We start from the raw sequence: 71,038 nt of genomic DNA on the forward strand, positions 1-71,038 counted from the left end.
CGATTTCTTACAGGTTGAGTTGTTGTTGCCCATAACACACTAGCATTCTGCTAATGAATGCTGATTGGTCAGTGAAGGACTGATTACTACCAGAGATACCGCTTGATGGCATCGTGTGTGTGTATTTTCGGCGTGGTCTTTTAAAACAACAAAACAAAAACTCTTCTAGCATGTGTATTTACCCGTGTCAGCTGTGTTGTCGATGCCTCGAGAGAAAAGAAAGTGCAGAGCACGAAAGCACCAAAGTGACTGAAAGATATGGTCTTACGATGTGTATGACGTCATTGACATTTTAAAAGACTTTTTAAAGCAAATAAGTGACTCTAAAAAATCTAACACCCAGCAATGTGTAATTTCTTTGCATCTCCTTTTGAATACAACATTCAAATTACTAGACAAAAAATTATATCCTGAGAAAAGTGGATTTTGAGGGGTATAGCTCCATAGACCTCCATTCATTCTGCACTCGTCCTGTGAGCGCCCTCATATGGAACCAGAGTGGAACTGCAACCAGTTCAGAAGCCGGAAGTTTACTAAGAGTGGAAGTTCTCCCCTTATACATTCTCTGCTGTAATCCTCTTTGTTTAAACGACAAAACCGCAAATTTTGGTGACTTCATGTGTATTACGTGTTCAGTCTATAGGCGCGTGGTGTTTCTTTACAAAGTGACATCGTCACCTACTGGTCTGGCATGAATAATACAGCGTTTTTAATCGCTTTTCGCGGATCCAAAAGGGATCATTTGACAACGTTGTCGTCTGCACGCGAAAATGCGTTTAGTACATCAATGTCGTGTAACGCACCCCAAACTTTTGAACAGGAGTGTAAATACATAAATAGCCTACAGTGTCCAGTACAATATCGAAGGGACATTTATTGAATGTCACTGTTACATAACAAAATGTTATCTAATGCAACGAGTGTCCAAAACGAGCTCAAATAGGCTACTTTTGTATTAGGCTAAATATGAACATATTTTAAGGACAAACATTTTCATCAAAATTAAATTATTTAAGCAATTTGGAGTGGATATTAAAGTTCCTGACAATACAGACCGTTGCTATGCAACAAAAATATATTTCTTTGGCTTTATAGGCTACTGTAGCCTACTCTGCACAAGGACAAAGTTCAATCGTTTTGTTATGGTGCTGATCAGTAAAAGAAATGTAAAATCGAGACGTTATATTGTGTTACAATTTTAGATAAATACATGCTACAAAAAAATCTTGTAGTCATGTAATCATACATAGGCTATTATGAAGGTTATTTGAATGATTATTTATTTGATTACTGGATCAGAAAAGAAATGGCTTGTGGACAGATTTTTCATGTAAAGTTGCAAAATGGTTGCAGATTGGTTCCCAAGTTTAGAGAACATTCTCTTAAACATCATTCACAACCTATTATGAAAAAAAAAAACACAGATGTTTTGGGAAGGGAACTTTTCCGAAAGCCAAAAATAGTTATTTGGAAATATTGTGAACAGTCGTTTAGCTTTCATGGAATAACAGCTGGAACACTGTATTGACAAATGAAAAGCCAGACACAGACCTATCCGTTTCCCCAAGTCCAAAAATCTGATATTTCTCAAACCTCATGAAATGCATGGCTTAAACAGTGTTAGTTGAAGCCCTAGAGTAACATCATAGACGAGTAGAGTGCTAATCGAGACGTCGGGTTAGTTTTACTCCTGCAGACATGAATGCCTGCCATTATATTCCACAACATCTGTCCTGTGAATAAAAGCGTGTTGGGCACAGCTGTCAAGACCTCGAGGAGTAATAACTCGAGAGAAGCATACGTGGAAAAATAGAATAGAGAATAGAATAGAAAGAAAGAAAGAAAGCAGAGTGTTTCCCTAAAGGTACTGTAGGTAGCCTACTTTTCTCATTAACATGAAAGTAAAAATTTATATTCAGCTCTTGACTCTAGGCTGATATAATACCATCCTGGAATCTTTAACCTCTTTAGCTTGACGACAAAGAAACAAATATTCCTATATTAAAATCACCATGAACTTCCCCTCCCTCTTGCAGCTCTTCTCTTCTCTTCTCTTCTCTTTTCTTTACTGGCGCGAGGGCGGGGCAACCTGTCACTCACATGAGATCCACCAATAGCAAACCACCTTCATCCAACCATCCAATCAAATCCACGTGAACAAAATCAAGCCACGCCCCACATTTGTTCTTGTTCGAGAAGTCGTTTCACTCGGATACACGTCACAATAGGGAAGAAAAGACTATCGCAACTTCCGTTTCATGCCGACTTTAAGGGGAGAACGGGATTTTACAACTAAAATGTAACAGGTCTATAAGGAGAAAATACTTTTTAACGTTTTTTTATTTATTATCTGCTGTAAAGGTCAGTGTCATACTGTATAACTACTGGGCAAGTTCCTGGATCAACATTCATATCAACCTAAACCATGCAGTGTATTTGTGTGCATACTGTGCTTAGGGATTTGATAAATATTCTTAACAACCCGTTTCACTCTGATTTTAGAGGAAAATATGTGGCTGTAGTCTGGGTTCCAGTGTGTAGAGATGTCGATTCAGGAGTCCAATCATAGCTTACATCATATTTTTAAACCTTCCACCTTGATAAAGTGTGATTTGATATGTAAAGTGTGCGAAGAGGAAAGATCTGAGAGCTGTGAAATTACAATTATTTTGCCTAAAGGGAAATTGGCTTCAGTGGATTGAGTTGTTGAGTATTTCACTGCCATCCACAGGTTACATTAAGTATCGCAGACTAGATTGGGCCATTCTGGTTATAATACATCAGATGCCGTTTTACCAATTTTCTTCAAATATCATATATTATATATATATATATATATATAGCTACACTATCATACAAAAATTGGTATGTTACAAAAGTACAATTTTAAAGAGCTGTTTTGCATTTGAATAGACTGTAAAATGTAATTTATTCCTGTGATCAAAGCAGAATTTTCATTTTTGCATTAAAAAAATACAGTATTTATTTGAAACCGAAATCTCAATTTCAAATTTTAAATGCATTTACTGTCACTTATGGTCAATTTAATGTCCTTGCTGAATAAGAGTATTGATCTTTTTTTTCTTTCTTTTTTTTTAATCTTGCTGAGCCCAAAGAGTGTATTTTGCTTTATAAAGAACACCATAAATAGAAAAATAAATAAAACTGCCATCCTTTGGTCTAATACTCAGAAACATGACAGCAATCGTTCTACTTTACATATGGCTGTATTATAAAAAAAATAAAAAATCAATGCGTAAACGTCTGACCCGTAGTGAAAAGGTTTAATAGGATTGACGAAGAAGACATCACATAATGAGCTGCCGTTTCTTTAACGCCCCATTCAATACCCAACAGAAACACACAACATCTTTAAAGCGTTTTATTAGGCACAAGGCGGGAGGGAGTTGTGTTTTACAGTAAAGCCCTCTCTCTGAGAGTTTGACCTGGCCTGGGATAAGTTCCAGATCCACTCCAGTTAAATAATCATCAACATGACATCATCACCACACCACGTCATCCTACAGACCTGAGCTCAGTGTTCGTTGGCAGAACTTGGTTATTGATGATGTCACATTGCATTTCCCTTTTTCATTACACGATTGACAGTGGCGTTCCTCGTTTTGACCTCACAGCTCTCGCTCACTGCAGTAACGGATACACGCAGTGGAAGTGGCCCAGGTTCTGGCAGGACTTGAGCCAGCGCTGTACGTTTGCAGGAGCCGAGCCGCTCTCGCCGGTCTGCAGGACGCAACAGGCGCACACCACGTCGGCCAGGGAGAATCCCTCGCCCAGGAGCCACGGGGAACGTCCCAGAGCCCCGTTCAGTGACCTCAGCACGGCCGCCCGCTCCTTGTTGCCCCCCTCGGCCAGCTGGAAAACCGCCGTGTCGATCCAGCTGTCCATCTGCGTGGCGGAGACCGGGTCCTGGGGGTCGGCGCCCAAAAGACGGTAGAGGAAGCGCGCCACGTTGGCCTCCCCCTCGATCGGGCACATGTTCTGTGTGCTGAACTTCATCTGCAGCTTCGACACTGAAACCAGACAAGACCACGCAACGATTACAGGGAGATTTCACCACTGGAAAGATGAATGTGTATTTAAATTGGGTCATTTATGTAGTTGAAATGTGAAATTATTTTAAAGCCAGAAAATGTATTTTTGGCTCATGTGGATGAAAGACAACAACTCCCAGAATGCACTTGCTTCGCTGCCCTACGAGGCCACTCCCAAGCCACGCCTACCGGTTACAGAGGGCAGTATCGGACGAAATGATACAACTAGGCCACTAGTCGACTCGAAACTGAAAAGACGCCGTTTTATCGTGAGATCCCCCTATGGGCGGGTTGAAGACTTGCGGGACGAGCTCCTCCTACTGGCTGGAGTCTCTCGCCTCTGGACAAAAGAGCCTCTGATGATGCTAAATGATGATTTTTTTCATCATCGGAGGTTTTTTTTCCAGACACACAATACAGAAATCTCTGGTCTCAGGGGGACATGAGGGAGGGAAGCACGGCCATTCAAAAATACTACCGGGTTTCTACTGATACACAGCTTAATGCTAATCGGTGAAGTATCCCTTTAACGAAATACTGCAACTACATTTTGTATAAAACTATATACAGCTTATGGGTAATATACAATTAAGGGAATATCATTTTTGGTTACACTTTATTTTAAGGTGACGCAGTCACATTGTACTTACTCAAATAAGTACTGGGTAATATTAATTAACTACATGTACTGACTAGTTAGGGTTATTTGTAATTATGCCTAATTTACAGTTATTATTACTATAGTAAGTACATGTAGTAACTTGTAACTATGTCACCTTATAATTAAGTGTTAAAAGTGGCTAGGGTATTTTTCCCCATTTTCCTCTTTGGATAAATGGTGACACTTTACAATAAGGTTTCATTAGTTAATATTAGTTATCTACATAAGTTAACATAAACTAACAATGAACAATACTTCAACATTTATTAATCTTAACTAGTGTGTTTGCATAATATATGTGTGTGTGTGTGTGTGTGTACTGTGTATAATTATTTTGAATATATATATATAAAAATACACACATATGCATGTATATATTTAAGAAAAATGTCTTATTTACATATAATATAAATTATGTTTAAATATATACTCATACAAATATTTCTTAAATATATACATGCATGTGTGTATTTATATATACAAAATAATTATACACAGTACACACACTTTTATTTTGGACGCGATTAAACCAGCACTAATCTTAACATTTACTACATTTTTTTAAGATCCAAACTTGCATCTGTTAAGTTAACGTGAAATTTGTTTTATTAACTGACATTCATAAATGCTGTAAAAAAAACACACATTTCTCATTGTTAGTTTATGTTGCAGTAACTAACAAATGAGACCTTATTGTAAAGAATAATATTTCACAGTATTGTACTGTATTTTTGATCAAATAAATGCAGCCTTGAGACTTCTTTCAAAAACTTTTGAAGGGTAGATTACCTTTTTTTATTATTATTATTAAATCGAAATCAAACCGACTTTAGGTTTCCATGAAAGCATTGCCAAAAATCGTGCCTACAGAGAAAAGGAATGAGATTTTCAAGAAATGTATGGAAACCCAAGATCTCACTACACTGTAATATGTAGGACGGTGCCTTCGAGATGTTGCATGAAATTTAATGTTGAAAAGTTAATCAGACCACACACTGCACTGCACACCACAAACACTTTCAAAACTCTGCGCCACCGAGTCTTCAGGCTTTTTGCCTTTAATATTTCAGTGGCACTTCCACTTTCAACCAATTGCTTTCTTCTCAAGCTTATTGGTTTTGTTTTTTGTTTTTGAACTAAAGGGTTAGTTCACCCAAAAATGAAAATTCTGTCAGTAATCACTCACCCTCATGTTGTTCCAAATTCGTAAGACCTTCGTTCATCTTCAGAACACACATTAAGATATTTTTGATTAAATCTGAGAGCTGGATCACTCCTCCATAGGCTTCTTTGTAATTGAAACTCGCCGGCCCAGATTGTTAGTAAAGACAATGTTTAGAATAGTCCAAGTGACTACAGTGGCTCAACCTTAATTTTATCAAGCGACGAGAATACTTTTAGTGCGCAAAAAACGAACAAAAATAATGACTTAATTCAACTACTCATTTTCTTCTGTGTGGGCCTGAGTGTATTCACGTAGTGTAACAGCGCAGCGATTCTGGGTTGTACGTCAGAACGTAGGCTCACTATTGGCCAGCATCACACACATGACCTACCAATAGTGAGCCTACGTTCTGTCGTTGCGCTGCGCTGTTACACTATGTGAACTCACTCAGAGGCCCACACAGAAGAAAATGAAGAGTTGAATAAAGTCGTTTTTTTTGCGCACAAAGTATTCTCGTCGCTTGATGAACTTAAAGGGACGCAGAGTCGAAGTGCTCTTCAAGTGCTATTCCGCCATACATTATAGTTATCCTTTTAACCCGCTTAGAAAAGCGCCACGTTTTATTTTGTGTCAACATACTTGGTCGTGTAACTACTCGTGTAACTGTTTTTAAATAGGGAAAACGTGGAGGTGTTTGGTCGCTTCTTACTTCATCTCTGTTTGGTCCCTAATGAATGAACTGGGCTAAGCTAAGTGCTTTCAAAGTGTCGCCGCGCACCAAAGCGACTGAGTGCACGCACTGAGCCGAGAGAGTTATGCATCAACTCGTCTTAGTTAAGGCAATAACAGTTTAATATGAAAAAACGGTGGAGTGTCCCTTTAAGACCCTTTACACTGTAGTCACTTGTACTATTTTAAACATTGTCTTTACTAACTTTCTGGGCTGGCGAGTTTCAATTACAAAGAAGCCTATGGAGGAGTGAGACAGCTTTCAGATTTAATCAAAAATATCTTAATTTGTGTTCTGAAGATGAACGAAGGTCTGACGGGGCTGGAACAACATGAGGGTGAGTAATTACTGACAGAATTTTCATTTTTGGGTGAACTAACCCTTTAACACCGTGTCCTAACTACACGCGACGCGACACACGATAAAATGTATCTTTTCCATGTTAATCAGAGTGTTTGTCCTAACCAGCTGCGACGGCGACACGTGACGATTCTACTTTAGAAACGGTTTCTATTTTTCTGCGACGTCGCGCTGGAACAACAAACATAAAGTGTGGCAATGATAATCTCAGGGACTGTTTATGTGCTTTATTTAATGTTTAAAGCGTGCAATGTTACTTTGAATATCATTTAGTGCTCCAGCTTTATGGCCGTAAAAGCAACAATGGATAATTCACCTCAGATCATGAAATTAAACAAATGGAAACAAGAACGTTCAAACTGTGAACAAACAAGTGTATTATTTGACAAAGATTGTTTTAGTAACTCAGTAGCCTATGTATTTTTAATAATGTGTAAATATTTGTGAGTTTGATTATGTAGCTACTTTTTGCGAGTAGCCACAAGATGACTCTCTGGTGCTGTGCACTCGCCGCGAGACTCCGCCCACACGCTGTTCTGATTGGCTGTGGGTTTTGATTTGATTTTGACGCATCTCGCAGTCGCGTCGCGTCTAGTGTGAACAGACAAACTATTTTTCGCTGGAATCTTATCGCGTCGCGTCTGGTTAGGACACGGTGTAAGACATGCTCTGATCTCTTGTGTACGCTCTCACCATCTTTCCATATGAGAGTGAAGCCCAGCTGAAAGCGCTGGCGTGCGTAGCTGTCTGTGTGTCGCGGGCCCAGGCAGGACATGAGCGGCGGGGGCACGCCGGGCACAGAGGAGTGCAGATGCACACTGGACAGCACCTGGTACCGCTGGCACAGCAGACCGTGAAGCACCAGCAGCGACAGAGGAGGACGGGCAGGGTGGGCGTTGATCACGATGTCCCTCAGCGCGCCCAGGTCCTGGAGGACAATGAGGAACGGGTCAACTCAGCACGTTTGAAGAGTTACAAAATGTGAATCTATTTCAAACGCACACTAAATGTACCACTCATTTGTTACGAATCTCATGCTTTGGTTCACAGCGGAAGCTTGTAACGGAAATCTCACAATTCTGAAATTTTTTTATTTTTATTTTGAGCATTATTCCAGTCTTCAGTGTCACATGATCCTTCAGAAATCCTTCAGATATGATGATTTGATTATCAAGAAACATTTCTGATTATTATCAGTGTTGAAAACAGTTGTGCGGATTCATAGTTTTGTGGAAACAGGTAATAAAGGAAAAAAAATACAGCATTTATTTGAAATAGAAGTCCTTTGTAAAAAATAATAAATAAAAAAAAAATATATATATATATATATATATTTTTTTTTTTTTTTTTTTGATATAATTGTGAGATTTTAATTCACAATTGTGGAAAATCTGAATTCCTTTTATAATTTTTTTTTTTATTCATGGAAGAAACAATCTTCCATATTACAAGCATCCACATTCAAATAAAAATCAATTGAGATAAAATAGCAGTTATCAGTTAGGGCTGTGCGATAGTGACAAATAAATAGAAAATAGATTTTTTTTTTGCCCTCATAACTTGAATAATAGAGGTCATCATAACTGCATTTAAAGGAGTAGTTCACTTAAAAATTAAAATCCTGTCATTTGTTCAGCAGAAGAAAGAAACTCGTACAGGTTTGGAACAACTTGATGACAGGATTTTAATTTTTGGGTGAACTATCCCTTTAAAACATCACAATTTCAGAATCATTCCCACATTTCAATACGGTTTAAAACTTTATCGACTAAAATAACTAGCTTCCGGCAGACGGCCGTACACATCGATTTTCGGCGAAAGAGAAACACTTGACCTGACGCACAACGTAATGACGAGCGTGTAAGCGCAGAGGATAGAGCAAAACAAAACACGAGTCATGAATTAGAAGTCTAAAACGAGAATTTTTAAAGAGAAATGTTGGAGGAGCTTGAGTTTGTTGCCCAGCCCTGTGTGTTTGAACCACGAGAGGCGTCAAAGCTTACGCTACTCCTACATCCTACGTCACACATCGTCAAGGGTTACTCTTTTGGCGCAAGTCGACTTGCATACGGCCGTCTGCCGTAGGCTAGTTATTTTAGTTGATAAAGTTAAATATGGATATTTTTCTTACACAAATGCATCACTTCACTTCAGAAGGCCTTTATTAACCCCCCAGAGACACGAGGAGCATGGATAGATGCACTTTTATGATGGATAGATGCACTTTTATGATGGATAGATGCACTTTTATGATGGATAGATGCACTTTTATGATGGATAGATGCACTTTTATGATGGAGAGATGCACTTTTATGATGGAGTGATGCACTTTTATGATGGAGTGATGCACTTTTATGATGGAGTGATGCACTTTTATGATGGAGAGATGCACTTTTATGATGGATAGATGCACTTTTATGATGGATAGATGCACTTTTATGATGGATAGATGCACTTTTATGATGGATAGATGCACTTTTATGATGGAGAGATGCACTTTTATGATGGAGTGATGCACTTTTATGATGGAGAGATGCACTTTTATGATGGAGTGATGCACTTTTATAATGGAGAGATGCACTTTTATGATGGAGAGATGCACTTTTATCATGGAGAGATGCACTTTTATGATGGAGAGATGCACTTTTATCATGAATAGATGCACTTTTATCATGGATGGATGCACTTTTATGATGGATAGATGCACTTTTATCATGAATAGATGCACTTTTATCATGGATGGATGCACTTTGATGGACTTCCAAAGACATACACCCATTCACTGCCATTATAAAGCTTGGAAGATCCAGGACATTTTTTAATATAACTCTGACTGTATTCGTCTGAAAGAAGAATGTCATATACACCTAGGATGACTTGAGGGTGAGTAAATCATGGGCTAGCCTAATTTTCATTTTTAGGTGAACTATCCATTTAAGCCTCATTAGGATGGTTCAAATTCAGATGTTTTCCTCAAGCATGCCTAAACATGCCAGTCTAAACATGTCAATCCGGTTAACCGTGTTTGTGTTTGTTTGCTGCAACTATATTAAAATGTGGGACTGATTCTGAATCATGGGCTAATTTTCATGTTTGGGTGAACTATCCCTTTAAGGTAAATAATGTAAAATGCCTAATGGCGGATGTAAGGCTGACCTTGCCCAGTAGGGAGTCTAGATCAGCGGTTCCTCTGAACACAGACTCGACAGGTGCGTGAGAGAGCGTGGTGGCGTCCAGGTCAGCATCAGGAGTGGTCACGGTCTTCGTGAGCCCGTCCACCGTCGCCTTGAGCTCATACAGTCTTCTCAGGACTTCATCCTGACGTTCCTCCAGCGCCTTCACCGCCGGATCCACCTCCCCGTTCTGACACACACACACACACACACGAGAAGAGACGGTTTACATGCAACTGCATGGATTCCCTCTCAAGCATACTATTACACACTACAAAACTACATTTGACTGCATTAAACTAAGTGCAAGTGGATCATAATATATATATATATATATACATACACACACACTACCAAATGTAAATATATATTATATATGCTACCAAATATAAATGCAGCCTTGGTGAGACTTCTTTTAAAAACATTATAAATCTTACCGATCCAAAACTTTTGACTGGTAATGTATATAGCTAGATCAAGTTACCATTTCATCATCATTTTATCTTACTCCAGTATGATCCATCTCCTTCCTAAGTGTCTCAGTGTGGTGTTGTTAGTCGCTGGTAAGCAGTAGTGTATTAAACTGAGAGTGTAATTTCAGGAAGATATCATTTGGAGGGCCAACCTCACATTCCAGAGCACAAAACACTGCAGCTGTCAATCATACCCAATCTGCATGTGTGTATTACATCAGACTGATACTGAGAGTGGCAATACCAGTCTGTCTGGTGCAACAGAGAAACTGTGTGTGTATCATACGCATTTTCATGATTTAGTGCTGGTGTGTGGCATCTGAATGGTGAATTGATCGTTAATGTGATTACCTGAAGCGCGTGCTCGCTGCAGTTCATTCCCTGCGCGTGGACATTCGGTAACTTGTACATGCACGTTGGCAAATCAATCTTTATGTCACCGGGACTGACGGGCTTTACCTGGTACATGGGCATGACGACGGGTGACCAACGCACTCCAGTGCCAAAATAAAAGCACGGGATCCAGATATGTTTGTTTTTTGACGGGGTTTGTCCGTCTAGCAGCCAGCTAACAGTAGCCGAGTAGAGAGAGAACGAGGTCGTCGCACGTCATTTCCGGTGTGAGTGAAAAGCACGAAGCCAAGGTCGCGCGCAGTGACGACAGAGGCTGAAATCTGCTTTGTTTATGAACATTTTTGGGTTTTTTTTAGGATTTCTTAAAATTGTTAGAAATCAGAAGTGTTTGGCAAAGATTGGCTTTAGTTAATTCAGAACTGGCTGATTTTTAAAATTTTGTAGACTTGTAGCAAAATATGAAACTATATTAGGCTACATTATATTATATTATATTATATATTATATAATGTTATATATTATATTATATTACATTATATTATATTATATTACATTACATTATATTATATTACATTATATTATGTTATGTTATATTATATTATATTACATTACATTATATTATTACATTACATTATATTATATAATTTTATATTACATTACATTGTATTTTTTTATAATTTGAATTTCTCACCGTATATTGGATTAGGGATAGTTCACCCAAAAATGAAAATTCTGTCATCATTTACTCAACCTCATGTCGTTCCAAACCTGTATGAGTTTCTTTCTTCTGCTGAACACAAAAGAAGATATTTTGAAGAATGTCGGTAACCAAACTGTTGATGGGCTCCATTGACTTCCATAGTCTATTTTCCCCCATACTACAGAAGTCACTGGGGTCCATCAACGGTCTGGTTAGTGTCCAGCAGAGGGCGGCAGGCTACAACATATATGAGACTGGAGAGCATATTGATATTAATGTATAGCACACTTCAACTCTTCGTAGTTTAGACACCTTACAGATATTGTGTTTTTATTTATCAATTACAAATAAGTGAAAACAAGGACCATACCTTATATTAGGCTATATAAGCCATTTAATTGAAAAGAAAGACAGTTAACATATCCTATATTTTTGTTTTGTTTGTAAGTTTTCAGAGATGTTTGAAAATCTTTATCCAGTAAATACAAGCAACTGTAAAAGTCGTGGACATTTATTGGTCAAAAGGTGTGAGAACCCCAATCTCTATTCTGTTGTTATCACAGCTTGAGTTTCGCAGTCATAAACAGACAGACTGGGATGTGTTCAGTCATGTGTGTGACTATGGTTCCCGGAGTCTTAGCATGCAGCCTGCTGTGTATGTTATTGTGCAGTGTGTGCGTGTGTAGTGTGTAGTGTGTGTGTGTGTGTGTGTGTGTGTGTGTGTGTGTGTGTGTGTGTGTGAGTGAGTGTGAGAGCTTTTTAGCTGCATCAGAGCTTGCTTTTTCCCATTTTATGTGTGTGCATCTTTACAAGCATATTAGCTGTTTTGAGGAGGTTCAGTCCATAAGTACAATTCTTCTTTAATATTGCAGTGCCAGGAGAAGAAGCAGGAGAACAAAGGGCAACTCTGCAATCCTAACAGTAATACTAGCACTGACAGTTGCCACAGTTGCAGTAATAGGTAGTTCAGTAACATCAGCAATAGTTGCAGCAGTAGTAGGGGCAGCAGCTGGAATAAGCATTTTACAATCACTATGAAGCAGAAGCCAGAAAAAGAACAGCAGATATAGCAGTAACAGCAGGAGTAATCAGAGAATTACTGGGAGGTGGACTTGCGGCAGGAGCCACCCGATCACAACAGAATGGAAAATCACAGACACATTCAGCTGTGAAGGTAAGAGTGCAGATTGGTGTGGCATCCTGTGCAATTTATGCCTAGGAGCCCAACTAATGGACACACTAATCACTGTTATGGTGACTTCAAATGAAACATGTTAGAGTTAAACTCCTGTTAATTCTCAATAAAAACTTCTGACAGACGTCTGACAGAAATAAAGTCAGTCTGGTTAGTAATAAGTGAAGCTGGTAATGCTGTTTGTGGAGTTATTTAATCCTCCTCTGCTGAGATCTTCACAGATTTAAAGTCTTCTTTTATCTTCAGTTGATTTCATCTTAGACTGTGTCTGAAGTCAGTTGTAATTCTTGTGTTTCTGCTCGTCTCTTTTTCTGTTCTCTTCTTTCCTTCAGTGATTCTGCTTGTTAACAGGCTTATTAAGGCTGAAATGACTCCATATTTAATATACACAGACTTTGTGGCTCAGATAAGGTCCAGATCTGGTTTATTTCTTTGCTCTTGGCATGTGGCATTGCTATGGCCTGCTTGTGGCCCAGATCTGGCAAACAGGAGCGGTCCACCCAAGATCCATCCTTCCACGCTGCATGTGGGCCAGATCCGCATTCCACAAGTGCCAGATGTGGGCCGGATCTGGGCCAAAACAATGTTGCTATCTGGGAGGGCTTGGGTGGCAGAACAGATCACAGATGTGCTGACAGAACACAGTCCCTGAGCGGATGAACGCACACACACACACACACACACACACACACACACACACACACACACACACACACACACACACACACACACACACACACACTCTCACACACACACGCACAGACACACACGCTCACACACTCACTCTCACACACACACACACCTCACTCACTCTCACACACACACACACACACACACACACACACACACACACACACACACACTCACACACACTCAGATGATGTTCTGTTGTTCCTGTAGTGTACGGAGGCTCAGAGGAAGCGTGAGGCCGAGGAGAGGAGGAGGACACTCACTCTCTCACACACACACTCACTCACTCTCACACACACACACACACACACACACACACACACACACACACACACACACACACACACACACACACACACACACACACACACACTCAGATGATGTTCTGTTGTTCCTGTAGTTTGCAGAGGCTCAGAGGAAGCGTGAGGCCGAGGAGAGGAGGAGGACACACACACTCACTCACACTCACTCACACTCACTCACTCACACACACTCACACACACTCACACACACTCACACACACTCACACACACTCACACACACACTTACACACACATTCATACACACTCAGATGATGTTCTGTTGTTCCTGTAGTTTGCGGAGGCTCAGAGGAAGCGTGAGGCCGAGGAGAGGAGGAGGACACTCTCACACACACACACACACACACGCACACACACCCACACACCCACACACACAGATGATGTTCTGTTGTTCTTGTAGTGTACGGAGGCTCAGAGGAAGCGTGAGGCCGAGGAGAGGAGGATCACTCACTCTCTCACACACACACACTCACTCTCTCACACACACACACACACTCACTCACTCTCACACACACACACACACACACACACACACACACACTCAGATGATGTTCTGTTGTTCCTTTAGTTTGCAGAGGCTCAGAGGAAGCGTGAGGCCGAGGAGAGGAGGAGGACACACACACACACACGCACACACACACACACACACAAACACACACACTCACACACACACTCACACACTCAGATGATGTTCTGTTGTTCCTGTAGTTTGCGGAGGCTCAGAGGAAGCGTGAGGCCGAGGAGAGGAGGAGGACACACACACACACACACACACACACTCACACACACACACACACACACACACACACACACACACACACACACACACACACACACACAAACACACTCAGATGATGTTCTGTTGTTCCTGTAGTCCATGTTCCTCGGTTCCTCCATATTAAAAAGCAGTCAGGAAAAAAATTGCTGTGTTCAAGGCAGAAATAAAGAGTTTTTCATTCTATTACACAAAGGTGACTTTATTGTGTTTTATGGAAATTCGAACCATGAGTCCACGTATGTGGACATCATTTTTCTCTAAAAGTACATCATATCAAAAGATGATACTTAGTTTTTATTCTAATTAGGTTCCAATAAGCCCAAATAGCAAAGAGAAATAAAAAATGCATGTAAAAAAACAGCTTGGGCCTTAAGAGGTTAATGCGCATGTGAACGCCATCAGCATTTTTCACAGGTTCGCGTTTAAAGTCTGTGTAGAGAGAATGGTGTCGTCTTAGCGGCCCCTAATTTAATAACAAATGATCGCTGCGACGGAAGCGAATCAATCAAAAATAACTTTAGCTGGAAAATAACTTTATTAAAGAACCGCTATAAAGCCAAAACAATCTCTGTTACCTTAAATTATACGCTTAATCTACATTGTTAAAAGCGCTATATAAATTAAGATGACTTGACTTGACTCACTAATGTGTAGGCCTATAGGATATTGTTATCCATTTATAATTTACATTTCTTACCCATGTTGATTGATTTTAATTTGCCAGGATCATGACACAGATCTTCCCATAAGCACCCTTGTCAGGTTTACAGCTCTTTTTCCCCTCTTTATTCCCAAACCATTCGCCCGCCTTTAAAGAAACAAATGTTAAAACATTTTTAAAATATTTTATTTTATTATTTTTTTGACATGCAGCAGAAAAAGACAATGTAGGTATTTAAGCAATAGCACAGTCAGAATGTTCATGGTGGATGATTAACCAAGGCTTTTCCGAAGGATCACAGTAGGTGAACAGGTGAGTATGTGACTTCATTTTCGCTAACATATTTGTGGAAATATGAAGCAAACGTTCAAAATGATAAACAGAACAAATTATTAATCGACAGTAAAATTTAGATACCACATGAAAACATGCGTTGCTTGAAATGTGCAAGATGTGATTTGAAAAGAGAATGAACGGTGTTTGCGGTGGCTGAGATGCAGCTGTGTGTGTGTGTGAGTGAGTGTGTGAGTCGTCGGGGAAATTAAGTTCACAAGCACCGCTGAGCAGCGATTTCGGAGGTTTAATAGTGAATTGTGGTGTAACTTCGTTTTAAAAAGTGTGTGGGACAAGAGTCCTGAAATCAATTTCAATAGTAGGCTTACAATGAGTTGTTTAATTTATCAACATTCATTTATCGAAGTCATGTTTTATCCTTTCATCTATAATACAATATGTTGTTTGTTCCGAGATTCTTCACGTTAGTGAAAAAATATAAAGATTTGCATAAAGCGATCATGTGAAAGCAGGGTAGGTGATTTGTTCCCTCTCTGTGAAGTCTCTTCACATCCTGATAGCAATCACTAAGTTAAGTAGTCTATGTCTATATATTATTGTATAGCCTACTGTATATCATCTGTGGAAGGCAGAGGACTATAAAATGATTGTCAAATCCTTCTTGCTAAAAAATTTATCTGTATGAAAAATCTAATTCAGGATTCAGGCCCCATCATGACTGACTTTTAGCTTCTGACCAAGGCTGCATCTCAATACTAGTTTTACTTGATCTTAGTGCTGTGTTCGACACTTTAAATAGATCATGACATACACTTAAAGGGATAACACAGTAACACTGGTGTTCAGGGACAGGCATTAAAGTGATTTAGATCGTAGCCTACCTGTGACAACGTGACAATGTCACGTTCCTAGTCACCCTGGTGTGCTAAAAATGAAAATATTAATGGGAATATACACTCACCTAAAGGATTATTAGGAACACCATACTAATACTGTGTTTGACCCCCTTTCGCCTTCAGAACTGCCTTAATTCTACGTGGCATTGATTCAACAAGGTGCTGAAAGCATTCTTTAGAAATGTTGGCCCATATTGATAGGATAGCATCTTGCAGTTGATGGAGATTTGTGGGATGCACATCCAGGGCACGAAGCTCCCGTTCCACCACGTCCCAAAGATGCTCTATTGGGTTGAGATCTGGTGACTGTGGGGGCCATTTTAGTACAGTGAACTCATTGTCATGTTCAAGAAACCAATTTGAAATGATTCGAGCTTTGTGACATGGTGCATTATCCTGCTGGAAGTAGTCATCAGAGGAAGGGTACATGGTGGTCATAAAGGGATGGACATGGTCAGAAACAATGCTCAGGTAGGCCGTGGCATTTAAACGATGCCCAATTGGCACTAAGGGGCCTAAAGTGTGCCAAGAAAACATCCCCCACACCATTACACCACCACCACCAGCCTGCGCAGTGGTAACAAGGCATGATGGATCCATGTTTTCATTCTGTTTACGCCAAATTCTGACTCTACCATCTGAATGTCTCAACAGAAATCGAGACTCATCAGACCAGGCAACATTTTTCCAGTCTTCAACTGTCCAATTTTGGTGAGCTCGTGCAAATTGTAGCCTCTTTTTCCTATTTGTAGTGGAGATGAGTGGTACCCGGTGGGGTCTTCTGCTGTTGTAGCCCATCCACCTCAAGGTTGTGCGTGTTGTGGCTTCACAAATGCTTTGCTGCATACCTCGGTTGTAACGAGTGGTTATTTCAGTCAAAGTTGCTCTTCTATCAGCTTGAATCAGTCGGCCCATTCTCCTCTGACCTCTAACATCAACAAGGCATTTTCGCCCACAGGACTGCCGCATACAGGATGTTTTTCCGTTTTCACACCATTCTTTGTAAACCCTAGAAATGGTTGTGCGTGAAAATCCCAGTAACTGAGCAGATTGTGAAATACTCAGACCGTCTGGCACCAACAACCATGCCACACTCAAAATTGCTTAAATCACCTTTCTTTCCCATTCTGACATTCAGTTTGGAGTTCAGGAGATTGTCTTGACCAGGACCACACCCCTAAATGCATTGAAGCAACTGCCATGTGATTGGTTGATTAGATAATTGCATTAATGAGAAATTGAACAGGTGTTCCTAATAATCCTTTAGGTGAGTGTACTTCAGATACATTTTACCTCCTAAACAATTCTAGGGGTGCCAATAATTGTGGCCAACTTGTTTTGGAGAAAAATGTTTATTTCATAATGTGATTTTACCCCTACTTTTAATTATTTTAGATTAGATTTAGGCAAAAAAATAATTATAAAAAGATCAAAAGGATAAACAATGCAGATTAATTTTTACAGCCATCTTTGATCATATTTACCAGGGGTGCCAATAATTCTGACCACAACTGAAGATTAGATAACTTGTCTTTCGAAAATCATATTTCATATGTTACAAAAGCCTTCTTCCACCTCAGAAACATCGCTAAGCTACGAAACATGTTATATGTTTCTGATGCAGAAAAGTTAGTTCATGCATTCATGACCTTTAGACTGGATTACTGTAATGCATTACTAGCTGGTTGTCCTGCATCCTTAATAAACAAGCTACAGTTAGTCCAAAATGCAGCTGCTAGATTTCTTACCAGGGCAAGAAAATATGACCATATAACCCCAATTTTATCATCTCTACACTGTACCTATTAAGTTCTGTATAGATTAAAAGTATTGCTACTGACCTATAAGGCCCAAAGTGGTTTTGCTCCTGTGTATTTAACTGATCTTCTATCACCCTACAATCCATCACGCTCTTTAAGATTACAAAACTCTGGGCTTCTGGTAGTACCTAGGATATCTAAGTCCACTAAAGGAGAGAGAGCGTTTTCACATTTGGCTCCTAAACTCTGGAATAGCCTTCCTGATAATGTTCAGAACTCAGACTCACTCTCCCAGTTTAAATCTAGATTAAAGACGCATCTCTTTATCCAATCATTCACATAATGCACCTCATTAACCTTATACTCAGGTTATATCAGATCAAAAGCACATGATTATATATTACTTGAAATATTATGAACAGCAGCTCCGCTGATTATTTTCCATTAGCTTTTCTGTTTTTACCTCTGGATCCTGAGTACGCCAGCTCCAGTTTGGATCCAGCCTCTTATGAAGATTTCAGATGATCCAACACTTGTGAAGAGAGGACGCCAACCCCTGCGAGGACATCAGATGATGTCAACTCTGAACATACAAAACTCCCAAATTTTCTGTATATTGTAATCATTATGATCACAACTTGTAATAATTGCTTAAACTCTTTCCCTACCATTGTTTTCACTGTTATAAGGTAGGGGGCGCTATCACACATCTTCTGAAAGAGTACAGAATCTCCTGATCAAAACCTTTATTTTACTGTCTATGATCAAAACACAGGCAAAACAAGAAGCAGCAAGCGATAAAATCAACACGTTGTAGTCTTTGAAAACAAACACAATTTTCTCAGCTTTTGTTTAAAATGTTGTTGTTTTTATGAAACTTACCCACATTTAAGTGTGGATAAAAAAATAATGCCTAAAGCTACAGAGGATCTGTTATTTATTTTGATATATTGTATGTTCAGATATTCATTCAACAAAATATTCTGGGGGCCATGAAAGTTTTTTGAAAATTATCAATAACGTTGGCAGTTGCAATTTTAAAGACAGGGAAAGGGTTAATGAGCTCATTGTTTGTGCCTAAATGAATACATGATGTTAGCTAGCATGATCTGTATTATCTTAGAACTGTACATTTTGACATATTGACATTACTTTGACACAGTATATAGGTATATAGACATCGTACTTAGCCTAAATCTTCGCTCAGTCATTCATGAGCTTTGAACTCGTAATTATGATATTTTCAACTCCACTTGAAGGACACATACAGTAAACACAGCAGTAGTGTGTGTGTGTGTGAGAACGAGGAAGCTGCTTTACAGACACGCCTATATTACACACGTCACCCAGGGTTGCCAAATTGGGCGGTGTATGGTCTGACTGAGGTACAGCCTACTTTTGCGTTCATTTGATTGAATATTGTTTCTAAAATCGGATAGGCTAAGTCGAAAAATGGGTAATTTTAAAGCTTGTTAATGATTTCAATGTGTTTAAACGAGAAACAAGGCAAAAAAATAAATAATTGGGCGGTTTTTTGTGCATTCTCGCGTTTTTTGACGAGGTTTTGGGCTGGAAAACCTTGCTGGCACCTGGCAACCCTGAGAACCAGGAAACTATTTCAGCTCCTCAGTTCAGAGAAACCGAAACTGGAGTGTTGTCAGTGTATTCATGCAGTAAAATGGCAGAAGCCAGATTTTCTCAGGATGAGTTCACGTGTCCAGTGTGTCTGGATCTCCTGAAGGATCCAGTGACTATCCTCTGTGGACACAGTTACTGTAAGATCTGTATTACAGACTGCTGGGATCAGGAGGATGAGAAGAGAGTCTACAGCTGCCCTCAGTGCAGACAGACCTTCAGTCCAAGACCTGCTTTAGCTAAAAACACCATTCTGGCTGAACTGGTGGAGAAACTGAAGAAGACTAAACTTCCTGCTGACTGTTACGCTGGATCTGGAGACGTGGAGTGTGACGTCTGTACTGGAAGAAAATACAAAGCCGTCAAGTCCTGTCTGGTGTGTCAGGAATCTTACTGTCAAACTCATTTAGACCGTCATGAGGAATTTCACTCTCGTAAACCACACAAAGTGATTGATGCCACTGGACGACTGCAGGACATGATCTGCCGTAAACATGATAAAGAGCTAGAAATGTTCTGTGTCACTGATCAAGAATGCATTTGTTTGCGGTGTAAAGAGTATGAACATAAAAACCACAAAACTGTATCAACTGCAGCACAGAGGACAGAAAAACAGGTATGAACTGAGAGGGATTGATCACGCAGTGATATGAAATATATATGAATATATATGCAGATATGAAAGGTATATAGACATAGCCCCACCTACTGGCAACAGAAACTGGCATGGTTAACACAGTAATGCAGTAACGTTACTAACCACATAATTATTGTGTACTAAGCATGCTAGCAACATACTAAACATGCTAGCAACACTTAGCTGAGTCATGAAGCATGCTATTATCAACATTATACAAAACATTTTGTAACTGACTTTGACATACTCTTACTATATATACCTCCTTAAATGCACATTGCCCAACCATGCTCTGTCTTCCTAAAGCCACCGAGTGACGCTTTCATCGCTGCTTGCAGCTTTAATTCACATATACTTTTTTTGTTGCTGTTTTTAAAAGTATTTTTTTTTTTTAAAGTACCAATTTTGATTCACAAATCAAATCATTGATCAACTCATGTACGCAGAGCCTAAATCAAAGATGATGACGTCAATAACATCAAACTTCACTGATCTGTGGTTTGAACCTACAGTATAAACTCGCCATGCTAGATCTTTAACCCTTATTGTGTGATAGTAGTTTTATGTGTCATTCTCTGTTATTGGTTTGTCCTCCAGAAACAGCTGAAGGAGACGCAGATGAAGATCCGTCAGAGAATCCAGCAGAGACAGAAAGATCTTCATCAGCTGAGAGAGGCTGTGGAGTCTCATAAGGTGAGTCTGGAGAAGAAGAGAAGTGTGAGACGTCTCAGTTTGGACTCCCTGAACTCACTGTGTGATTGTGATGTGTGTGTAACAGCGCTCTGCACACACAGCAGTGGAGGACAGTGAGAAGATCTTCACTGAGATCATCCGCTCCATTGAGAGAAGCCGCTCTGAGGTCACACAGCGGATCAGAGATCAGGAAAAGACTGCAGTGAGTCGAGCTGAAGGACGACTGGAGCGACTGGAGCAGGAGATCAATGATCTGAGGAGGAGAGACGCTGAGCTGGAGCAGCTTTCACACACACACCATCACATCCAGTTCCTGCAGGTAACAGAGATCTAGAAGAACTGGATCATAGTGGACTTGAGCAAGAGACTCACAGAGAAACATTTCATGAGAGCAGAATGAGACTAACTTAAGCAGGGCAAAAAAACACTCTAAAGCATTAAAAAACATTAAACTATATCACATTCATTTAACTGCAAATAACATGCAATTAAGTTTCTGAAAACATTACAGCCAATCTGCATTTATATATTTTTAAAGTATATTATTTTTGTTACAAGTACTTTCTTGTAGTGCAGGTTATTGGCTGAAGTGTGGAGATGATGAGTTTTGATTTCTGTTTTCTGTAGAGTTTCCAGTCTCTCTCAGCACCTCCTGAATCTACAGACGAACCCGACGTTTCCTTCAGTTCTCTCTCCTCTTTTGATGGCGTGAGAGAATCTGTCCGTCAGCTGAGAGACAAACTGGAGGATTTCTGCAAAGAGGAGCTCAAGAAGATCTCAGATAGAGGTAAAGTCCTGCGCCTCGTTTATACAGACGTGTGAAGAATGATCCGAAATATGAACGTACAACATTTTCTGAAATGTTCCTATGATTTATAAAACAAACACACAAATAATTGTCCTAAACGCATCCCACTTTATAAATCACAGTTCATCTTTAATTCAAGTGCATCAACTCTACAGAACAGCCACAAACATCCCTTGATGGTTTAGAAGTAATAAATACTTATGTATATATTGAAATTGAAATCCATTGAAATTTAGGATTGAATCCGATACGTGTGTTTTATATATGAGGCATCTGGAGATTCTTCTGTTCTCAGAAATGAGTCCTGCATCATCTAATATCAGATTAGAAACGTCTTAGAAATGGATGTATTTTATCTTGTCATTTCTCTTCACACTGTTCATGTCTGTTTATTTCCACAGTCACATTCACTAACATGAATCCCAAGACCAGGAACGACTTCCTACAATGTAAGTCACTGAGAAACAAGCAGAAAAACTCACTGAATGTGTTCATGTTCTTCCTGTAGAAGGAGAAATAAACATGATAGAAGAGTTTATAATTGATCATGTAAATGATGATTTGCACAGGATATCTGATCAGCTGCACTGAGACACTGATGATACATTGTTCAGATACATTAAAAGATCAGACAGATTCATAATTCCTGATTCGGATGTGTTTTCTCTCTGTCAGATTCCCATCAGCTGACTCTGGATCTGAACACAGTGAATAAACACCTCAGTCTGTCTAAGAGGAACAGAGTGATTACTCACACTAACACACAACAGCCGTATCCTGATCATCCAGACAGATTTGATTGGTGGCGTCAGGTGTTGTGTAGAGAGAGTGTGTGTGGACGCTCTTACTGGGAGATTGAGTGCAGTGGGAATAGTGGTGTTGATATATCAGTGTCATATAAGAGCATCAGCAGGAAGGGATCGGGTGATGAGTGTGGATTTGGATGTAATGATCAGTCCTGGAGTTTGTTCTGCTCTTCCTCCAGATACTCATTCAGACACAATAACAAACGCACTTCTCTCCCTGTAAAGCCCATCAGCAGAAGAATAGGAGTGTATGTGGATCACAGTGCAGGAACTCTGTCCTTCTACAGCGTCTCTGACACAATGAGCCTCATCCACACAGTCCAGACCACATTCACTCAGACGCTCTATCCTGGGTTTTATGTTGGTTATAACTCATCAGTGAAACTGTGTTGATGTTTCAGAATAGACTGTAGAGAGATTTTACCCATGTTAGAAAGATATAAATAAGGGGATTCAGTTCGTAACCAGCGGGACAAGCGGTCAGTTGGTGGAGACGGCAAGAACGCGCTAGTAGTTTCTTCTGAAATACCCCGTTCTGCCGTTATTCAGTGTTCTATTTGACTCGAGGTAAGCCTATCTCAGAATCTCTGCTTACTTTTCATTTTTACCTTTCTAGTTTTATTTTATTTAGACACGTTTCGACTTTAACAACAGCGGGTGAAAATTATTGCAGTTTTATTGCACTTAAGTACTGCCTACCAGCAGCTAGTTTTGATTTGGCCCATTCTCGCGTTATTTGCTTTAATTACTGGGCCGAAACAGCTGTCCTCACCCAAGTGGTGAAAGCACTATATCTCTGTAGTGTGCGCGCTGTCGCGGAAGCGTCAAGCGCGTTTTATCTTATTTTCACCTTACTCAACATGTGCTTTCAATACATTCCTGTTATCTCTCGGCAACGCCCTTTCATCACGCGCAAAAGGCAGCGCCATACTGCTAATCTGCGTCCCATTCTCTCATCCTCACACACACCTCTCTCTCTTTCCGTGGGTCTATGGAATTGTCAGTCAGCAGTCAATAAAGCTGACTTTATTCCAGCCTTTGCATCTCATTCTACTCTTAGTATCCTGGGCTTGACTGAGACCTGGATTCATCCAGAAGACTCAACAACCCCCGCTGCTCTCTCTAGCAACTTCTCCTTCTCTGACTCCCCTCGCCAGTCTGGGAGGGGTGGGGGCACAGGGCTTCTCATTTCTAACAATTGGAAATACTCAGCGCTCTCCTCTCTATGCAACAACAACTCGTTTGAATATCATGCTATTACACTTACAACTCCCAATAAGATCCATATTGTAGTCATTTATCGCCCCCCAGGTCAGCTGGGAAACTTTGTAGACGAGCTGGATGTGCTGCTGTCCTCCTTCCCTGAGGACGGCACCCCACTTGTAGTCTTTGGTGACTTCAACATTCATCTCGAAAAGCCGTATGCAGCAGACTTCATCTCTCTCCTAGCCTCCTTCGATCTCAAACGACTCATCACTACAGGTACTCACAAATCAGGCAACCAACTGGACCTGGTTTACACACGCAACTGCATCACAGACAACATCCTGGTGAGACCTCTCCATGTTTCAGATCATTTCCTCATTACTTTCAGTCTACAACTTCCTACCCGTGCACCACCAACTCCCCTATCAGTCACTTTCAGACGAAACCTGCGCTCACTTTCTCCCTCCCATCTTTCCTCTGCTGTGTCATCATCTCTTCCCTCACCCTCACAATTCTCATCTCTGTGAATACTGCAACAGATACCTTATGCTCCACTCTAACTTCTTCTCTAGACAATATCTGCCCTCTCTCCTCCAGGCCTGCACGCGCTACTCCCTCCAACCCCTGGTTATCTGAGGTCCTTCGTGAACACCGGACCGAACTCAGGGCAGCGGAGAGGAAATGGCGCAAATCAAAAGACACATCTGACCTGAGTATGTATAAATCTCTCCTCTCTTCCTTTTCTGTTGATGTTCATGCTGCAAAATCTTCCTACTTCCACAACAAGATCAACAGCTCCTCCAACACACGATCACTCTTCAAGACATTCAACTCTCTCCTCTGTCCACCTCCACCACCACCCACCTCCTCCTTAACTGCTGACGATTTTGCGAACTTCTTCACCAACAAAACAACAGCTATCAGCAGTCAGTTCTCAGCTCCACACACACAGGAACCCAGACCGACCCCTTCCATAGCCAATAACCCTCTCTCCTCCTTCTCTCCGCTAACCGAGGAAGAAGTATCTACACTTCTCCTCTCCAGTCATCCTACCACCTGCCCTCTAGACCCCATCCCCTCACACCTTCTACAAGCCATCTCTCCCACACTTCTACCAGCTCTCACACACATCATCAACTCATCCCTCCATACTGGCACTTTCCCTACAGCATTCAAGCAGGCTCGGGTTACTCCACTGCTTAAAAAAAACAACACTAAACACATCATTTGTAGAGAATTACAGACCTTTCTCTCTCCTACCATTCATTGCGAAAACACTTGAAAGAGCTGTTTTCAACCAAGTAACATCCTTCTTGTCTCTGAACAACCAGCTGGACATCAACCAATCTGGCTTCAAGAAAGGACATTCAACTGAGACTGCATTACTGTCGGTCACAGAAGCCCTACGGATCGCAAAAGCTGCTTCCAAATCTTCAGTTCTCATTCTCCTGGATCTGTCTGCTGCCTTCGATACTGTGAATCATCAGATCCTTATGTCCACCCTCTCATCACTGGGCATCGCAGGAACTTCTCTCCACTGGTTTGAGTCCTATCTCACAGGTAGGTCCTTCAGGGTCACATGGAGAGGCGAGGTATCCAAAGCACATCAACTGACCACAGGGGTTCCTCAGGGTTCAGTTCTTGGACCCTTGCTCTTCTCCATCTACACCACATCACTGGGAAACATCATACAGGCACACGGTTTCTCCTACCACTGCTATGCTGATGACACACAGCTCTTCCTCTCGTTTCAACCAGATGATCCCACAGTAGCTGCACGGGTCTCAAGCTGTCTGGCGGACATCTCGACATGGATGAAGGAACATCACCTGCAGCTCAACCTGGCAAAGACTGAGCTTCTCGTCCTCCCTGCCAATCCATCTCTACAGCACGACTTCACTATCCAGCTAGATTCATCATCAATCACCCCATCAAGGTCGGTCAGAAATCTTGGAGTAATATTGGATGACCAGCTGACCTTCAAAGACAGCTCGATCATGCAGGTTTGCACTGCACAACATCAGGAAGATCAGGCCTTTCCTAACTGAGCATGCAACACAACTTCTCGTCCAGGCCCTGGTCATTTCTAGGCTTGACTACTGCAATGCTCTTCTGGCTGGACTTCCATCATGTGCAACCAAACCTCTACAAATGATTCAGAACGCTGCAGCTCGTCTTGTCTTCAACGAGCCCAAATGGGCCCACGTCACTCCTCTGTTCATCTCTCTGCACTGGCTACCACTCGCTGCTCGCATCAAGTTCAAGGCATTGATGTTTGCTTACAGATCTATCACAGGCTCAGCTCCCTCCTACTTTCACTCGCTCCTACGAGTCTACATCCCTACCAGAAACCTACGATCGGTCAACGAGCGACGTCTCATGGTTCCATCACAGAGAGCCACAAAATCACTTTCCAGAACATTCTCATTCACGGTTCCATGCTGGTGGAATGCTCTCCCGACCCTCATCCGGAATGCAGAATCCCTGACAAGATTCAAAAGACAACTGAAAACCCTTCTCTTCCGTGAGCACTTAACCGCATGAAAAAAAAATAAAAAAAAATAATTCCTTTTTCCTTATGTCTTCGCTTATGCTACTCTGAACAATGACTGAACTTCGTATTTTGAGCACTTCTTGCGTTGTTTTTTGCCTCTTCACAATGACTCGCTTAATTTAGTCCTAATTTGTAAGTCACTTTGGACAAAAGCGTCTGCTAAATGACTAAATGTAAATGTAATGCTTTGAGCTGCACGATAAATCAGTAACAGTGAGATGTTACAGAGACTCTTATAATTTTCATTAATATAGCTGAACTTCTGCTACTGAAATAACACTTCAGAATAAATGTGTGCATTATTTTATTTTTCCAATTGCTAACAAGCATCGGTCGACACTGAAGCCACATCTTCAAAACTCTTCACACATTCAGTGAAACAGAAGTCTATGCCAAACTGTGAATATTTTTTCATTGCTTTCACACAAAATGCATTTAATGACCACATTTCCCAAAATCTATGAACACTTTTGTCATTCATATTTCACCTTCTGCAAAACACTGTATATTTGCAGCAGATTTTTCCACTGCTTTCAAAACTGATCAAAGCTCATTCAAATCAAATTATGCATTTCTGCAGGGATTATATTGAAATATAAAATATTAGCAGAATATTTACAATGAAATTAAATAATAATTATTACAAACACTTGTAAAAAAGTTCTATTTTTAGTCTGGATCATGGAAACTTGGATCAAGGAGACACATTGGTGAGGAAAGAAGAGTGGCAGAGAGAGGGAGGACTAGAATCCTCACTGTTCTGTACATCCATACATTCATCCGACTATTCCATACATTTTCCAGAAGTGAAGCTTGTCCTGTAGGGTCGTGGAGAAGCTGGAGTCTTTCCCAGCGTCTCGGGTCGTAGGCAGGAAAACACCCTGGACAGAATGGCCGGTCCATCACAGGATGAGACACACACATTCATATTCACACACACACACACACACACACACACACACACACACACACACACACACACACACACACACACACACACACACACACACACACACACACACCCACACCTGTGGGCAAACTTACAGTCTCCACTTCACCTGTCCTGTATCTCTGGGTTGTGTGGGAATCCCAGAGGAAACTAACGTCATCATGGAGAGAACACACAAACTCCACACAGAAAGGCCTCCGGACACAGCTGGACTCCAATACTGCACATACGCCATTACAGTGTGCTAGACATGCTTTTAGATTTTTTTGCTTCAGGATTTTGTTGTTGTTTCAACGTTTATTTTTTTTGCATGTTAATGAATATATGTAAAGATATAGGGGGAAAAAAACTGCTGCATTTCTCATTCATTCTTTATGCTGTAATACAGTCAATCAAATGAAAAGGTCTTATTCTTATCATAATGAATACATATGTGGGGAAAAAAACATTCAAACATTAAAAATAAAAGTTCAACGTTTATGAAACGCTCCCTGTTGTTAGTGATTTTAGGTCAGTCTGTTATGAGTGAAATGTATGTTTTCTGAATGAGAATTGTTCAGTGTTATGGTGGAACGAGTTTATTTTGAGACATATATGAAGCGTTTTGTTGTTCTGAGTGAGTTTTGGAGGTGAGATTCACTGTGTGAAGAGTTTTGAAAATGTGGCTTTAGTTTTGAACAATGCTTGTTAGCAATTGAAAAAAAACCCTCTAAATCCTCATGTAGTCAGTAAGAACAGTGTGTGTGAGAGAGTGTGTGTGTGTGTGTGTGTTCGTTAAGTAACAATGTGTATCTGTTCTTTGTTTTGATGAAAATCACATTAATTTAGTTTTATTGTAGTGAAACATAAATACATAAATTGTTTTTATGGTAACACTTTAGAATACTGTTCCTTCATTAATGAATAACTAAACAGGAATAAATGAGTAATGCACTATTAACATTCTAGTAACTACTATTTACTTACAAGAAATTTGATTTTCATACCTCCCAGATAATATATACAGGTTCATAATTAACATGAATAATGCATAATTTATAATAAAATGTAACGGTAACCCACTAGTAATGACTTGTTAGTGTTACTACATCCTTCTAAATGAGTTACTAATTATTTGGATCAGTATTGTAAAGTGAAGATCATGGAAACACACTAGTAATGACTAAAGTGTTAACAAATCCATCAGAAGGAATTACTATTAAATATCTTATGAAAATCTCAAAAGCTTACCGTGACAATATTAGGAAGTTATCAATCTTTTCACTTTACAATACTGATACAAATTATTAGTAACTCATTTAGAAGGATGTAGTAACACTTGATTCATTACTAATGGGTTACCATTATATTTTGCATTATGCATTATTAATATTAATAATGAACCTGTATATAGTAGTTCTTAGTAGTTCTCAGCGAATATGAAAAATATTGATTAGCTAATAGTGAACTACCACATTAAACTGAGCGCTATTACTTCACTGATTCTTGAAATAAGGGAAATAATAATGTCCCCCATCAAAATGTTGCAATTTGCCTTAAAAAAACAATAAATTATTTCATTTAAAAAGGCTTTAAAAGTTGTATATGAAAGACTTGTGTATGTTTAGACCCTTAGTTTTGTATATATTTGTATTATTTCATAGTAATTTAATAAAAAACCGGCACTGTACCTTGAAAGCCAACGCAAATGAACTCGTCCTCTGTAGAGGTCACAGTATCAAACTGCAAAAAAAACAAACAAAAAAAAACAGAATGCACAAATATGAATATGAGGTTAATTGTATGGCTTAATAAAATATCACAAAATACTTAGTGAACATTGCATTATTTGTGTCAAAATGTGTCATCAATTCACGTCAACTCCGTCAGATATTTTGGTCAGCTTTAACCCTGAGGACCCCCTTTGACTTCTCTCTGTTGATGGATGCAGCAGTCCAACACATGGTCCGGTAAGTTTTACTTTTTTTTTTTAAATATTCAGCAAACAAGTTGAAATCCCTGTGGTCACAGCTTTTATGTGTCAACACTATCTTCAAAGTAGGGATGATTTAAATCAAGAATTTTGAAATAAAAGTTGGTATTTTGGTTTAGTGGCAGCTGGCAACTGAGGAAAATCCAAATGGCTACCATTTACCAGACATGATTAAGTTGAAAAAACATGTTGTCAACTCTCTCAGATATTTTGTCTGACAATGTTGACATGTAAGCTGATGTTATGGACTTCAGAGAGCGTAGGCATGTTCAACACCTCTTGTCCAATGCCCAAGTCCCGCAGGTTAGACAAACTATTATATAAATATCTAATGCTTGGCTCTACACTGAAGGCAGTAATGACAGATACAACTCTCTCTATATATTTACTTGCTTGTTGAGAGAAATTGAAGCAAATCATAGAAATGACCTGCCTGAGGCCCTGTAGAACAAAAGATGAATTACCTGTCTGAACCCCTGTGTTAAAGTATAGCTGGAATTACAACAGACATTTCAACCAATTTAGATTTAAGGAAACACTGACATTATGAGTCAGTTGTTAGATTTACAGTTTAGTTCAAATATAGATGACCAATAGAGGACCTCCAGATACATTTGCCTTTTTCTTTTGATACCAGGAACATTTTGACATTTTCATGTGTGCCTTAAAGATCCTGTCACCAGGTACTCTTTGTTTGAAGTTTGATACTCTCTCCCTTTGCCATGTCAAAACTTGGTAAATATCTTTAATCAGTTTGATTCTCGATTAGTTTGTTAATTGTGTGTCAACACCGTTAGTTGTGTGTCAACACCGTAAGATGGAGGTTTTTCATTTTTTTCATTTTCATTTTTCATTTCTTTTGTTCAATTGAGTTCATACATTAAAGCACCAACTTATCTACATGCATCAGTGTCTTGTGTGCACAAAACCACTGATTGTATATATTTGCACACTTGAATTATGAGACCGTAGACAAACGTGATGAGATGATTGAAACACAAACACGGCACATCTCTCACACACTTGCTGACTGACTATTGTTTAGGACACATTATAATATATACTATATCTGATTATCTGTAAGTGTGAACTTTTGAAATGTGATGGATGGAAGAATGGATGATGGGAAATGTAAAATAGTTTGAAGTTAGTTCATAATAGATGGATGTTCTGGGTGTTTGCTAAAGTGTTGCAAGATGGTTGCTAGGATTAATTATAATTGCGCTCGGCAGGGGATAAACGATGCGACAAAAACGCGCAAGGATGCATCTTGTCGTCTGAAGGAGAACGCTGGGATAACACTGCACCTACCCCCACCTCTGACGCATCAACCTCCACCACGAACTGACGTGAAGGATCAGGGGTTATCAGAATAGGGGCTGAAACAAAGCAACCCTTCAGTTTGGCAAACGCAGCCGAGGCTGCGTCTGACCACCTGAACGTCGTTCTGGGGGAGGTCAAGGCGGTCAGAGGTGCGGCTAGTTGGCTGAAATTGCGAATGAAACGCCGGTAAAAATTGGCGAACCCCAGAAACCTCAGTAGGGCCTTACGGGAATCTGGACTTGGCCAATCCACCACAGCCTTAACCTTCTCAGGATCCATGCGCATTCCCTCATCCGAAATGATGTAACCTAGAAAAGGAACAGACTGTGCATGAAAAGCGCATTTCTCCGCCTTGACAAAAAGCCCATTCTCTAGCAACCTCTGAAGCACTTGTCGGACGTGTTGCACGTGATCCTGGAGAGACGATGAAAAAATCAATATGTCATCCAGGTAGACATAAATTAACTGATCGACCATGTCTCGTAACACATCATTAACAAGTGCCTGGAAGACCGCTGGGGAGTTGGAAAGGCCGAAAGGCATAACCAAGTATTCAAAGTGCCCCCTGGGCCACTCATCCCCCTCCCTGATGCGGACCAAATGATAAGCATTCCGTAAATCCAATTTCGTGAAGATAGATGCTCCCTGCAACCTCTCGAAGGCTGAAGACATCAACGGCAAAGGATAAGTATTCTTTACCGTGATGTTGTTCAACCCCCGGTAATCAATACAAGGTCGCAGCGACCCATCCTTCTTCCCCACAAAAAAGAATCCCGCCCCCGCTGGAGAAGAGGAAGGGCGGATGAACCCCGTTGCTAGAGAATCAGAAATGTATTTCTCCATGGCCTCTCTCTCTGGAACAGAGAGTGAATATAACTTGCCCTTAGGCGGAGACGTACCTGGTAATAACTCTATAGCACAGTCATAGGGACGATGCGGAGGAAGAGAAGCAGCCCGAGACTTACTGAACACCTCCTTCAGGTCCAGGTACTCCACGGGCACGTTAGATAAATCCACTGCCTCCTCCTGAAACACAGGGACAGAAACAGACAGACAGGCAGACACTAGACAAGACTTATGACAAAAACTGCTCCACGCCGACACAGACTGTGATTGCCAGTCCACTTTGGGGTTGTGACGGGTGAGCCATGGGTGACCAAGGACGATGGGTGCAAGGGGAGTGTCCAGAATGTAAAAGGAGATGGTTTCGTTATGATTGCCTGAAGTGATGAGGGTGATGTCTTCAGTGGCCAGTGAAATGGTGGGGAGTTCTTGACCGTTGAGTGCGTGTACTGCAATCTGATGCGTGAGGGGTCTGAGGGGAACTTGAAACTTGCGTGCAAAAGTGTGGTCCATAAAATTACCTTCAGCCCCTGAGTCCAGAAGTGCTCGACAGTCGTGGAGGTGAGTTGACCATCGGAGCCTTACCGGAAGGAGAGTAGATGTGGATGAGGTCTTCTCGGCAGAGATCCCACCCGACAGTAGCCTCATACTTACTGCCGGGCTGGGCCTTTTAACGGACAGCTGTAAGCAAAATGTCCCGCTCCTCCACAGTACATACAAAGGCCCAGGGATCTCCGCCTCTCCTTCTCCTCCCGGGAAAGCCGGGCTCGACCCACCTGCATGGGCTTGTGATCGTTGACGGGGCTGATGGCGTCCCTGCCTCTGGAGCGTTGTCCCTCGATCCCTTCAGGAAAACGATTAGTTTGAAGACGCCGGTCAGCTCGAGAAAGACGTGCATCCACTCTTATAGCCAGAGCTATGAGATCACTCAACTTGGTTGGAAGGTCCATGGCGTAAATCTCTCTTTGGACGCGGTCAGCCAGCCCATGCAGGAACATGTCCCACTGCGCCTCCTCGTTCCATTGGCTCTCTGCTGCTAGAGTACGGAACTCGATCGAAAAGTCAGATACGGATCTTTCTCCTTGTTGTAAATCCGCCAATACTCTAGCAGCCTCTCGTCCGGACACGGCGCGGTCGAAGACTTGTCTCATCTCCTCGGAGAGCCTCTGGAACGAGGAGCAGCATTCTTCCTGATTCTCCCACACCGCCGTTCCCCAAAGCGCCGCTCTCCCAGTCAGAAGCGTCAATACAAACGCGACCTTGGTTCGCTCGTCGTGAAATGTCTTGGGCTGCAAAGAGAAGTGCATTGAGCATCTGGTTAGAAAAGATCGGCAGTAATTAGGTTCACCTTAATAAGCCTCAGGAACGGGCAGGCGGGGCTCTGACTGGGATGGGTCCGCTGGTGGTGGTGGGGGAATCGGCGGTGCGGGTGGCGCAGTGGGAACTTGGGGCTGTTGTAACTGCTGGGTGAGCCCGGACACCTGCGCCACCAGAGCCTGAACAGCGCGAGCTGTCTCGTTGAGATTTCTCTCCTGAGTGTCCATTCTCTTCATGCATTGATTCATAAATGCCTCTATCGGATTTGAAGAACCACTCGCTGCTTCCATGCTCAGGGTCAGATCGTTCTGTAACGATAGAGATGAGGAAGCAATTGCAAGTAAAAGCTCTTTATTGAGTGAGAGAAACAACAATGACAAAGTCCAGGAACAACAGGTTAGTGGCGCAGGGACCCCGATGGTCAGATGAATCCAGTGCGTGAGAGTGCAGCAGTGCGGTGAGAGGAATCCAACAGTGACAATAATCCAGAATAAATCCACAGGAACACGAACAGGAACAAGGAAGGCACAAGACTCAAAACGCAGACTGGGACACAACCGGGTAACCACAAACAACGATCTGACAAAGGAAATGAGAAAGTGGTGAGTATATATAGGGTGATGAGATGAGCTGCAGCTGGTGACGGGAGTGATGAACTTGATTACTGATGAGCGCTGATGAGTCGGCACGCCCACACAGTCAATACACATACACACACATAACAACAGAACACGAGACAAGAAAGAGACAACGGATTTATGAACCGTGACAAGGATATGCTGGGTGGTTGCTAGGCTCTTGTTAAGCAGTTGCTGGGGTGTTGCTACAGTATATGGTTGCTAGGGTGTTCTGGCTGACCTTCCATAACATTCATACAGGCATTTCCACTTCTGTTAATAAAAGAAACTCAAACATCATTTGCAAAACTGATCCAGTACTCAGTGCTTTGATATTTTGGTAGGCTATTTCTTTCTAATGTTAACAAATTCACAAGATTTTGTTGCTCTTCATACGATTATACAATGTCCTACCTGCCTGTCAACATGTGTATTTTCATACCTCCGCGCACCTGCTCGCGCAAATATCAGCCACCTTTTACAGTTCCTCCTGAACCAAAACAGCGAGATTATTCTGCGTTCACGCCATAACTACTGTAATCTGGAAGAGATGGAAACCTGTGACGTTATACTCAGAGTGGTTCGTTTCATTGGCAAGACTATCAACGGCAAAATGATTCTGCAGCAGTCAAGTGGTACAGGTCAGAGCTCTTTAAGTTGTTTATGTTCATTATTAATGTGATGTTATGTGCTTTGAGACATCAGGTAGTTTAACGCCATCTCTCATCTCGTGATGCTTTGCAGACTCTGCTGTGTGAGTTTGTGTGTTTTGAAGGAGACGTGGCTTTGGAGACGCTCTGAAGGGAGGATGGGATCTTATGCTTTCAAAGCTATACTTGCTATTGCTAGCTCTCTGATAATAGCCTTCACTACCTTTAATTATTTTATGTGTCAGGTATGCCATTATACAACTGACAGTATATTGTATTGATCATAAATTGTTTTGCACTGCAGTTTCTTTTGAAGTCTCTCTATATTTTTGTTTTGTTTGTAATGTAAATGCATGCATTTTGTTGTTTTTTTGCAGCAGAAATTCAATACAACAAAATAAATGACCCTTCTTAGAGTAGCTTTATAGAATGTTTGGTTTATGAAAAAAAGAAGACAGAGACAGAATTGCTGCAGTAACGGCTTTATTTGCAACAGGACATTAATGCAAGATAACAAATATATGCAATATAGCTGCCATTTACAGTATTACTATATGTGAAAATACAAAATATACAAACAGAAAAAGCCATCTTCTAATCTGCCCGGTCTTCTGCATTTGTTCACGTTCTCATCCACATCACACCTGATATCTTCCCTGGCAAGGCATCTTGGGAAGAATCTTTTGGCTTGCCTTATCCTGGTAGTGTTCAGCTGTGATGTCTTGGTATGCAGCATCTTTTGCATACAGGAGGGACATTTGGTCCTGTGGACTATGGTCAAAAACCTTTCATCTCCTGGCTGAGAAAACTCCTCAATGGGGTTGAGGAAAGGGAAGTAAGGGGCAAGGAAAACGGACATCATCCTCTGATGGGCGTCAAACCAGGCTGTGACTGCACGGGAATGGTGGAATGCCACATTGTCCCATATTTGCATAACTTCAATCAGCTGTTTCTCAGTAGCAATGGAATAAAATACAGGGGATATATTTGTGTTTCAATTCACAATATAAACAGTTGTTTACCTTGACTTTAGCCTGTAAGGTTAGGTTCAGAACATGGTGTTATCTGTTCTGACATACAGTGTTAAAGCATTGGTAAATTTGGCAGTAAAAATCCATTGTTTTGTTCTTGTTTGAGCTTGTGTGTAAAAGAAGTTCAGGCATTTTAAATTTGTGTTAATTGTATGCATTTTGTGTTAAAGCAAAAAGAAATGTGTTAATACGGATGTAGTGCTAACTGTGTTAAGAGTTTTGGAAAATTGTTAAAAGTATTGAAAAATCTGTCATAGCAATCGTAAAAAACTGTAATGCTGTTGAACCTATAAACCTTCTCCATGTCCGTGCCGCCACCATGTTGCCCGACTGAAAGAAGCTGCCATTTCTGTTGCACATTAGAAACAAACATCAATCATCAAATGAAATTAAAATAAAACGAAACTCGCTTGTTATAGTTACTTACAAATGACTTGCTTCTAGCTTCTGACCTGCATCTCAATACTAGTTTGACTTGATGTTATTCATCAAGTAAACATTACTCTGTCATTCATGAGCTCGGGACTCGTAATTATTATATTTTCGACTCCACTTGAAGGACACATACAGTAAACACAGCAGTAAAGTGTGTGTGTGAATGAGGAAGCTGCTTTACAGACACTCCTATTTTACACACGTCACTCAAACACAGAACCAGGAAACTATTTCAACTCCTCAGTTCAGAGAAACCGAAACTGAAGTGTTGTTGAGCTGTTGTGTGTTTGTGTCTCTCTGTATTCATGCAGTAAAATGGCAGAAGCCAGAATTTCTCAGGATGAGTTCACGTGTCCAGTGTGTCTGGATCTCCTGAAGGAACCAGTGACTATCCACTGTGGACACAGTTACTGTAAGATCTGTATTACAGACTGCTGGGATCAGGAGGATGAGAAGAGAGTCTACAGCTGCCCTCACTGCAGACAGACCTTCAGTCCAAGACCTGCTTTAGCTAAAAACACCATTCTGGCTGAAGTGGTGGAGAAACTGAAGAAGACTAAACTTCCTGCTGACTGTTACGCTGGAGCTGGAGACGTGGAGTGTGACGTCTGTACTGGAAGAAAATACAAAGCCGTCAAGTCCTGTCTGGTGTGTCAGGAATCTTACTGTCAAACTCATTTAGACCATCATGAGGAATATCACTCTCGTAAACCACACAAAGTGATTGATGCCACTGGACGACTGCAGGACATGATCTGCCGTAAACATGATAAAGAGCTAGAAATGTTCTGTGTCACTGATCAAGAATGCATTTGTTTGTGGTGTAAAGAGTATGAACATAAAAACCACAAAACTGTATCGACTGCAGCACAGAGGACAGAGAAACAGGTATGAACTGAGAGGGATTGATCACGCAGAAATGAAAGTGTCTTCATTTACTTACTCATTTACTCATGTTGTCCCAAACCGGTTTGACTCACTTTCTTCTGTAGATTGTAAAGATGATATTTTGAAGAATGTCTATTTTACTCTATACATTGAAAGTCAATGGGGTACAAAAGTTTCAAGCTCCAAAAAGGAGAAAAAACATAGAAGTAATCTTAACCACTAGTGGTTTAAAAACGAAGTGTGATTAATTGTATTAACATGCACTTGTAGTGTACTTCAAATTAAAAGTATATTTTAAAAGATCAAACTGTACTTGCAGAAAATATAATATTAATGAAATGAAAGGCCATTTAAGTGCACTTAAAGAGAGTAAATGTTCATGACGGTTTCACTTAATAAATACACTTTGTAATGTCAAATTAAAGCTTTTACTTTAAAGTACCTTTTAATAATTTTTTATATTTCAATGTGACTCTGTTGCTCCATGCTTTAAAGAAGTGCACTTATTTTGCTGTGTTGACATACTAAAGCACATGTAAAGTACTTGATTATAATTACAACTGTAGTGTGTTATTCAGTATATTTAAAGTTAATGTATTTTGAATGTACAACATTATTACAGTATATTTTAGTTTATCATAAATGCTTGTCTGTACAGATGACAATACACTTTAACTATATTTTAAAAAGAATAGAAGTAATTATGAAATAACATTTGAAAAAGTACTTAAATCACTAATAAGTTCAGCTAATTGCTTTATAAGAATTTAAAGTATATTATTTACATGCACTTTTTTAAAGGACCAATTTAGGGTGAAGTATTCATATAAAACTAGGCACTGATGAAATACTGCTGACATTTCAGTTTCATATTCATTCATAATCTCATTTCAGGAAAGTATGAATCAGTGGTTTGAACCTACAGTATAAACTTACAATGATCTTTAACCCTTATTGTGTGACAGTAGTTTTATGTGTCATTCGCTGTCATTGGTTTGTCCTCCAGAAACAGCTGAAGGAGACGCAGATGAAGATCCGTCAGAGAATCCAGCAGAGACAGAAAGATCTTCATCAGCTGAGAGAGGCTGTGGAGTCTCATAAGGTGAGTCTGGAGAAGAAGAGAAGTGTGAGACGTCTCAGTTTGGACTCACTGAACTCACTGTGTGATTGTGATGTGTGTGTGTAACAGCGCTCTGCACACACAGCAGTGGAGGACAGTGAGAAGATCTTCACTGAGATCATCCGCTCCATTGAGAGAAGCCGCTCTGAGGCGACACAGCGGATCAGAGATCAGGAAAAGACTGCAGTGAGTCGAGCTGAAGGACGACTGGAGCGACTGGAGCAGGAGATCAATGATCTGAGGAGGAGAGACGCTGAGCTGGAGCAGCTTTCACACACACACCATCACATCCAGTTCCTGCAGGTAACAGAGATCTAGAAGAACTGGATCATAGTGGACTTGAGCAAGAGACTCACAGAGAAACATTTCATGAGAGCAGAATGAGACTAACTTAAGCAGGGCAAAAAAACACTCTAAAGCTCAGCTATTTGCATTTAATAAAAACATTAAACTATTCCACATTCATTTAACTGCAAATAACATGCAATTAAGTTTCTGAAAACATTACAGCCAATCTGCACTTATATATTTTTAAAGTATATTATTTCTGTTACAAGTACGGTACTTTCTTTTTCACAAGGAGTGTAAGTGTGAAATACTAGAGTTTGTAGCATTAAATGATGAATATGAGAAGAATGTGCTGATTGTGTGAAAGTGCTGGATTGAAGCGAGTCACTGAAGAGAAGTGAAGTCAACAAGAGCCGCTCAGATCTGATATAGTGCAGGTTATTGGCTGAAGTGTGGAGATGATGAGTTTTGATTTCTGTTTTCTGTAGAGTTTCCAGTCTCTCTCAGCACCTCCTGAATCTACAGACGAACCCGACGTTTCCTTCAGTTCTCTCTCCTCTTTTGATGGCGTGAGAGAATCTGTCCGTCAGCTGAGAGACAAACTGGAGGATTTCTGCAAAGAGGAGATCAAGAAGATCTCAGACGGAGGTAAAGTCCTGCGCCTCGTTTATACAGACGTGTGAAGAATGATCCGAAATATGAACGTACAACAGTTTCTGAAATGTTCCTATGATTTATAAAACATTCAAATAATTGTCCTAAACGCATCCCACTTTATAAATCACAGTTCATCTTTAATTCATGTGCATCAACTCTACAGAACAGCCACAAACATCCCTAGATGGTTTACAAGTAATACATACTTATGTATATATTGAAATGGATGTATTTTATCTTGTCATTTCTCTTCACACTGTTCATGTCTGTTTATTTCCACAGTCACATTCACCAACATGAATCCCAAGACCAGGAACGACTTCCTACAATGTAAGTCACTGAGAAACAAGCAGAAAAACTCACTGAATGTGTTCATGTTCTTCCTGTAGAAGGAGAAATAAACATGATAGAAGAGTTTATAATTGATCATGTAAATGATGATTTGCACAGGATATCTGATCAGCTGCACTGAGACACTGATGATACATTGTTCAGATACATTAAAAGATCAGACAGATTCATAATTCCTGATTCTGATGTGTTTTCTCTCCGTCAGATTCCCATCAGCTGACTCTGGATCTGAACACAGTGAATAAACACCTCAGTCTGTCTGAGAGGAACAGAGTGATTACTGACACTGACACACAACAGTCGTATCCTGATCATCCAGACAGATTTGATCAGTTACGTCAGGTGTTGTGTAGAGAGAGTGTGTGTGGACGCTGTTACTGGGAGATTGAGTGGAGTGGACGTGTGTATATATCAGTGTCATATAAGAGCATCAGCAGGAAGGGATCGGGTGATGAGTGTGGATTTGGATGTAATGATCAGTCCTGGAGTTTGTTCTGCTCTTCCTCCAGATACTCATTCAGACACAATAACAAACGCACTTCTCTCCCTGTAAAGTCCATCAGCAGAAGAATAGGAGTGTATGTGGATCACAGTGCAGGAACTCTGTCCTTCTACAGCGTCTCTGACACAATGAGCCTCATCCACACAGTCCAGACCACATTCACTCAGACGCTCTATCCTGGGTTTAGGGTTTGTTCTGGATCATCAGTGAAACTGTGTTGATGTTTCAGAATAGACTGTAGAGAGATTTTATCCATAATACTTTGAGCTGATAAATCAGTAACAGTGAGATGTTACAGAGACTCTTATTATAATTTTCATTAATATAGCTGAACTTCTGCTACTGAAATAACACATCAGAATAAATGTGTGCATTATTTTGTAGCGTAATTTTCCAACGGACAAAATTGCGATTGTTAACTCATGATTTCTGTTCTGTCTGTGCGCACCAATCTTGCACTTCTATCTCCTCCTCAACCAGACCACCTAGAGACTTCGGGTTTTCGGCATTATGTTAAGGAAGGTCTAATCTCGGGAACGCACAAAAAAAAAAAAAAAAAAAAAAAAAAAAAAAAACATAAAAAGATTTACTATCTCTTAGTGTTGTGATCCCATGACGTCAGAAAATTGCGCTAAAACACTCACTGAGTTTTTATTACTTGTTTTTCAATTGTTAACAAGCATCTGAAGCCACATCTTCAAAACTCTTCACACATTCAGTGAAACAGAAGTCTATGCAAAACTATGAATATTTTTTCATTGCTTTCACACAAAATGCATTCAATGACCACATTTCCCAAAATCTATGAACACTTTTGTCATTCATATTTCACCATCTGCAAAACACTATATATTTGGAGAAGATTTTTCCAATGCTTTCAAAACTGATCAAAGCTCATTCAAATCAGAATTATGGCAAACTGTGCATTTCTGCAGGGATTATATTGAAATATAAAATATTAGCAGAATATTTACAATGAAATTAAATAATAATTATTACAAACACAACTAATTGCAATTTCAGTCCTATTTTTAGTCTGGATCATGGAAACTTGGATCAAGGAGACACATTGGTGAGGAAAGAAGAGTGGCAGAGAGAGGGAGGACTAGAATACTCACTGTACTGTACATCCATACATTCATCCGACTATTCCATACATTTTCCAGAAGTGAAGCTTGTCCTGTAGGGTCGTGGAGAAGCTGGAGTCTTTCCCAGCGTCTCGGGTCGTAGGCAGGAAAACACCCTGGACAGAATGGCCGGTCCATCACAGGATGAGACACACATTCATATTCACTCACACACACACACACACACACACACACACACACACACACACACACACACACACACACACCTGTGAGCAAACTTACAGTCTCCACTTCACCTGTCCTGTATCTTTGGATTGTGTGGGAATCCCAGAGGAAACCAATGTCAACACAGAGAGAACACACAAACTCCACACAGAAAGGCCTCCGGACACAGCTGGACTCCAATACTGCACATACGCCATTACAGTGTGCTAGACATGCTTTTTTATTTTTTTGCTTCAGGATTTTGTTGTTGTTTCAACTTTTATTTTTTTGCAGGCCTGTACCGTTGCTAGAGTTCGCTGTGACCTAGAAACAACAAATGGCCTCTTCACTCTATTGAGCAAATAAAATAAAACAAGATCACCTGAATTCCTCAGTCAGCAACCCCCACGGTCAGCAGCTCTTCATCCTCCGCGAGCACATACGAACACACTGGCTCTTACATGATCCATCAGCTCACCATCTTCTTCCCCGACAGCAGCAAACGGAATCCAGATCTCACCCGGGGCCTGTTTCAGAAAGGAGGTTAAGTGAAAACTCTGAGTATGTTAACCCTGAAATGAGGGAAACTCTCGGTTTTCTGTTTCAGAATGGGAGGTATGTCAAACCTGAGAAAGAGTAAGTCAAGCCTGTTTCTGAAATAGAGGTAACTTGGGGGCGGGGGGAGAGATAAGAATACCCATTTATACTTAGATTTAAACTTAGATTCTATAGGCTACTCCACATAAAAATGTGAAATAATCAGAATGTGTAGACTGTTTGATGTGTAGACACATAATATTAACATTACCTCTGTAGGCCTCTCTGTGGCAGCAGAAACTCTTTATCCCCATCGTCCTGTGAAGATGAGCATTTGGCTGAGTACACTTTATAACACTATTTGTCATAATTGTATTGAGTAGGCGACTTAATGCCTGGGGTTCTGTTGGGACAGGAGGCTCCAAAAGACAGATATTATCATCAGAATCTGTTGGGACCAACAAAAAACCCAACCCAAAGTAAAATAAATGGAAATATCAAAAATAGCCTATATAAAAAAATAACATATATCTAAATCTCTTACATTTTATGAAGGCCCTTGGACCTTCGGGAGTGACTGCTATGCTTATGTCAAATGTTTGTAAAGTCAGGTAGCCTACACCCATGATATGCTCAAGCCTTACTTGATTGAATTATGTTTTTATATTTCATTTTCAGCTGCTGCCATGTTCTTGTAATACCTGCAGGATTGCACCTACATGAAAATTAAAATTAGGTTGAATAACATACTGTTCTTCCAGTTTCACCTCTGATATTATAACAGATGGGTAAGTTACTCTAAAATAGTTATTAATTACTAACTACAAATGACATCTTCAACAGTGTAATTAGATTAATGTAATAATGACTATCTTTAGAAAGTATTGGTCTACTTATTACTAAATCCCATATCGACCTCAACCACTTGAACAATACAAGGAGAGACAAGAAACTGCACTTTTAATGCTTTCAAATAAACAATATACAATTGCATGAATTATTATTGAATTGACCAAAGTGTGTAGAGGGAGAAGGTTACATTAAAATATACCTTTTAAAAATGTAGTATGCAGTATTTAATGCAATTTCATCAGATTTTACTTTAAATTACAGAAGAATTAAGAGTAATCCCTTTAATTAAATTACAGTATTTAGATTACTTGGTAATTAATTACACTCATCACTGTATAACAGTAATTAAAATGTAAACTTACGCATCAAGCAACTATTTTCTCCCTAGTTAAAGGGTTAGTTCACCCAAAAATGAAAATTCTGTCAGTAATTACTCACCCTCATGTTGTTCCAACCCCGTAAGACCTTCGTTCATCTTCGGAACACATATTAAGATATTTTTGATTAAATCTGAGAGCTGGATCACTCCTCCATAGGCTTCTAAGGGATTGAAACTTGCTGGCCCAGAAAAGTTATTAAAGACATCGTTAATATAGTCCAAGTGACTACAGTGGCTCAATCTTAAGTTTATCAAGCGACGAGAATACTTTTTGTGTGCAAAAAAAACAACAAAAAAAACGACTTTATTCCACTATTCATTTCCTTCTCTCTTGGCCTCGAGTTAGTTCACGTAGTGTAATAGTGCAGCGCATCTGTGTTGAAATATATATATATAAAAATATATAGTGAGCTCTGAAGTTCTGGATAAAAAGAAAAGATTCCAGCAGATTCCAGAAAGATTCTAAATGGGTGTGTGGAGAGCCGGATCACAGTTTTTCTCGTTTGCTTAAACACTATAACCAGGCTTTTGAACTAAAATTTCAAAACCATAATGCCATTTATCAAAAAGCACACCCATTTCCCTAAACTATAAACACTATTCCCCTGTTTTGACACATGAGTCAGATTCGCTGAACTGTCACTGCAAAACTCTACACACAGATCCCTTCATTTCTCATTGCCTAGACCATGTTGTCATTTAGAAAGCACTAGCACTCAATATTGTTCACTCAAGTCAGCACAGCTTCAGCTCAGTTAGCACACAATTACCCAAGTGGAAACACTAAGAGTCAAAACTGAACACACAATCAGATCCTTCAATAGATAGATAAAAGGGCCCAAATCAGTTTATTGAGTTTTGGAACAATGGATCCAGAAAGACATGAAGGAAGAGATCGAGGAGGGATAAGGAGGAGGAGGAGGAAGGGCAAGAAGACAAAGGGCAAGAAGGTCTCAGATGAAATTCAAGCCACTCTAGTTGCCCATGTCTTTGTCAATGGTGTGACTATGAGGGAGGCTGGGCTACGAGTAAGGCCAAATTTGAGTCGCTTTACTGTCGCCTCGAGAACCTTCAGGGAGGTGTGGTGGCAAACAAAATTCTATCACTGAATAAGAGACAAACATTTCCAATAGTCTTTGATGAGGTTTATTTTCTTGCAAGAAAAGGCCAGCAGTCGTACAGTCACACAGAGTGGCTGCAGAGTGTGACAGTGAAGGGAGGGCATCCTTTCTCCTTTATAGTCTCGACTCCCAGAATGTTATCTTTCTAGGCAAATTATGGTATTTCAGCCATATGTGGAACATTCTTAGACGTGTTCATCATATTGTCTCCTTGAGTGGAGACCCTCCTGTCACGTCCCAACACTCTTTACCATTCCAATACAATTCCATATCAGAATAAGGTTTGTGTGTGCTCTTTTACTGTCATATGATGGTCACACACATCTTACTGTAAGTAAATATACACATTTTTTTAGAGCAGACAATAAAAAAAAGTAAAACAGGAAAAAAATGTTTGTTTTGTTGTGTGTGTGTTGTACTGTGTAGTACATGAATGAATAAAAATGTGCCAATGTATCCATTGGTTGTGTCTTTTGTGTTCATCATGTGAAAAGGTTTGTGAGGGGGGAACCACAAGCAACATAACTTACCAGTTTTGGAAATGTTGTTTTGAATTTATTGCACCAGTGTGTTAGACTATGTTGTAGTGTGTGTGATTTTGAGGGCTTGTGTGTGATGTCTGAGGGCAAAGTTTGGTTTTGCACACTTGAATTACAAGACTGTAGAAAAACGCGATGAGATGATGATTGAAACACAAACACGGCACATCTCTCACACACTTGCTGACTGACTATTGTTTAAGACACATTATAATATATACTACTGTATATCTGATTATCTGTAAGTTTTAACTTTTGAAATGTGGTGGATGGATGGATGGATGGATGGATGGATGGATGAATGATGGATGAATGATGGATGGATGATGGATGAATGATGGATGGATGATGGATGGATGATGGATGAATGATGGATGGATGATGGATGGATGATGGATGAATGATGGATGGATGAGGGAAAATAGTTTGAAGTTAGTTCATAATAGATGGATGTTCTGGGTGTTTGCTAAAGTGTTGCAAGATGGTTGCTAGGATATGCTGGGTGGTTGCTAGGCTCTTGTTAAGCAGTTGCTGGGGTGTTGCTACAGTATATGGTTGCTAGGGTATTCTGGCTGACCTACCATAACATTCATACAGGCATTTCCACCTCTGTTAATAACAGAAACTCAAACATTGTTTGCAAAACTGATCCAGTACTCAGTGCTTTGATATTTTGGTAGGCTATTTCTTTCTAATGTTAACAAATTCACAAGATTTCGTTGCTCTTCATACGATTGTACAATGTCCTACCTGCCTGTCAACATGTGTATTTTCATACCTCCGTGCACCTGCTCGCGCAGACATCAGCCACCTTTTACAGTTCCTCCTGAACCAAAACAGCGAGATTATTCTGCGTTTACGCCATAACTACTGTAATTTTGAAGAGATGGAAACCTGTGACGTTATACTCAGTGGTTCATTTCATTGGCAAGACTATCAACGGCAAAATGATTCTGCAGCAGTCAAGTGGTACAGGTCAGAGCTCTTTAAGTTGTTTATGTTCATTATTAATGTGATGTTATGTGCTTTGAGACATCAGGTAGTTTAACACCGTCTCTCATCTCGTGACGCTTTGCAGACTCTGCTGTGTGAGTTCGTGTGTTTTGAAGGAGACGTGGCTTTGGAGACGCTCTGAAGGGAGGGTGGGATCTTATGCTTTCAAAGCTATACTTGCTATTGCTAGCTCTCTGATAATTGCCTTCACTAACTTTAATGGTCTGGTGGTAGATCTTTTGTTGACTAGGGTGTCAGATCATATAGTTGTTGTTTTTTCCCATTAAAATCAAAGATGTTCATCAGTGATTGCTTGTCAAAAGCATGGACACGTAATTTGTTTTGAGATTTCACTGGAACGAATAGAGAGTCTCCGCCATGGTGTTGAGCGACAGATTGAAGTGAAGTCTGTGTGAAGAGAACGAGCGCCAAGAAAACACTGTTGCCCTTCGCCACTGACAACAGCGGCAACAAACACTCAGCATGATTTAACAACATTGGCGGATCCAAGGGTTGGGGCCAGAGGGGCACTGGCCCCAACTGAAACCTGATTGGCCCCTGAAGTGCCCCTGCCCTGTCACTCATGATCGCTGATCTACGTCAATTCAACCCGCGTAAACAGCGCTCATTCAAGGACGTGCATTTATTGCACAGACGGCGCAAGAGCATTTAAAGTCAGGGTCTAAAATGAATGTGCAGGTCAGTTGAATGATAAAGTTTGCGCTCTTTAACTTAATGCTGTTGAACCTATACAACTTCTCCATGTCCGTGCCGCCACCATGTTGCCCGACTGAAAGAAGCTGCCATTTCTGTTGCACACTAGAAACATCAATCATCAAATGAAATTAAAATAAAACGAAACTCGCTTGTTATAATTACAAATGACTTGCTTCTAGCTTCTGACCTGCTCCTCAATACTAGTTTGACTTGATGTTATTCATCAAGTAAACATCACTCTGTCATTCATGAGCTCGGGACTTGTAATTATGATATTTTCGACTCCACTTGAACGATACATACAGTAAACACAGCAGTAAAGTGTGTGTGTGTGAACGAGGAAGCTGCTTTACAGACACGCCTATTTTACACACGTCACTCAAACACAGAACCAGGAAACAGAAACTGAAGTGTTGTTGAGCTGTTGTGTGTTTGTGTCTCTCTGTATTCATGCAGTAAAATGGCTGAAGCCAGAATTTCAGTGGATCAGGATGAGTTCACGTGTCCAGTGTGTCTGGATCTCCTGAAGGAACCAGTGGCTATTCCCTGTGGACACAGTTACTGTAAGATCTGTATTACAGGCTGCTGGGATCAGGAGGATGAGAAGAGAGTCTACAGCTGCCCTCAGTGCAGACAGACCTTCAGTCCAAGACCTGCTTTAGGCAAAAACACCATTCTGGCTGAACTGGTGGAGAAACTGAAGAAGACTAAACTTCCTGCTGACTGTTACGCTGGAGCTGGAGACGTGCATTGTGACGTCTGTACTGGAAGAAAATACAAAGCCGTCAAGTCCTGTCTGGTGTGTCAGGAATCTTACTGTCAAACTCATTTAGACCGTCATGAGGAATATCACTCTCGTAAACCACACAAAGTGATTGATGCCACTGGACGACTGCAGGACATGATGTGCCGTAAACATGATAAAGAGCTAGAAATGTTCTGTGTCACTGATCAAGAATGCATTTCTTTGCGGTGTAGAGAGTATGAACATAAAAAACACAACACTGTATCAACGGCAGCACAGAGGACAGAGAAACAGGTATGAACTGAGAGGGATTGATCACACAGAAATGAAAGTGTCTTCATTTACTCACTCATTTACTCATGTCGTCACAAACCAGTTTGACTCACTTTCTTCTGCAGATTGTAAAGATGATATTTTGAAGAATGTCTCGTCTATTTTACTCTATACATTGAAAGTCAAAGAGGTTCAAAAGTTTCAAGCTCTAAAAAGGATAAAAAACATAGAAGTAATCTTAACCACTAGTGGTTTAAAAACGAAGTGTGATTAATTGTATTGACGTGCACTTGTAGTAAAAGTATATTTAAAAGATAAAACTGTACTTGCAGATAATATAATATTACTGAAATGAAAGGCCATTTAAGTGCACTTAAAGGAGAACTCCGGTCAATTTTAACATTGAGCTCATTTTATTTGTAAATTTGGAGTGCTGTCAGTACAGAGAACAATGACAAAAACATCTCCAAACAAAAAGTTCTCCACTGTTGCTTAGTTACCTATGATCACGCGCGTGAACTCGACAATCGACTACTGTGGGCTTCGACCGAAAACAGGAAATAAATACATGTGTGACCGGGGATTTAGATTTACCACCAGGAACACATAAGGGGGTTCTATTTACTTTAAGTTTATTCATGTGATGTGAAATAAAGAAAAATGACTTATTTTCCAATGTTGTTTATCAATTTAATTGACAAGGAATAGTTTGGTTTAAATGATCACAAAAGAAACAGAAAAGAAAAGAAACAAAATTCAATAACTGAGGTTCTCAGAGCTGGTGATAAAATTTAAACCACCTCACTGCTCTACATTACTCAGGGTGCAATATTCTCTGTGATACACTGTATGCCTGAGTATCACAGTCCACTGGTGTATAACGAATACAATACTCTCTCTCTTAAAGGGATACTCCACTTTTTTCGGAAATATGCTCATTTTACAACTCCCCCAGAGTTAAACAGATGAGTTTTACCGTTTTAGAATCCATTCAGCCGAACTCCGGGTCTGATGGTACCACTTTTACTAAGATCGACGGAAAATGAAAAGTTGCGATTTTCTAAGCCTATACGGCTAGGAACTACTCTCATTCCGGCGTAATAATCAAGGAACTGTGCGGCCGTACCATGGGTGCAGCAGGCGTAGTGATATGACGCAGCGCCTGAAAATAGGTCTAATAGGTTAGACAAACTTAGTCCCGGTCACGTTGGAAGTAGTTACCGAGCTGGGGACTATTTTTAGGTATATATATACTTTTTTTAAAGGAATGCTACTTTTGAGAGTATTTATTTTTTTAAAGGACCAATTTTGATTCACAAATCAAATCATTGATCAACTCATGTACGCAGAGCCCAAATCAAAGATGATGACGTCAAAAACATCAAACTTCACTGATCTGTGGTTTGAACCTACAGTATAAACTTGCCATGCTAGATCTTTAACCCTTATTGTGTGACAGTAGTTTTATGTGTCATTTGCTGTTATTGGTTTGTCCTCCAGAAACAGCTGAAGGAGACGCAGATGAAGATCCGTCAGAGAATCCAGCAGAGACAGAAAGATCTTCATCAGCTGAGAGAGGCTGTGGAGTCTCATAAGGTGAGTCTGGAGAAGAAGAGAAGTGTGAGACGTCTCAGTTTGGACTCTGTCAGTCGTGCTGAAGCCACTGTGTGATTGTGATGTGTGTGTAACAGCGCTCTGCACAGACAGCAGTGGAGGACAGTGAGAGGATCTTCACTGAGATCATCCGCTCCATTGAGAGAAGCCGCTCTGAGGCGACACAGCGGATCAGAGATCAGGAAAAGACTGCAGTGAGTCGAGCTGAAGGACGACTGGAGCGACTGGAGCAGGAGATCAATGATCTGAGGAGGAGAGACGCTGAGCTGGAGCAGCTTTCACACACACACCATCACATCCAGTTCCTGCAGGTAACAGAGATCTAGAAGAACTGGATCATAGTGGACTTGAGCAAGAGACTCACAGAGAAACATTTCATGAGAGCAGAATGAGACTAACTTAAGCAGGACAAAAAACACTCTAAAGCTCAGCTATTTGCATTTAATAAAAACATTAAACTATTCCACATTCATTTAACTGCAAATAACATGCAATTAAGTTTCTGAAAACATTACAGCCAATCTGCACTTATATATTTTTAAAGTATATTATTTCTGTTACAAGTACGGTACTTTCTTTTTCACAAGGAGTGTAAGTGTGAAATACTAGAGTTTGTAGCATTAAATGATGAATATGAGAAGAATGTGCTGATTGTGTGAAAGTGCTGGATTGAAGCGAGTCACTGAAGAGAAGTGAAGTCAACAAGAGCCGCTCAGATCTGATATAGTGCAGGTTATTGGCTGAAGTGTGGAGATGATGAGTTTTGATTTCTGTTTTCTGTAGAGTTTCCAGTCTCTCTCAGCACCTCCTGAATCTACAGACGAACCCGACGTTTCCTTCAGTTCTCTCTCCTCTTTTGATGGCGTGAGAGAATCTGTCCGTCAGCTGAGAGACAAACTGGAGGATTTCTGCAAAGAGGAGCTCAAGAAGATCTCAGATAGAGGTAAAGTCCTGCGCCTCGTTTATACAGACGTGCGGAGAATGATCCGAAATATGAACGTACAACCGTTTCTGAAATGTTCCTATGATTTATAAAACATACAAATAATTGTCCTAAACGCATCCCACTTTATAAATCACAGTTCATCTTTAATTCATGTGCATCAACTCTACAGAACAGCCACAAACATCCCTTGATGGTTTAGAAGTAATAAATACTTATGTATATATTGACATTGAAATCCATTGAAATTTAGGATGGAATCCGATACGTGTGTTTTATATATGAGGCATCTGGAGATTCTTCTGTTCTCAGAAATGAGTCCTGCATCATCTAATATCAGATTAGAAACGTCTTAGAAATGGATGTATTTTATCTTGTCATTTCTCTTCACACTGTTCATGTCTGTTTATTTCCACAGTCACATTCACCAACATGAATCCCAAGACAAGGAACGACTTCCTACAATGTAAGTCACTGAGAAACAAGCAGAAAAACTCACTGAATGTGTTCATGTTCTTCCTGTAGAAGGAGAAATAAACATGATAGAAGAGTTTTATAATTGATCATGTAAATGATGATTTGCACAGGATATCTGATCAGCTGCACTGAGACACTGATGATACATTGTTCAGATATATTAAAAGATCAGACAGATTCATAATTCCTGATTCTGATGTGTTTTCTCTCCATCAGATTCCCATCAGCTGACTCTGGATCTGAACACAGTGAATACACGCCTCCGTCTGTCTGAGAGGAACAGAGTGATTACTGGCACTAACACACAACAGTCGTATCCTGATCATCCAGACAGATTTGATCAGTGGTGGCCTCAGGTGTTGTGTAGAGAGAGTGTGTGTGGACGCTGTTACTGGGAGATTGAGTGGAGTGGGAAGAGTGGTGTTGATATATCAGTGTCATATAAGAGCATCAAGAGGAAGGGATGGGGTGATGAGTGTGGATTTGGTCGTAATGATCAGTCCTGGAGATTGTTCTGCTCCTCCTCCAGATACTCATTCTGGCACAATAACAAACACACTGATCTCCCTGTAAAGTCCATCAGCAGAAGAATAGGAGTGTATGTGGATCACAGTGCAGGAACTCTGTCCTTCTACAGCGTCTCTGACACAATGAGCCTCATCCACACAGTCCAGACAACATTCACTGAGACGCTCTATCCTGGGTTTTGGGTTGGTTATAAATCATCAGTGAAACTGTGTTGATGTTTGAGAATAGACTCTAGAGAGATTTTACCCATAATGCTTTGACCTGATAAATCAGTAACAGTGAGATGTTACAGAGACTCTTATTTTAATTTTCAGCTGAACTTCTGCTACTGAAATAACAGAATCAGAATAAATGTGTGCATTAGTTTTTTGTTGTTGTTTTTTTTCAATTGCTACAAGCATCGGTCGATACTGAACCCTCATTCAAAACTCTTCACACATTCAGTGAAACAGAAATCTATGCCAAACTGTGAATATTTTTTCATTGCTTTTGTAGTGTGGTTAAAAAGATCAATATGATTTATGTAATACTAAACAAAATGGTATGCGAGTTTATTGTTTTGTTGGTTAACTGGAGAAAAATAAATTGTAATTCAAGAAATGTCCACTAGGGCGAAACCAAAGGCTGCAGGCAGTAGCTGAGACAAACTGTGTTGTGCGTCACAAGTAAATACAGCTTGACGCACAGACAACAACGAGTCCGTGTCTTCTCGTCTATTATAACGTATATTTTCTCCTTTTCCAGGTATAGACTATTAATTATTGCATTTCTGTCATGAGTTAAGACTATACAGTGGTTGTAAAGCTGGTTATTTCTCTGAACATATGTGAAAAATGTAAGGTTTGATGGCTTAATTATCGTGTTTGACACGCTAACCACGAAGAAATTGTGGGCAAAACTGAATGTATCTTATGTCCTTGTTTAACTGTAATGTAAAAGTTAACCATTTATTAACTGAAATGGTTAGGAGCAAATGAGCAAATGTTATGTGGAACATAGTCCATGTTTTTTTTTTTTTGTATTTCATGGTTAATCTGTTTATTGGTAATTGACTGCTGAAATAGTGTTACATTTTATTTGTGTCAAAGTTATAGAAAAGTTGATAAAGGACTGAATATTAAAAATGCAGTTTAGTGCTTATACAAATTCACAGTTATAAAAGTGAAGTTATAAAAATGTGTACAAAAATGTATTTAAATTACAGTTATGGTGACTGTTGTAATACATTGTGATACATTGAAGATACATTGAAGCATTGCTGATTTCATCTGCATATTAATGTGAACTAATGTATTGATGTATACATTCAATTCTCTATTATATATTGTGTTGAAAAAGAAAGAAATTAGTTCACAAGTAAATACAGCTTGACGCACAGACAACAACGAGTCCGTGTCTTCTCGTCTATTTATAACGTCTATTTTCCCCTTTTCCAGGGGTGCAACACTTAAACACAAAATGCATTCAATGACCACATTTCCCAAAATCCACGAACAATTTTGTCATTCATATTTCACCTTCTGCAAAACACTATATATTTGCAGCAGATTTTTCCACTGCTTTCAAAACTGATCAAAGCTCATTCAAATCAGAATTATGGTAAACTGTGCATTTCTGCAGGGATTATATTGAAATATAAAATATTAGCAGAATATTTACAATGAAATTAAATAATAATTATTACAAACAACTAATTTCAGTGCTATTTTTAGTCTGGATCATGGAAATTTCTCATTCATTTTTTATGCTGTAATACAGTCAATCAAATGAAAAGGTCTTATTCTTATCATATAATGAATATTTACACCTCACCTTATCCGGCCCACCCCTGATGTCCTGGAGAATTGAAATTGGGTGGCTTCACTTCTGCCGTAATGGATACCAACAAGTGAGGACCAGTAATGGTGGTGGCACTAGACATGTGACGGCTGAAAAAAAAGACTTTCCTGTTTTACAAATCATGGAAATGACAAAGAACCTTTTTTTCCCAAGTGGACAGTCACCAAAAGGTCCAGGAACAGACTTCACTTTTCATGTTTGTGATTTTAAAAGAAACCAAATTCCCTTGGATAGCACTGTTGGATATCTGTATGAACAAACAAAACTGAAAATGTTGAGATTTTACATTCGCACTAAACAGGAGGTGTGTCTCACAGACGTAGAGTCTTTATCTGATGGAGAAAAAGAGGAATGTAATGAACACTCAACACTCGGATTAGACAGTGATACTGAGAGACCTGCTGAAAAACTGTTATCGCATGGATGTGATTCTGAGGATTCAATCACACATTTATTGGATGACGGACTTTCATCTAAAAGAGACACCAAGAGGAAGGTTAGTAAAATCACCAAGACTTTGACTTTAAGTTATTTAAATGTATGTTGGGCTTCATTTTTAAATACAGTGGCAGTTTAGTTTAGCTGAGTGGCTATTAATATTATTCATTTAGCTGAATGACTGAGTTAATCATTGAATGTTATATTGCATGTTCTTCAGAGAACTAGAGGAATGGAGGATGTTCCTCAGAGTGGTTTGACTTTAGAGACCATGGGAGTAGAGACACCCAGCACTTCACACAGCTTCCTTTCATCACCAAATGTTACCAAAAGAACCGGCACAGTCCAAAGACTCACAAGCACCTCAAGTGACGAGGAGACTGATGAACTGTGGACTCAAAGTGTGCAGCAACCGAAGAGTCCACAGCATTCACATGATATACAACGAGGCTGTGAATTCATTGACTTGACTGATCAGATTCCTCCACAACACAACAGCATATCTGAAACCCTTGGAGATGATGATATGGAAGACACAGCTAAGTGGAATGAAGGTGATGAACTTGGACAAACACATGAAGACCAAGCAATTGTGATGACATGGAATCTGAACGAGAACATCATACTGGTAAATGTGGTCCTAATGTACCAAATGTCTCAGTATAGATGTGAAAAAAGGAAATATTCAGACTAAAAGAGTTATAAAATAACGTTAAAACTATAATGTATATCCTAATTATAATAGAAAATAAATCCAGGGGGCTTTTAAGGTCACAATACATACAATGTCCCCAGCTTTGTGCTTCTCACTCATCACTAGACGACTTACATTATCTACAGTGACACTTTTTTATGTTTTTGTAGCAATGTGTCTCACTTTCATGTTTTGCATGTTTATTGATCCTCCAGAATGCAGAGCTGAATGAAGCTGAAACTGAGGGACCATCACCACTCTCGAGTGATCCTGCACTGCTGGTGAGAGATTCACAAATGTTGCATGTCATGTGGGAGCCCTTTACATAATAGATCATCAGTCCTAATATTCCTGCACTGTCAATTCAAAATACACAGAAGTGCATATTTTTGTAAGATTCAACTTTTGTTTGTTTAGATAAAAAAAAAAAGATTACACAATAAGGAACAGATAATCTACATAAACTCTATAGATCATATACACAATATATAAGAACAAACGGTAACACTTTACAATAAGGTTCATTAGTTAACATTATAGTTCACTACCTTAGTTAACATGAACTAAGAATGAACAATACTTCTTCAGCATTTATTAATCTTAGTTAATATTAATTGCAACATTTACTAATACGTTATTAAAATCAAAGGTTGTATTTGTTAACATTAGTTAATGCACTGTGAACTAACATGAACAAACAATGAACAGCTGTATTTTTATTAACATTAACAAAGATTAATAAATACTGTGTAACAAATGTATTGCTCATTGTTAGTTCATGATAGTAAATACATTAACTAATGTTAACTAACCTTATTGTAAAGTATTACTGAACAAACCATATAGGCATGTTTTACAGGAACAGTTTTAAATGAAAATTCTGTTGTCATTCAATGCAATTACGAAGAATGGGGACTGGACTGTGTCAAGAAAATATATCTTAAGTCATTACTCAATTGTCAACTCCAGTGTCCTGTTGTTAACAGAAAGTACATGAAAATCTTTTATTATATACAGTACTGTGCAAAAGTCTTAGGCATGTTAGTATTTTAGTAAAACAATGGTTTTAAACCAGTTACTTATATCTTTTGCTGTAGTGTGTCAGTATTGCATGTGTTTTGAGTCTGACAACAGCCGGTATGATCTGATCTCACCATCATCGATCAGGTTTCTTCAAGAGTCTTGGAGACGTTGCCGCAGTTTTCTGGATTTAGTCTGTCTCAGTTTTTTCTGTTTCTTCATGTAATCCCAGACAGACTCGGTGATGGTGAGATCAGATCATACCGGCTGCTGTCAAACTCCTTGTGCATACAAAAACCTCACTGGATTATTACAATTAATGTTTGGAAATGTAAACTGATATTTCCTACTGACACACTACAGAAAAATATATAAATAACTGCTTAAAACCTCTTTTTTGTGGGTGAAAATACTAACATGCTTTTACACAAGTATAGTAAAGTAACACATTTGGAAAACTTGGAACCAAACTGAAATACTCCAAAACTAACTAAAATAAATGATCAAAAGGTTATTTTACAGTTTTTCTCAATCGCTTAAATGGGACTTTTTTTCCAATAACAAAAGGTTCAGATCTTTAAACAATTAGTTTCGTGTTCATATCAGATTTGAATTGTTTATTGATTTAAGCGTGTGTTTTAGCATGTGTGCAAAAGAGTTAGTACGATTTTCTGTAATTTGCACAATAACTAAATCCACATGGCTTGTTGATCAAAACTGATGAGCTGATTCTCAGTGAAACTGTCAAACTCTTCACAACTTTTAAACATTCTTTCATTGTGAGCCATCACATGCAAAAATAATCCATTCAGTTTTCAAAATCTGTCAGACATGTGATATTACATTAATATTTTTGAGATGGAATGTTTGTAATGTCTGTAGGAACATCCCTTAACTGTATAAATGCATGTCTTTATACAGTACAGTAGATAATGTATAAGCAATGTTTTGTTTTTTTCACACTCATGTTATTAATGAATGAACCTGAAAGCGCAAAACTGATGTTTTCTAAAAATATGCCCTATGTAAATCTTGACATTGGCTCTTAAAGGGGAACCGCACAAATAATCCAATGGCTTCACACATAGCCTAAACCTTTTTCATGGTTGCAGTCTGGTATTGGGTCATGATCCGCTGGTTGGGGACCCCTGCACACCAATATAGATGCAACCCTTAAAGCAGAAAATTTGTGTGGAAAAAAATAATTACCATGTCTTTAACACAGATTTGGAGTCCCCAGACAGCTCTTAGTGTCTTTCACTGCCATGAAGCATCGGTATAAGAACGAATCCATTCCCATAGGGAAGACAAACCACTTTCTTATTCAGTTCCTTCTGCTCAATGAGCTTTCTTTTCCCCGGTCTTCTTTCATCCTTTAGACGGGCTATGTTTATGAGCTTAGAATCACACGGACTGTCAAAGAAACTCTCTAAACTGTCAAGGTGGAACAAGTCACACACACACACACATTTGATCAGATCTCTTTTCCTTGACAAATGCAAAGCCATCTTCAGCCATAAAACAGGAGTCCTTCGTTTTTGTAGACACAGATGCCCGGTGGGGTGCTGGTATAGTATGAACTTTGGCATTATCCATCTCAGTGATTCTCTTGGAAAGCTGTGAAATTGGATTTGTTGCATTCCTGACACTCTTCTTTAGTTTGTGCAGATGGTTTTCGAATGGAAAAGCACAGATCTCGTTTAAAGACGTTCCAAAATGTCTAACGTCTTCTGCCAAGTGGATAAGAGAATGCACATTGTACGACGGAAAGACAGGGCTGTAGAGTTTAGTAGATGTTTTATAAAAGTGCATCAGCAGCTCTTCAGCATAGGATGTATATGCCTTCCTCGTGTCATCATCAGCGTCCAACAGTATGGACATGGCAACGGTCGGTGGTAGAAGCTGTCAGGCAACACATCACGAAGAACAACAGGTCCAGTATAGAGTAAGACAACGCATTCTCATCCTTGGGCGTCATATACTGACGCTTTTGACATTTCGTCGACATCGAACGCACATGGCACCCTTTAGCGTCAATATGACACGCACAGAGCTTTGTTCGGTTATGGGTAGGTTTAGGTCTAGTGTAGGGTTAGGGTTAGACCACTAGGAGGCGCCTTCTGGCCCATTTCTATCTGCGTCTCATATTGACGCTAAAGGGTGCCATGTGCGTTCGATGTCGACGAAATGTCAAAAGCGTCAATATATGACGCCCTAGGATGAGAACGGGCTGAGTAAGAATTGCCGGAATTCGGTTGCTTTCCATCTTTCAAGAGAAGCAAGAGAACGTGGCTGTCTGGCAGATTTTGCACTCTGGGACCCTGTTTCAAGAAGATGAGTAAGCGTCTTACCACCCCTAGACAGACCAGATGCATGTAATCCAAGACAAAAGATTGTATGCATGACAAGCCTGCATCTACAAGGGGTGAGAGTCCATTTTGGTGGAAAGGGTAGGACAAACTACTGAATTCTTCGTCTGTTCTCGACAAAATCTTCTCTTGTGGTTGGTAATTGAAGACCAACCAGTGGCTCACGTAATTTCCTTCAATAGTGCATCGCTCGCAACTATTGTACGCATTGTGCCCCTTTATGCACTTTAAAAAAGCTCTCGCTGGAGCATCACAGATGAAAGCACTGACCTTGACATTTAAGGTTTCACCTTTGAATGAAATTCCATCATGCTGAAGCCTAGTGAGCTCTTCAAGAAATTCATGAAATCCCTCACCGAATTGGGTTTTCCATTTCCACAAAACATAGCAACAACAAATGGCTGAAACCTCTTCACACTACACAGAATTGGCCAAATCTGGACATTAGATGATTTGAACAATGGCAAACCATCAATGTTAAAATTGAGAAGGACATGATTTTCTCTCGACATGATTTTCTCTGGGTACTGTGAACATATTTTCAGAAGCCCAGACTCAAGACCGAAATACATATATTGACCACCACACAAATTCTGTGCATCTACATGGCGAGGCGCCCCCAAAAGTGTTCTGGCATCCTTAGGCAGCCGATGTCCGTGCTTTCTCAACACAGAAAGGAGCTCATCTACAGATGTCTGTGTTGTTTTGTTCCGAACCGCCCATTTCGCCAAATCACTCGTTAAGTCACTGATTTCATCTGAAGAGGAGCCTGTTTCAGTGTCATCACTTTCACTGCTGTACTGCTGGTCATCCAGATCAAGATTCTCAAGATTACTGTCAGCAGTACTTCCTGCACAATCTTCTCTCAGAAGGTTCTCAGAATTGATGGCTGCACAAACACCAGCCCGGGCAGAAACAAAAGAATGATCCTCCGAGTCACTACTAGAAAGCGCCATTGCAAGCAATTCTGCATTTTGCCGTTTCCATTTTTTATGGTACGCCATTTTTTATGGTACGCCATCTATAAAAAAAAAAGTATGAAGTATGAACAAATGTCATAACTAGAAAGTACAGGACATAGATAAAACTATTTCGATAATTGTCTAAAAATATATATAATATTTTGGGCTGATTAATCTTTCCCACAGTGGGAATGGGAGGGTAAAAACCGGTCGATTAAAATTGAATTACTTCTAGTTTTGTTAAAGTCTGTGTAAAGTAAATTTTGAGAATTTGAGAACTGTAAACACATAAATGTTAGAAATGCATTGTTGAAACATGTTACAAAGACTGTGAACTACATAATACTTGATGGTGGAGTTATACTGTTAAACAGTTTTTCACCATTTTCATGAGCAGGATTTATTGGGCAGGGGATCAGTGACGCAAAGGAGCCACCGAGCACTGCCCCTCCCGCGAAACTATAAGAACTGTGTTCGACTCATTTCTGACCCTTGCAGCAAATGCAGTCTATCTCCATGGTGTTCTTGTTGAGAATGCAATTTCTGAAATGTTAGAATGAATTCATTTCTTAAATGTAATGATATGGAAAGCCTGAAACGGATCACAACAGTATAGCCATACACAGGCCATCAGTCATCATTTTAACAATTTAACATTTTTTAACAATGGCAAAATTTTGAACCGAAATGTTATTGCAGCCATGTAGCCGATGAATAAATGAAAATGCATATTTTTAATTAAAGCGAACTTGGTGTGGGCTGCTTTTGGTGACTGGATTTGTGCTTCAATAATGAAATCCATGTATAAGAAAACACTAGAAGTAAATGATGTCTTCCCTCAGGTAGATTACGATGCAGTGCGATCCGAATTCGATTTGATGCTGTGTGATGCAATGAAAAAATATGATCACATTTAGTTCTTTGGTTCAGAAAGACAGCAAATCATAAATTAACTTATGTGTTCTATATCTATCTTATGTGTTCTCTGTAACTTCTGACTGGCCTGTTTCATAAAACAAGTTTATCAGATAGGCCAGGCTTATTTCGGTTAGTCATAGCTCAGTCACTGTGGGAACTTGCTGGAAAACTAACCTGATCCAGGGCAGGCTAACTGTCAGGCTAAGCTGAGCTCCTCTAACACTGACCAATAGGAATGCAATGATATTACCACTGACTCTCTCACTATAGCCATGCAGCCTTTGTCTCTGGTTTTATGACAGCTGTACCTTTTATAGTTAGCAGAACAGATAGCAGAACATTACAATCTAAAATTGCTCTTTAAAGCATTAAAATCACAAAATTAAAAGCACATTTTAATTGCTATGAGAAACACACATTAACTTAGTAATTAGGACTAATTTGCTTACAGTATTTTATTAGCTTATTTTATTTACAATAACTAATCCCTTTACAGTTACTGCTATTATAAAAATACATGTAGGTTTAAAATTCTACAAAAGGCACATACTCTGTGCAGTGAGCCGCACTTTCAGTTAGATGTAATGCAGACTTTTAAATATGAACATAACTCGTCTGTTAATATGCTCATAGTTTGTTACTCAGACGCAGAAAGTGTGCTGAATGAGATAAAACGGTAATAGCCAAAACCACCACACAGTTGCTTTTTAGTGTGAGTTAGATGTATATTTATTTAATCAGACAATGCCACAATTATAGCCTATAAATCAGGATTTGAGTATAGTAAGAGTGATTCCTGGTTAACACAATGTAGCCTATATTAATGGGTCGTGTTTACTATTTATACTTGTTTTATGTATCACAACAGAAAATATAATGTGAACAGCTTTATTGGGCATTCAGTTACATTACAGTATGTGACAGTTCACATCTGAAGAATCAAAACTCGTCTGAACACAAATCCTGTGGGAAACACATATATATACTGTATATATATATGAAGAGTTCAGATGCAGAAGCCTCTAAATGCCATTTGTAATTTTCTTGTAAAATTTTATCAGTGTAGGTTCAGTTATTTCACTTTTAAATAGCATAGGCTATTTTCTGGAATTTACCACTGCCTCTGATTTAAAGATGATATAATTCTGACCATAGATATGATAGCATATCGCCCAACATTAGTCTAATTAAACTATTATTTGCTCAGACAACTTGCAAAACAGTAAAACTAACATGAAAAAGAACCGTGATAATATTGTGAATCATATTAAAAAACAAAACAAAAAACAACTTGATTGGATACTGTTTTTCATATCGCCCATCTCTTTCATGCTCTTTCCCTTGGCCAGTCTCGCTTCCAATCTTGCGATATTACCGTGAATGGACAGTAATGACGACGACTGTTAAACGGAAAAATTAGCTTATGTAACGTTACACTTTTGTTTCCTGAATTTTTTTATTTGTGTGCACACGTATAATGTCTTCTCCCTGAAAATCGACGTAGCAACCGCAAAAGCACAAAACGACACTGAAGCGGCACGCGTAACGTTAGGCCTCAATCGACATCTGTAAAAGTAGGCCTCCGCGACACAAATGTGGAAAAGCATTCCCTGAATATCTAGTTAATAAATTCATTCAACAAACTGTGCAATTACAATTCTCAAAGCACTGACATAATGAATTTAACTCATGACATTGCGTATATTTGTGAAATCAGACTTACCTTGATCCCGCGCCCTCGCAGACCACTTTCTTTCGTGCTCTTTCCCTTGGCCAGTCTCGCTTCAAATCTAGCGATATTACTCTGAATGGACAGGAATGACCTCGCTCAGAAAGACGCTCAGGATAACGGTCATATTTTCAAACTTAAAATGGCGCGCACAGTTTCATTGGCCAGTTTCATGAATGACAGACAGATTAACCAATCATGATCAAAGCAAATAAGGTTAAATAACCAATAGGAATTGTTTCAGTGTGCTAAGGCAGCGCAATGTTTTATTGCTGTTGATAATAAAATGTATTGCTGTTTCATGATAAAAATGTAAAATGATAATAAAATAATGATAATGATCTTAATAATAATTTAAAAGGCAGAAATTATTTATTCTGTACATACATTAAGTGATTCAACATATAGATCTTGTAAAAAAAATCAAAGTTGATTTATAAGTGTTTTTATTACCCTTTTTCAACCATTTAGCATTAAACATTATTTCAACGTAGTTTCAACATTGAAAAAACAACTGTCATTATTTACATTTACATTTAGTCATTTAGCAGACGCTTTTATCCAAAGCGACTTACAAATTAGGACTAAATTAAGCGAGTCATCATGAAGAGGCAAAAACAACGCGAAAAGTGCTCAAAATACGAAGTTCAGGCATTATTCAGAGTAGCATAAGCCCGATAAGTGAGGTTTTAAAGGGAAAGGGAAGATTTTTTTTTTTTTTTTATGAGGTTAAGTGCTCACGGAAGAGATGCGCTTTCAGCTGTCTTTTGAATGTTGTCAGGGATTCTGCATTCCGGATGAGGGTGGGGAGAGCATTCCACCAGCAAGGAACTGTGAATGAGAATGTTCTGGAAAGTGATTTTGTGGCTTTCTGTGATGGAACCACGAGACGACGCTCTTTGACCGATCGTAGGCTTCTGGTAGGGATGTAGACTCGTAGGAGCGAGTGAAAGTAGGAGGGAGCTGAGCCTGTGATAGATATGTAAGCAAGCGTCAATGCCTTGAACTTGATGCGAGCAGCGAGAGGTAGCCAGTGCAAAGTGATGAACAGAGGAGTGACGTGGGCCCTTTTGGGCTCGTTGAAGACAAGACGAGCTGCAGCGTTCTGAATCATTTGTAGAGGTTTGGTTGCACATGATGGAAGTCCAGCCAGAAGAGCATTGCAGTAGTCAAGCCTAGAGATCACCAGGGCCTGGACGAGAAGTTGTGTTGCATGCTCAGTTAGGAAAGGCCTGATCTTCCTGATGTTGTGCAGTGCAAACCTGCATGATCGAGCTGTCTTTGAAATGTGATCTGTGAAGGTCAGCTGGTCATCAAACGTTACTCCAAGATTTCTGACCGACCTTGATGGGGTGATTGATGATGATGATTCTAGCTGGATAGTGAAGTTGTGCTGTAGGGATGGATTGGCAGGGAGGACGAGAAGCTCAGTCTTTGCCAGGTTGAGCTGCAGGTGATGTTCCTTCATCCATGTCGAGATGTCCGCCAGACAGCTTGAGATCCGTGCAGCTACTGTGGGATCATCTGGTTGAAATGAGAGGAAGAGCTGTGTGTCATCAGCATAGCAGTGGTAAGGCAAGGCAAGGCAAGTTTATTTATATAGCACATTTCATACACAGTGGCAATTCAAAGTGCTTTACATAGAAGAAATTAAAATAATAAAAAGAAATAAGAATAATTAAAACAGTTTATAAAAATAAAAATAAAATACAGTACAGTACAAACAGTCGGACGAACATTGGCACAGTGCTCATTCATTAAATGCATAGCTAAACAGATGTGTTTTGAGTCTGGATTTGAATGTGACTACTGTAGGAGCACGTCTGATCTCCTCTGGAAGCTGGTTCCAGCTGCGGCTGGCATAATAGCTAAAAGCGGACTCGCCATGCTTAGAGTGAACCCTTGGTATTTCTAGCTGATATGATCCTAGTGATCTGAGTGATCTGTTGGGTTTATATTCAGTGAGCATATCTGCAATGTATTGAGGTCCTAGGCCATTGAATGATTTATATACCAGTAATAATACTTTAAAATCAATCCTAAATTTAACTGGGAGCCAGTGTAAAGACCTGAGGAATGGTGTGATGTGTTCATATTTTCTGGTTCTGCTCAGAATCCTGGCGGCAGCGTTCTGTATGAGCTGCAACTGTCTTATGGTCTTTTTGGGAAGGCCAGTGAGGAGTCCATTACAATAATCCACCCTGCTGGTGATGAAAGCATGAACAAGTTTCTCTAAGTCTTGTCTGGAAACAAAGTATCTAATTCTTGCAATATTTTTTAGATGATAGTATGCTGATTTAGTTATTGCTTTGATATTACTACTGAAACTAAGGTCTGACTCTAGTGTCACACCAAGATTCCTGACTTGATTTTTAGTTGTTTGACCCCTAGAGTGAAGGTATGCGTTCACCTTGAGAACTTCATCTTTGTTTCCAAATGCAATAACTTCAGTTTTGTCTTTGTTTAACTGAAGAAAGTTTTGACACATCCAACTGTTGACTTCGTCAATGCATTGGCACAGGGAGTCAATGGGGCTGTAATCGTTAGGCGATAGGGCTAAGTAGATCTGTGTGTCGTCTGCATAGCTGTGGTAAGCAATTTGGTTCTTTCTCATTATTTGGCTCATTGGGAGCATATACAGGTTGAACAGGAGTGGCGCAAGAATTGAGCCTTGAGGGACTCCGCATGTCATGGATGTCCACTCAGACTTATGGTCTCCTATACTCACATAATAACCTCTCCCATCTAAGTATGACCTGAACCATTTTAGGACTATCCCAGAAAGCCCCACCCAGTTTTCCAGCCTGTCAAGAAGTATGTTATGATCGACAGTGTCAAATGCAGCACTGAGGTCGAGTAGTACCAGCACCGATAATTGCCTGAATCAGTATTTAAGCGAATATCGTTTATTATCTTTATGAGCGCTGTCTCTGTGCTGTGATGTGGTCGGAAACCAGATTGAAAATTGTCAAAGTATCCATTCGCGCATAAGAATTTGTTCAGCTGATTGAAGACAACTTTTTCAATGATCTTGCCTATGAAAGGAAGATTTGAAATCGGCCTATAGTTGCTTAATACGGTCTTATCCAGATTGTTCTTTTTCAGGAGGGGCTTGACAACTGCAGTTTTCAGGGAGTTTGGAAAACTCCCAGAGAGAAGTGAAGCATTTACCACTTCTAGAAGATCTGCTTCTAAACTGTTTAACACACTTTTGAAAAATGATGTGGGAAGAGTGTCAAGAGCACAGGTTGATGTTTTAAGGTGCTGTACGGTTTCTTCCAAAATTGTGCCATCAATTTCTTTGAAGTCAGACATAATAACAACTTTCTCAGGTGGTTTGATGATCTGTCTGACCCCAGTGCAACTCAAGGATGTGCTGATCACCTTTCTGATATTATTGATTTTCTCAGAGAAGAAAGAAGCAAACTCACTGCACTTGTTGTCTGAGAGCATTTCACTGGGAATCTGGTTTGGGGGGTTTGTCAGTCTCTCTACAGTAGCAAAAAGAGTGCGTGTGTTGTTTAAATTACTGTTTATAATATTTGAGAAGAAAGTCTGTCTAGCTTTGCCTAGTTCCATATTAAAAGCATGTAGGCTGTCTTTGTAGATGTTATAATGGACTACAAGTTTTGTCTTCCGCCATATTCGTTCTGCTTTTCTGCATTGTCTTTTAATATTTTGCACTGCTGTTGAGTTTCTCCAAGGTGCTTTTTGTCTGCCACTCTTCTTCCTGACTTTCACAGGAGCAATATCATCAATTACACTTTTAACTTTTGAGTTAAAGGAATCAAGGAGAAAATCAACAGAGTCTGCAGAAATGCTTGGTGTTAAGGATATAGCCTTCATAAATAGTACACTAGTGTTCTCATTTAAGCATCTCTTCTTGACAGACACAGATCTAACTTCAGTGGCAGGAGAGATCAATATATCAAAGAAAATACAGAAATGATCAGACAGTGCTACATCCTTAATAACAATCGATGAAATGTTTAGACCCTTACTGATAAGTAAATCTAGAGTGTGTCCACGATTGTGTGTGGGTCCATGTACATGCTGAGTCAGATCAAAAGTTTTTAAAACAGTATTGATTTCTTTTGCCATATTGGTTTCTGCATTATCTATGTGGATGTTTAAATCTCCAGCAATGGCAAAACAGTCAAACTCTGATGTAATTGTTGATAACAGTTCTGTAAAGTCCTCAGCAAAGGCTGGAGAGTATTTTGGAGGCCTGTAAATAATGATAAGTAAAATGCGTGGAGCACCTTTTAACACAATACCCAGATATTCGAAAGACAAGTAATTCCCAAATGATTTTTGCTTACATTGATAGATATCTTTAAAAAGAGCAGCTAGACCCCCACCTCTCTTGACAGCTCTGCAGACACTCATAAAAGTAAAGTTAGGAGGGGCTGCTTCATTGAGGATTGTTGCACTGCAGCTGTCTTCTAGCCAGGTTTCATTTAAAAGCATAAAATCCAGATTGTTTGTGGTTATTAAGTCGTTGACTAGAAGTGATTTATTTTTAAGTGAGCGGATGTTAAAGAGTGCTAACTTAACAGTCTTACTTTTCCCCACAGCAATATTAGTTTGACGTGTAATAGGCACCAGATTAGTTAGGTTTGCTGTACGGCTATTGAAGGCCTTAGACTTTCTATCTTGTAATAGAACAGCAATAGAGGAAGATACAGGCACATTGGGTTCCCGTTTGTTCTGTAAACATTTGAGAAAGTTACTGTTATCAAAACGGGGACCCAACACATATCACTGAGAGCTGGTATCAGTTGTTTTTGGTTCACCGCGAGCAGATGGAGGAGGGTGTAGGCCCTGGCGTTGTAGCAGAGGCCGAAGAGCTCTCACAGGAGGGGTAGGGCGAGCTGGGCCCGCAGGCTTTGCTGCAGGCTTCGAAGCGGGTGGTAATGGTGCCTGTCTTTTTTTGGTTGGAATCTGGGGGTTTGCAGCAAAAGAGTGGGATAGTCTGGTTCCAGCACACACCAGTTCTTCCATTTTCTGTGAGAAGCACAGAAGTGGCGAGGCTGGAGAGAGGGAGAGAGTGTCTGGTGAAAGAGGCTGTTTCTCTGGTGTTATCGGAGGTTGTGATGTGGTAGGAGAAACCGATGTGCTCTGGATACCTCGCCTCTCCATGTGACCCTGAAGGACCTACCTGTGAGATAGGACTCGAACCAGTGGAGTGAAGTTCCTGTGATGCCCAGTGATGAGAGGCTGGACATAAGGATCTGATGATTCACAGTGTCGAAGGCAGCAGACAGATCCAGGAGAATGAGGACTGAAGATTTGGAAGCAGCTTTTGTGATCCGTAGGGCTTCTGTGACCGACAGTAATGCAGTCTCAGTTGAATGCCCTTTCTTGAAGCCAGATTGGTTGACATCCAGCTGGTTGTTTAGAGACAAGAAGGATGTTACTTGGTTGAAAACAGCTCTTTCAAGTGTTTTCGCAATGAATGGTAGGAGAGAGATAGGTCTGTAATTCTCTACAGATGATGTGTTTAGTGTTGGTTTTTTAAGCAGTGGAGTAACCCGAGCCTGCTTGAATGCTGTAGGGAAAGTGCCAGTATGTAGGGATGAGTTGATGATGTGTGTGAGAGCTGGTAGAAGTGTGGGAGAGATGGCTTGTAGATGGTGTGAGGGGATAGGGTCTAGAGGGCATGTGGTAGGATGACTGGAGAGGAGAAGTGTAGATACTTCTTCCTCGGTTAGCGGAGAAAAGGAGGACAGAGGGATATTGGCTGTGGAAGGGGTCAGACTGGGTTCCTGTGTGTGTGGAGCTGAGAACTGACTGCTGATGGTTGTTGTTTTGTTGGTGAAGAAGTTTGCAAAATCGTCAGCAGTTAAAGAGGAGGTGGGTGGTGGTGGAGGTGGACAGAGGAGAGAGTTGAATGTCTTGAAGAGTGAACGTGTGTTGGAGGAGCTGTTGATCTTGTTGTGGAAGTATGAAGATTTTGCAGCATGAACATCAACAGAAAAGGAAGAGAGGAGAGATTTATACATACTCAGGTCAGATGTGTCTTTTGATTTGCGCCATTTCCTCTCCGCTGCCCTGAGTTCGGTCCGGTGTTCACGAAGAACCTCAGATAACCAGGGGTTGGAGGGAGTAGCGCGTGCTGGCCTGGAGGAGAGAGGGCAGATATTGTCTGGATAAGAGGTTAGAGTGGAGCATAAGGTGTCCGTTGCGGTATTCACATCCATAGATGAGAATTGTGAGGGTGGGGGAAGAGAAGATGACACGGCAGAGGAAAGATGGGAGGGAGAAAGTGAGCGCAGGTTTTGCCTGAAAGTGACTGGTGGTGGGGTTGGAGGTGCAGGGGTAGAGAGTTGTAGACTGAAAGTAATGAGGAAATTATCTGAAAAATGGAGAGGTCTTAGGAGGAGGGACTTTTGGGGGTGGAGACAAATTCAAACAAAGCATGTAAATGAGTATACAGGTTAAGGAACCCCCCACAGACCGGCAGTCTCAATCCAATCAGCATAACCACTCAAATGCATATGTGCTAATCCAATCAGCCTAACGATTCAACGTCTGGACTGTGGTTCTTGCTCCAAGAGCCATTAAAGACAATAGGTTAGCGTCTCCGTGATCTGACTTATTTAACTTACAAAGGAAAAACAGGTCGGGCAGGAATATCTTGCTGTAAACTCAATAATCACTTTCTCAGTTTATATACTATCTAAATTAAAACCTCAAATGCTAAAATCAGTATTCTTCACCGTGATGTTATGTAAGGAAGCATATCTGAAAACATATTCTTAAATTTGAATCCTTCACCTTCACCCCAAAAAGCAAAACCTCTCTAAATGTGTTTGGTACGTAGGTCACGCAGCGGCACATAAATTATATTAGCTATTTATAATTTGTGTTAAATCTTGTTGTGTTAAAGTTTTTTCTCGTTTTTGACTGTTGCAGGTACACAAGAGAGCCTATGGGTGTGAACTACCTCGCAACAACGTTGCCGAGAATTTGTAAAGCAGCAGCACCTCCAAGGTTTACACAAATCACTGCCTTCGCAGGGCCATGGTGTCAGAGATTGTCTGATGCTGTTCTCGAATCAGGGGAAATTATGTCTGTGAGTGGGCATAAGTGTGAAAGTTCACTACAGAGCTACTGGAGGCCAAACTTAAAACAAAGAAAGCACTGGAGCGACATTCTTGCTGCAACAGAAAACACTGCTGACAGTGCTGAGCCCCAACTAAAGAGAACCGCGTTAAATATCTCCACAGTGGAGCCGATTGAAATGAGACAAATATTTAATGCGTGCACAATAAACGGAGATGTTCAAATAAATTTAAATAAACAACAATAAAAAAGTATCTCTTGTTAGGCAGCATTTTAGCAACTAAATTAATAACATTAATAAAATAGATTAAAGACCTAACTGTTATCTATCAAAATATGTGCCCTTGTGTTTTAATTTAGGCTATGTAAAGATTTAGTTTAGTGCAGAGAGAAAATAACGGAATAAAAAAAAAAAAAAAGAGTTTTCTTTTGCCTATTTGTGTGAGGAAATTTCACAAATATTGTGTTGTAAAAAATAAAAAGAATGAGACAAAGTTTGAGAACGGTTTGTTGTTTTTATTTGAGCTTTCATCCCAGCAAACACAGAACGTTGGCGCAACGTACCCAACCTTCTAACAGCATTTTAACAACATGGCCAAAAGGTTGCTATAACTACGTTGTGTGGTGAAGGTTGTTACAGCGTTGTCACAATGTTGACATTGAACCACCGTTCAGGGCCATTGCTTAAGGTTGTGCCTAGGGTGTCTTGACCATAGATATCATATATAAACGCTAGATGTCTTATGGCGCAGTCACTTCCGGCATCACTGTTCGGCCATCTTGTCACAGTGAAGCTGTGCATTAAGGTGAGTGATCAGCATGCACACAAATCCTCATATCTCGCTGAAATCTTGACGGATTTACAAACGGTTTGGTTTCTTACAAACGTTATTAACGTGGCTATAATTCCGAATGCTTGAACATCATGTATGTTATAATTATCATATGTATGCAGTGTATGTATGCAGTGTCATAACTACATCTCTGACGTTTATAACAAACCAAACCGTTTGAAAATCGGTAGAAAATTGAGCAAGTTATGGTTATTTAAAAGTACATGTACCATTAAACGAGTGAGCGAGCACACTGTGGCAAGATGGCCGCTACGTGCGGACGTCGACCTCCATTGGCCAGCAGCGCGCACGAGACATCTAGCCTTTATATATGATATCTGGTCTTGACAACCACTGGACTACATAATGTACTCGTCACTGCCCTGAAGCGGGAAAATCAGCTTTTTAAATTCCAACCACCTGTTGGGCTCATTGTGTTGTCTCGTTCTTCATCGAGCAAGGATACGTGATTGCGTTTAATTTAGCCTACCTCAGCTATCAAACACAACCTACAACTTTAATTTCTAATGTGATTAATGTAGCCTCGCTTGCACTGTTTAGTTTTTCATTAGATTTAGTCTATTTAGTCTTTCGTTTTTTTGCTCCTCTATATCGTCCGGTTTTCGGCTACTGTCTGCCATTCAGACCCGGTTTTGATCATTAAATGTTATGATCTGCCTTTGCTTTTTATGTTTTATTTATTATACTTAAAATAAATTTGTATATTCGTTTATTTAGTTTTTTTCTTTTTTCACAAATGTATTACTTTTGGAAGTGCAATTTGATTACCATATGCAGTTTTAATAAAGTTGAATTAACGAAACCTTCTGTCATTTTTACTCTTCAAAGTGTACACTTGCAGGTGTTGATAGCCCCATTAAATAATAATATAGATAAACAATAAACGATAAAAAGTATATAATTATCTAACAAAATATTGCCAGAACGTCCTCTCAGTTGCTGAATGTTGCGCAACAACGTTGCTACAGCCCTGTCGCGTCTTACAATTCTACGTTGTTACAATGTTGCGAGCACGTAGACAGGACAGCGACGTTGCCAGAGCAGAAATGCAACGTGCCACAGACGTTGCCACAACGTATGTGTTTGCTGGGATGCATATTACACATTGGAACGTTGTTGTTCACGGTCAGGGACTATTTCTTTCTAGCGGAAGGAATGCTTTTATTGATTTAACTTCATGAAAGTTGCACTAATACATTTTTTTTTTACTTTAATATTGTGTGGTAACCGTTTTATAAAAGCAATAAGGTACTCGAGGCAAGTGCTGTATCGTGAATAAGTAACGGCTGAAGGGCGTTGTTAGGCACAACGCGAAGCGAGATAATTACTTATTCACGATACAGCACAGCCTCTCGTACCTTATTGCTTATTGTATGTTCAGATATTCATTCAACAAAATATTCTGGGGGCCATGAAAGTTTTGTGAAAATGATTATTAAAAAAATAAAATAAAAAAACTTTTAAAGACTCTGGTGGGGATAGGGTTAATGAGCTCATTGTTTATGCCTAAATGAATACATGATGTTAGCTAGCATGATCTGTATTATCTTAGAACTGTACGTTTTGACATATTGACATTACTTTGACACAGTATATCAGACACATGCATTCGTGAGTAGCCTAAATCTTCACTCTGTCATTCATGAGCTCAGAACTCGTAATTATGATATTTTCAACTCCACTTGAAGGACACATACAGTAAACACAGCAGTAAAGTGTGTGTGTGAATGAGGAAGCTGCTTCATAGACACGCCTATTTTACACACGTCACTCAAACACAACCAGGAAACTATTTCAGCTCCTCAGTTCAGGGAAACAGAAACTGAAGTGTTGTTGAGCTGTTGTGTGTTTGTGTCTCTCTGTATTCATGCAGTAAAATGGCAGAAGCCAGAATTTCAGTGGATCAGGATGAGTTCACGTGTCCAGTGTGTCTGGATCTCCTGAAGGAACCAGTGACTATCCACTGTGGACACAGTTACTGTAAGATCTGTATTACAGACTGCTGGGATCAGGAGGATGAGAAGAGAGTCTACAGCTGCCCTCAGTGCAGACAGACCTTCAGTCCAAGACCTGCTTTAGCTAAAAACACCATTCTGGCTGAACTGGTGGAGAAACTGAAGAAGACTAAACTTCCTGCTGACTGTTACGCTGGAGCTGGAGACGTGGAGTGTGACGTCTGTACTGGAAGAAAATACAAAGCCGTCAAGTCCTGTCTGGTGTGTCAGGAATCTTACTGTCAAACTCATTTAGACCGTCATGAGGAATATCACTCTCGTAAACCACACAAAGTGATTGATGCCACTGGACGACTGCAGGACATGATCTGCCGTAAACATGATAAAGAGCTAGAAATGTTCTGTATCACTGATCAAGAATGCATTTGTTTGCGGTGTAAAGAGTATGAACATAAAAACCACAAAACTGTATCAACTGCAGCACAGAGGACAGAGAAACAGGTATGAACTGAGAGGGATTGATCACGCAGAAATGAAAGTGTCTTCATTTACTCACTCATTTACTCATGTTGTTCCAAACCGGTTTGACTCACTTTATTCTGTAGATTGTAAAGATGATATTTTGAAGAATGTCTATT

The 71,038-nt window shown here is 39.9% G+C and overlaps 7 protein-coding genes and 1 long non-coding RNA gene across 10 annotated transcripts in view; 6 read left to right on the top strand and 2 right to left on the bottom strand.

Annotated features, from left to right (window-relative positions):
• Positions 1-3,268: 3,268 nt before the first annotated feature.
• On the bottom strand, positions 3,269-11,240 carry aimp2 (aminoacyl tRNA synthetase complex interacting multifunctional protein 2). 2 transcript variants are annotated; one of them, XM_084125245.1, is made up of 4 exons: positions 11,074-11,240; positions 10,125-10,331; positions 7,662-7,896; positions 3,269-4,031 (listed from the first exon to the last, which is right to left on the bottom strand). In XM_084125245.1, exons 1-4 carry the CDS (start codon positions 11,086-11,088, stop codon positions 3,643-3,645), a joined length of 846 nt encoding a protein of 281 aa, XP_083981371.1. In that variant the 5' UTR covers positions 11,089-11,240; the 3' UTR covers positions 3,269-3,642. The 2 variants fall into 2 exon arrangements, with proteins under 2 accessions (XP_083981371.1, XP_083981370.1); XM_084125244.1 differs by having other exon boundaries at positions 10,966-11,240.
• A 3,440-nt stretch (positions 11,241-14,680) lies between these two features.
• On the bottom strand, positions 14,681-19,561 carry LOC311090132. The gene is made up of 5 exons (XR_014607846.1): positions 19,449-19,561; positions 18,931-19,020; positions 18,726-18,818; positions 15,349-15,459; positions 14,681-14,797 (listed from the first exon to the last, which is right to left on the bottom strand). It is a non-coding gene; the product is annotated as an uncharacterized lncRNA (long non-coding RNA).
• A 307-nt stretch (positions 19,562-19,868) lies between these two features.
• On the top strand, positions 19,869-28,038 carry LOC311086718 (tripartite motif-containing protein 16-like). 2 transcript variants are annotated; one of them, XR_014607110.1, is made up of 7 exons: positions 19,869-20,513; positions 21,132-21,227; positions 21,313-21,546; positions 21,855-22,014; positions 22,437-22,484; positions 22,711-23,408; positions 24,153-28,038. XR_014607110.1 is itself a non-coding variant. In XM_084119731.1 (6 exons), the coding sequence occupies exons 1-6, from the start codon at positions 19,941-19,943 to the stop codon at positions 23,232-23,234; spliced, it is 1,635 nt and encodes a 544-aa protein (XP_083975857.1). In that variant the 5' UTR covers positions 19,869-19,940; the 3' UTR covers positions 23,235-28,038. The 2 variants fall into 2 exon arrangements, 1 of the variants encoding a protein (XP_083975857.1); XM_084119731.1 differs by having other exon boundaries at positions 22,711-28,038.
• On the top strand, positions 23,702-28,038 carry LOC311086779 (uncharacterized protein; the record flags this gene model as incomplete). The annotated part of the gene is made up of 2 exons (XM_084119834.1): positions 23,702-24,323; positions 24,620-28,038. 2 exons carry the CDS (start codon positions 23,702-23,704, stop codon positions 25,327-25,329), a joined length of 1,332 nt encoding a protein of 443 aa, XP_083975960.1. The 3' UTR covers positions 25,330-28,038.
• Positions 28,039-35,980: 7,942 nt separating this feature from the next.
• On the top strand, positions 35,981-42,122 carry LOC311086741 (tripartite motif-containing protein 16-like). Its single transcript, XM_084119778.1, has 6 exons — positions 35,981-36,626; positions 37,633-37,728; positions 37,816-38,049; positions 38,523-38,682; positions 38,974-39,021; positions 39,248-42,122. The coding sequence occupies exons 1-6, from the start codon at positions 36,054-36,056 to the stop codon at positions 39,763-39,765; spliced, it is 1,629 nt and encodes a 542-aa protein (XP_083975904.1). The 5' UTR covers positions 35,981-36,053; the 3' UTR covers positions 39,766-42,122.
• A 4,019-nt stretch (positions 42,123-46,141) lies between these two features.
• On the top strand, positions 46,142-51,942 carry LOC311086646 (tripartite motif-containing protein 16-like). The gene is made up of 6 exons (XM_084119626.1): positions 46,142-47,013; positions 48,493-48,588; positions 48,684-48,917; positions 49,390-49,549; positions 49,968-50,015; positions 50,243-51,942. Exons 1-6 carry the CDS (start codon positions 46,435-46,437, stop codon positions 50,767-50,769), a joined length of 1,644 nt encoding a protein of 547 aa, XP_083975752.1. The 5' UTR covers positions 46,142-46,434; the 3' UTR covers positions 50,770-51,942.
• A 1,148-nt stretch (positions 51,943-53,090) lies between these two features.
• LOC311086821 (uncharacterized protein) lies at positions 53,091-53,881 on the top strand. The gene is made up of 2 exons (XM_084119970.1): positions 53,091-53,459; positions 53,741-53,881. Exons 1-2 carry the CDS (start codon positions 53,103-53,105, stop codon positions 53,852-53,854), a joined length of 471 nt encoding a protein of 156 aa, XP_083976096.1. The 5' UTR covers positions 53,091-53,102; the 3' UTR covers positions 53,855-53,881.
• Positions 53,882-70,222: 16,341 nt separating this feature from the next.
• Positions 70,223-71,038, top strand: part of LOC311086674 (tripartite motif-containing protein 16-like) — a 5,585-nt gene continuing 4,769 nt past the window's right edge. Inside the window, exon 1 of the mRNA XM_084119674.1 lies at positions 70,223-70,901. Within this exon, the coding sequence (XP_083975800.1) occupies positions 70,323-70,901 (579 nt within the window). The 5' untranslated portion in view covers positions 70,223-70,322. The remainder of the gene's footprint in view (positions 70,902-71,038) is intronic.

This window comes from Abramis brama, assembly GCF_963993115.1.
Source record: "Abramis brama genome assembly, chromosome: 1".
Lineage (NCBI taxonomy): Eukaryota > Metazoa > Chordata > Actinopteri > Cypriniformes > Leuciscidae > Abramis > Abramis brama.

What these genes read in the sequence shown, in the direction of transcription:
- aimp2 (XM_084125244.1), bottom strand. Translation starts at nt 11,088, where the DNA reads ATGCCCATGTACCAGGTAAAGCCCGTCAGTCCCGGTGACATAAAGATT. An exon ending in GCAGCGAGCACGCGCTTCAG is followed by an intron (nt 10,332 to 10,965) that starts GTAATCACATTA and finishes TGTGTGTGTCAG; the next exon opens with AACGGGGAGGTGGATCCGGC. An exon ending in TAGACTCCCTACTGGGCAAG is followed by an intron (nt 7,897 to 10,124) that starts GTCAGCCTTACA and finishes ATTGTCCTCCAG; the next exon opens with GACCTGGGCGCGCTGAGGGA.
- LOC311086718 (XM_084119731.1), top strand. Translation starts at nt 19,941, where the DNA reads ATGGCAGAAGCCAGATTTTCTCAGGATGAGTTCACGTGTCCAGTGTGT. An exon ending in ATCACATCCAGTTCCTGCAG is followed by an intron (nt 21,547 to 21,854) that starts GTAACAGAGATC and finishes TGTTTTCTGTAG; the next exon opens with AGTTTCCAGTCTCTCTCAGC. An exon ending in CAAGAAGATCTCAGATAGAG is followed by an intron (nt 22,015 to 22,436) that starts GTAAAGTCCTGC and finishes TTATTTCCACAG; the next exon opens with TCACATTCACTAACATGAAT.
- LOC311086741 (XM_084119778.1), top strand. Translation starts at nt 36,054, where the DNA reads ATGGCAGAAGCCAGAATTTCTCAGGATGAGTTCACGTGTCCAGTGTGT. An exon ending in ATCACATCCAGTTCCTGCAG is followed by an intron (nt 38,050 to 38,522) that starts GTAACAGAGATC and finishes TGTTTTCTGTAG; the next exon opens with AGTTTCCAGTCTCTCTCAGC. An exon ending in CAAGAAGATCTCAGACGGAG is followed by an intron (nt 38,683 to 38,973) that starts GTAAAGTCCTGC and finishes TTATTTCCACAG; the next exon opens with TCACATTCACCAACATGAAT.
- LOC311086646 (XM_084119626.1), top strand. Translation starts at nt 46,435, where the DNA reads ATGGCTGAAGCCAGAATTTCAGTGGATCAGGATGAGTTCACGTGTCCA. An exon ending in CACAGAGGACAGAGAAACAG is followed by an intron (nt 47,014 to 48,492) that starts GTATGAACTGAG and finishes TTTGTCCTCCAG; the next exon opens with AAACAGCTGAAGGAGACGCA. An exon ending in ATCACATCCAGTTCCTGCAG is followed by an intron (nt 48,918 to 49,389) that starts GTAACAGAGATC and finishes TGTTTTCTGTAG; the next exon opens with AGTTTCCAGTCTCTCTCAGC.
- LOC311086821 (XM_084119970.1), top strand. Translation starts at nt 53,103, where the DNA reads ATGGGAGTAGAGACACCCAGCACTTCACACAGCTTCCTTTCATCACCA. An exon ending in TGAACGAGAACATCATACTG is followed by an intron (nt 53,460 to 53,740) that starts GTAAATGTGGTC and finishes TTGATCCTCCAG; the next exon opens with AATGCAGAGCTGAATGAAGC.